The following is a 72,089-nucleotide window of genomic DNA, read 5'->3' as shown; positions in this document are numbered from 1 at the left end:
TCAAAACAGGGTACTAGCACAAACAGGCAGCCTGGGTGACTGACTAGAGGGATAAGAATATCTTGTAGAACAAAGTGGCAATTATATCAAAACGTTAGAAACAGTCAAAATCTAAATGCAGCAGCCCATTACAAACAGTATTGTAAGGTGCTTAAAAATGTTATTAGGAAGGCAAAAAGTATGTGGTATTGCAGATAGAATAGCTAAGTATCAGAATGAAATTAAAACCGTATGGTCAGTCGTAAAGGAAGTGGCTGGTCTGCAGAGACAGATCGAGGATATAGAATCAGTGCGTAGTGGGAATGTCCATGTTACTGATAAGTCGCATATATGTACAGTATTTAATAATCACTTTCTGAATATAGCAGGTGAACTAAATAGAAACCTAGTCCCAACAGGGAATCATATAGCGCTCTTAGAAAAAAGTGTTCCGAGACTGTTACCTGAAATGCTCCTCCATGATACTGACAAGAGGGAGATTGAGTTAATAATTAAATCACTAAAGACCAAGAACTCTCATGGATATGACGGGGTATCTAGCAAAATACTGAAGTATTGTTCTATGTATGTTAGCCCAGTACTTAGCCATATATGTAACTTTTCCTTTAGGAGTGGTCGGTTTCCTGACCGATTAAAGTACTCGGTAGTGAAGCCACTATATAAAAAGGGAGACAGGGATAATGTTGACAATTATAGACCTATTTCTATGCCATCGGTGTTTGCTAAAGTTATCGAGAAGGTTGTACATGCAAGGTTACTGGAGCATTTAAATTCACGTAATTTGCTGTCAAATGTTCAGTTTGGTTTTAGAAATGGTTTAACAACTGAAAATGATATATTCTCTTTTCTCTGTGAGGTTTTGGACGGATTAAATAAAAGGTTGCGAACGCTAGATGTTTTCTTTGATTTAACGAAGGCTTTTGCCTGTGTTGACCACAAAATGTTACTGCAGAAGTTGGACCATTATGGAGTAAGGGGAGTAGCTTACAATTGGTTCGCCTCTTACCTTAAGAACAGGATGCAGAAGATAATTCTCCGCAATATTGAGAGTGGTAGTGATGTTCAGTCCCAATGGGGCACTGTTAAGTGGGGCATTCCCCAAGGGTCGGTGCTGGGGCCACTGCTGTTTCTTATTTATATAAATGATATGCCTTCTACTATTACAGGTGATTCAAAAATATTTCTGTTTGCTGATGACACCAGCTTGATAGTGAAGGATCTTGTGTGTAATATTGAAACAGTATCAAATAACGTAGTTCATGAAATAAGTTCGTGGCTTGTGGAAAATAATTTGATGCTAAATCACAGTAAGGCTCAGTTTTTACAGTTTCTAACTCACAATTCAACAAGAATCGATGTTTTGATAAGACAGAATGGGCATATTATAAGCGAGACGGAACAGTTCAAGTTCCTAGGAGTTCGGATAGATAGTAAGCTGTTGTGGAAAGCCCATGTTCAGGATCTTGTTAAGAAACTAAATGCTGCTTTATTTACGATTAGAACAGTATCTGAAATAAGTGACACTTCAACACGAAAAGTAGTCTACTTCGCATATTTGCATACGCTTATGTCGTATGGTATTATTTTTTGGGGTAATTCTTCTGATTCAAAAAGGGTATTTTTGGCTCAAAAATGGGTTGTTCGAGCTATATGTGGTGTAAGTTCGAGAACCTCTTGTCGACCCCTATTCAATAGTCTGGGAATTCTGACATTGCCATCACAGTATATATTTTTTTTAATGTCGTTTGTTGTTAGCAATATTAGCCTATTCCCAAGAGTTAGCAGCTTTCACTCAGTTAATACTAGGCAGAAATCCAATCTGCATGTGGAATGCACTTCCTTGACTCTTGTGCAGAAAGGAGTGCAGTATTCTGCTGCATCCATTTTCAATAAGCTACCACAAGAACTCAAAAATCTTAGTAGTACCCCAAACACTTTTAAGTCCAAACTGAAGAGTTTCCTCATGGCTCACTCCTTCTATTCTGTCGAGGAGCTCCTGGAAGAGCTAAAAAATTAAGCAAATTCCAGTGTTACATTGTTGATTTTCTTTATTTAAATTTACGATTTGTCACCTGAATATGTTTTTTTTTATATTTCATTTTATCTGTTTCTAATATCGTGTTACAATTTCATGTATTGACTCGTTCCATGACCATGGAGACTTCTCCTTAATTTGGTCCCACGGAACAATAAATAAATAAATAAATAAATAAATAAAATAAATCGACAAACCTCAAAGTTTTGTTTGTTCTCCCTGGACTTTAATTCCTACTCCAAATTTGTTTCCTTTACTGCTTGCTCAATACCAATGAATAGCATCGCGGATAGGCTACAAAGATGCGAGATTACAATTGTTTTAAAATTTGTCATACGCTATTGTTAAAACAATGGCAGCTCAGGAATTGACCGAGTAGTTTATACACAGTGAAAATCGTCCGTCACAATCTTTGCAGACACTCTGTTCCTATACCTAACAATCAAATAAGTATATAATCAACAGATACCCCGTTTACATGCGGCTCCCAAAACCGGATTTCGTTAACCGATTTCCCAATACCGCTTCTGGGTCGTAATGTAAACACTTCCAAATCGGTTCTGGAAATCCACTTTTAGTTTCCGGTTTTCCAATTCTGCAATTTATTTTCGCTTCCGTGTAAACGCAACCGGTTTTGAAAAGTGTTTGGGCTGTCAGGTTTCGTCTTGTTTTTAAAAGTTTTCGGCTCATATTTACGGAGTGGCTTTTTGTGCACTGAAGGGTAAGTTGAGACATTAGACTAGAGCTGTTCACACCTCATCTGACTGAAGAGAAATAGCGATTATGTTGAGTAAAACAGAAATTGTAACAGCTGCTTTCAGGTGCCATACTTAACTGGGCTAGCAAATCCGCTTCAGACCTTAATATGTAAACACGACAGCGAAAAACCGTTTCCGAAATTTGGTTTTCGTCTCTCGGAAGACGTGTCGTATGTGAACGTAGTAATAAAGAGGCTATCTATGCGTTAATAACATTATGGGTGGCACAAGCAAGAAACACTAGCCGCCATATTTTTAACGTCAACATACTCGGCACATGAGTTAAGCGGTTGCAACAAAACTATCTATGTAAGCACTATTACATACCTCTTTCATTCAAAAGGAGTTTTGTACTTTGATCGAAGTCCAGCTTAAAAGCATTTCCTGAATCATAAATTGTGCCTATTATACCTACCGTACGTTCAAAGTGGTGGAAAGGATATTAAAGACTTGTCAAACGTCAGTAGGGCATAATAATTTTCTCTTAAGTTCATATCTCGATGTCTTCAGAATGTTGGGACGTAGACCGAATTTATCTACTGGGTTTGATCAGCTGAGTGTGGACAGGAATGTCATTAATGTATTCTGATACAGCTGTTGTTAAAATATTACCTCGCTTGTATATTGCATCGTTTGCGCAAAACTAAATCAGTGGAAGGACAGAGCAAAACAGATCAGACGAATGTACCCCCAGCTACAGTTCAATGTCGAATAACTGTAAGCTTAGGTAATGCAGCACTATTTACCATTAAACCTGCCAATTACTGTACACCATGAACGTACTTTATTTCTTTTCATCTCTATTAGCTTCATATTAGGGATATTAGACTGTCAGCAGAGATTTGATTTTTAACTCATTGTACAACAATATGATTCGGTTTTATTTTATACATTATGAAATGGTCCTTGAAAGACTACCACTGTAAAAGCAATGGTTTTGCATGTTACACGGTAATACTTGCTTTTACACAGTGGCAGCAACAGGGTGACATCAGATTTATGATGTCCTGTAGAATATTGAATCCTGCAGCAGGTTACACAACTGTATGAATATCCAGCCTAAATGATATCATAGGGGATCTGGTATTCGTTGTTTGCTGTGAAATGAATATCCTGACGCAATATGACAGAAAACATGAGACTTAGAAATGTCCAAAGCCACACAAAAACAACGCTAGAACAAGTAAAATCTTATCTACACATATGTATTTCTTCCCAACAACAACGATAATCGAGCATTCGAACAACGTTTTTAAATGTTTGTTTACTCGATTATCACTTGCTTTCTCTATAAATACTTTGGTATTTATCCAGTAATCTGGTAAATGCACGTCCGATAATTATGCAAGGCAATACTTCAAAGCGTGAAATGTCTCAGAGTCAGAAGTAGAATAACAGAATGTAAAAGTTATAAATGAATTTGGATGTATCTATAGGGAAAGATGCATTGGTAACTGTAAAAATATGCTTGCTTGCATTGTATTAAAATCACCAGAATAATGGAGCAACTTTCACATCGTAAATATCACGCTTTAGTCCACAGCTCGTGGTCGTGCGGTAGCATTCTCGCTTCCCGCGCCCGGGTTCCCGGGTTCGATTCCCGGCGGGGTCAGGGATTTCCTCTGCCTCGTGATGACTGGGTGTTGTGTGATGTCCTTAGGTTAGTTAGGTTTAAGTAGTTCTAAGTTCTAGGGGACTGATGACCATAGATGTTAAGTCTCATACTGCTCAGAGCCATTTGAGCCATTTATCACGCTTTAGGCGACATAATACACTCAAACGCGATTCGTAATACGAATCATTTCCCGAAACGTATCCTCTGTGGCTGGCAAAAAAATGTTCAAATGTGTGTGAAATCATATGGGACTTAACTGCTAAGGTCATCAGTCCCTAAGCTTACACACTACTTAACCTAAATTATCCTAAGGACAAACACATACACCCATGCCCGAGGGAGGACTCGAACCTCCGCCGGGACCAGCCGCACAGTCCATGACTGCACCCCTTAAACCGCTCGGCTAATCCCGCGCGGCTCTGTGGCCGGCAGCAACAACTCTTTTAGATAACAAAACCAAACATTTGGTTCCGTGCTAACAGACGGCTAGTATCAGCCAGTCTGACGTTGCAAAACATGGTTTCTAAGCTCCCAAATGGCTTCAAATATGGCGGCGCCTTGACCAGTTTATGTCGTAAATATAGGTCGTTGCTAGCAATCGATCCCTGAAAGTATAACCGTCTTTGGCAAATCCAGTAGACACTTTGGTGACCAATTACAACTGCCAATCAGGGTCGAGTGCGCCACTTGGCACTTGGTCCGTTAGGAATGTTTATTTTAAACGCACGAAGGAAGTATTAGTTCGAGGCGGTCTGTATTTCTGTTTCGCTCTGAATGTATTTGGGTGCAGAGACGTTGCTATGGTTCAGTGATGTATTAAGTCAGTTTCTGTTGTTCATTCACAGATGTCGTACCGTAAATGTTTGCCATGGTTCTGGCTTCCACTGCAAGGCTTCGTGCAGTGGTATTTACAGCATTCCCAAATCTTTAATGGGCACTTACCATGTTGAAACGATACGTTCGTCGTTTGGCAAACTGATCAATTTTCCAATCACGGTACAGAATCGGTTTTAAATTATTCCATCCGAATATGGGAACAGTTGAGTTTATCACAGCCTTGTTTAGTGAGCCTTTTCCAAAATGTCCAGTGCCTATGAAAGTTTTGTTGTTTAAATCTTTCATTTGTAGTGATTTATCGTATGCGTGTTCCATGCACGGATATTGTGTCACTGTGGTCATAATTACACTTCAAATCCAATTATATTTCCTTGATGAAATATTCTGAGGTTCATTGGTGAATCCTTCTCACTGCTTTAAGATTCTAATAGTTCTACGATTGAGATGTACTTTGCAGTTGGCATCTTCCTATTTCACTATTTCACACTGTGTTGTAGATTTTCACCGTCAGCAGAGATACCAATTTTCCTGAGCCATATTATCATTTGTATATAGAGTATATATCTTAAAACTGCGGTTTTCAGTACCTTTGTCTATTTCCTTGCACGTTTTTTTTTTCTCTCCAGGCTAGAAGGTAAGTCAGCAGCTGAAGTTACACAGAGCTCGCTGGCAGTTCATGGGACTACTTTGTGGTTTTAAATTTCAGATTTTTAAATAAGAAAGCTTACAACTTACTACATTCATAGAATTTAGTCAAGTGTTCGTTTGCGCAGTGGTTAGCACACTGGACTCGTATTCGGGAGGACGACGGTTCAATCCCGCGTCCGGCCATCCTGATTTAGGTTTTCCGTGATTTCCCTAAATCGCTTCAGGCAAATGCCGGGATGGTTCCTTTGAAAGGGCACGGCCAACTTCCTTCCCCATCCTTCCCTAATCTGATGAGACCGATGACCTCACAGTTTGGTCTCTTCCCCCGAAATCAACGCAACCCAAGTGTTCGTTTATGTTCATTGTTATTATGTTGTGCAAAGTAAGTTACTACTACACTTTTCTTGTTCTGTTCCTTTAAAAAATTGTAGTCGTGTTATCACATCATTCAATGGGTCTAATATTTATTTAAAAGAAAGCATCTTTCAGGACACTTATTTGCATGTAGTCCATATCCATACATATCATAAAAATAGATATATGTTTCACATCTCCTCCTAAACCACTGAATCGATTTCAGCCAAAGTTAATTACGCATACTACTTATTGTCTCGTAAGAAGTACTGTGGACATAAGAACTACCTAACTCCCATAGGGTGGTGGTTGGGGCAGGGGTGAAAAGGGTTGGTAACGCTTGACACTTTCAATGAAGTAGCATATAGAACAATAGTAAAACACATTTGTACAGATAGAAAACGAGGGTTACTATGCTTTTAAAGTCACGCAAACATTATCGTGACTCCATGCTGTGATACTAATTTTATCTCACGGCAAAAAACGTTTATCATCTCACGCTGATAATGTTAGGCCGACAATTCAGTGATAGTTAACACAAACAAATAGGCATTCAGATCTGAAATTATGTTCTAAAACCAGAAGCTGCTAATATATGTTTTATAACTTGACAGTGTACGTGCCATAGCTTGACAGTGGGTGTCTTCAACTGGATATTAAAACTGTATTGTAACATTAGAACTTGATAGTGTGTATGTGAAGTGGGCATCATCTACTGGGGGTATCAGCTAACGGGGGTATAGCTCCTGCCCTCCACGTTACATCAACTCTGTAATAAGTTGCCCCATGTTACAGCGATTTCCAGTGTATTTATTTTCCAGATTATCCATTTTAGATATTACTGTGTAGGGCACTAATGGTCAGTTGACACGCTGACTGTCATTACCATGCACATACGTTTATCTTGACTCGGCGAAATATGACATGCTTGGAGATTGCATCAGTGCACATGTGTAGAATCACCTAGTGTAAACAGGACATTGACTAAACAAGCTGAGACTTTTTCTGACACAACCCTCATTGTAACAAGTTGCCTGATGTTACAGTGAAATTGTAACCAGTTGCCCTCCATGTTACAACAAACCTGTAACAAGTCGTCCCCCCCCCCCTCCCCACAGTCATGCTACTGTTGCATGGTGAATACTAATGGGGGTAATGAGTGTCAGTTGACATGATGAATGCCATTATCTCAGTTATAGTGAGTGCCATTACTCAAAATACATGGTAGAATACTAGGGCGACTGGAGACTGGTCAAACACAGCAGGTCGTAGCACGGGCCCTCCGTGTGCCACAAAGTGTGATCTCAAGATTATGGCAACGGTTCCTGCAGATAGGAAACGTGTCTAGGAGCTACAGTACGGAAAGTCCACAGTGTACAACCCCACAAGAAGACCGATATCTCGCCATCAGTGCCCGCAGACGGCTACGGATTACTGCAGGTAGCCTTGCTCGGGACCATACCGCAGCCACTGGAACAGTTGTCTCCAGATACAAGTCTACAGACGACTGAGCAGATATGGTTTATTAGCCCGGAGACCTGCAAGGTGCATTCCACTGACCCCTGGTCAGAGGAGAGCCCGTAAAGCCTGGTGTCAAGAACACAGTACATGGTGATTGGAACAGTAGCCCCAGGTTATGTTCACGGACGAATCCAGGCATAGTCTGAACATTGATTCTCGCCGGGTTTTCATCTGACGTGAACCAGGAGCCAGATACCAATCCCTTAATGTCCTTGAAAGGGACCTGTATGGAGATCGTGGTTTGATGGTGTGGGGTGGGATTATGATAAGTACACGTACACCCCTGCATGTCTTTGACAGAGGAACGGTAACAGGTCAGGTGTATCGGAACGTCATTTTGCACATGTCCGCCTTTTCAGAGGTGCAGTGGGTTCCATCTTCCTCCTGACGGCCTCACCGAGCTGCCACCGTGGAGGAGTATCTTGAAACAGAAGATATCAGGCGAATGGAGTGGCCTGCCTGTTCTCCAGACCTAAACCCCATCGAGCACGTCTGGGATGCTCTCGGTGGACGTATCGCTGCACGTCTTCAAACCACTAGGACACTTCAGGAGCTCCGACAGGCACTGGTGCAACAATAGGAGGCTATACCCCAGCAGCTGCTCGACCACCTGATCCAGAGTATGCCAACCCGTTGTGTGGCCTGTGTACGTGTGCATGGTGATCACATCCCATACTGATGTCGGGGTACATGAACAGGAAACAGTGGCGTTTTATAGCACATGTGTTTCGGGACGGTTTTTTCAACTTATCACCAATACTGTGGACTTACAGATCTGTGCCGTGTGTGTTCCCTATGTGCCTATGTTATTAGCACCAGTTTTGTGTAGTGCCACGTAGTGTGGCACCACATTCTGCAATTATCCTTAATTTATGGGCATAAGTGTAGTTCCACCTACTTCCTACTAGTCCCAACTATTTCTGAACAGTCATAGCTTCATGTTACTTGGACATATTCATGCGGATCGAGAAAATAAGCAACAAACAACTCTTCAGGATGAAACTGAAACTAGCAACAGTGCTTTGTTCGTGAAACACTTCCAAAAAATGATGCCCTGTTTCTTTGGTTGCACTGGATACGCCACGACCATTGATCTGACTGGTAGAAAACAGTTAATATCGAACGATATGCAACAATTTGTTAGCTGCAACACATTGATGAAATCGGAAGAAAAACGAAAAATGTCACATTATTCATTATCACGACAATGCCAGCCGTCACACGGTGTAGCAAAAAATTGTATATTTGACGGATAAAAACACTGAGTCAACGTCCTATTGCTTGTATTCAACTGATTTATTGCTTGATGACTTCTTTTTGTTCTCTTGCGCCAAGAAAAAACCACGTAGACCGCAGATTTTCATCAGTTCAGGTACCAAAACATATTTTTGAGATTCCAATATCGGAGTAGAAAAAATGTTTCCAGAATTTGTTCGAACGTTCGAACGTATCCAAAGTATAAATTCGAAAGGCGAATATTTAGAAAAACATTAAAACTGTTTGTACAAAACATGTTTTTCTTTCATTGATCTTGTAAAATCTTAAAGGTAGCCTTGAAGTTACCCTACCAGTGCCTTCCTTAATGTTCTGCATTTCAGTACTTAAAACATTTCTTTCTTAGTACATTCGAGCCATTGGATAGTAATAATCATTCTACAAAAAGACAGCTTTCTCCACGAGAGCCAAATGGAATGCACTGGAGCTAGTTTTACCATTGCGGTTTCACGGTGTTTCAGTCGGACTCTCCGATTTCCTCCGGTTGAACAGAAAGTGAGGGAATTTCGAAAAGACGATTTCCATCAAATATTTCCTCTTCAATTGCCTTCCGATAGTATAAAGGTATTGATAATCTATTTTCACTTCGACTCCTGTAGCCAGCGGACTTACAATGACCAGCATGTTTTAGTAAACATATTGAACAGCAATTTGCAGGTGTAAAATTCGTTTCTCTTTTTTCCAGATGAAAATATGCGATTTTTCGTTCCAGAGTAGTTGTTCTCGATGAGCACTACAGTTCCTTACGTATTTGCTAACACTGTTCACAGTGAAATTTTCATTACTTAATATCATTATATACTTAAAAAACATTCAGAAATTAATGACTGTTCGACACTGCAAATATTTTACAAGCAGCATAAATTAAGGTGCTAATGTACAGTTAATCTCCCATCTTCCTTCTCGTCGAAGCATTTTATTGCTCATGTAGGCAAATGATGCTGATTAAGAACATTAGAACGTAAACCCCACTCACGGATTAGGCCTGGAATCTGTTCAGTTTGGCTATTGCTGCCTACAAGGCAATACAAAGGGCGATCTACGGTCATGGTATATATGATCAGCATGTCACCAGACCATTTATCAGAAATACCCAATATTAAATAATTTTTTCTCATATTTTCCACCCCCTTGAGGGAAGACACAGAGAGAGAACAAGAATATTATTCTCTTATAAAGCTCTTTTGCAGGAAGAATGTCTACAATCTTTAACATACTCTGTATATGAAACATAATAAATGTTGCAAAATTTATCATCTTGTCATTTTTTCTTTTCTTAGCATTAGTCATTTTCCACGTTGTTCACGCCTGCAAATGTATCACGTTCACGCGAATGAAAACTGACAAGACACCCCTTGTAAGCAAAAGAGTTAGTAAATGAAATTACTTCAGTAGCTGGATGTACGAGCTGCTCTTGAATTTGGAACAGAACCAAGCTGTACAGTGAATGAATATTTTCAGACGACTGACGATGTTTTATTGAACAAAAGTAAACAGTTATGATGATGGACATAGAATTTGGTTGTGGTATAGCCAATATCACCGTTAACAAATTATTTGTACAGCTACTACGGATACCAGTGTCTCACAAACGATAAGATATTTATCTAAGGCATACTGATCTCAAACAAACTCCTTAGTGCTGTTTGAGTTGACAAGACTATGTGGCAGCAGTGGGTTTCAGACCCTCTTCTCCCTCTCATCCTTGTCAAGAATATAAACACGGGAGTGCACGTCACACCCACTAATCAGTCACCTTCTTAAACAGTTATACACCTGTCATGTAAGACGCTGAGATGTCATTACACAGGGTGAATCATCCAAAACTTGCATCGCATACATTGCGGAATTGGAAAGGGCTATTCATGTGTGGTTTTCACAGAATGGATTGGCAGTTAGGGACTCGAATTATTAGCCAGTCAACAGATTGTAATAATAGTTAGAAAGTATTTTTAGTGCATTCGTATACATTTCAAATGGAACAATGCCTATTGACATTAACAAACTATAAGTACGGTAAATTAGAATTTCAGTAGTGTTTGTTGCAGGATTCTAGTGCGAGTCGTTTACGAGATATCGTGTTTTGAAAAGTCCCCCCACAGAGACTTGTACAATACCGGTGTAGCACACGTTAAAGTGCATACACTTGTTCTGTGGACTGGCTAGTAACGAGACAATTGACCAGCATAGGTTATAGAACAAAATGACCACCGGCAACGGGAATACACGCTTACAGTATGGTATGGAACGACTACTGCACACGTTCTAACATTTCAGCGGAGATGTCCGAATAGGCTGCAGTAATACGTCGTTGCATATCATCGGGTGTAGTTGGTACATCTTTATAGCCAGTGTCTTTCAGCTTTCCCCACAGAAAAAAAGTCTACAGGCGTCAAATCCGGGAAAGCGGCCGGCCAAGGTTCAGGTCCTCTGCATCGAATCCAACGATTTGGAAACAATTTGTGAAGACATTCTGTAGTACTTCGTGCACTATGTGCCGGACAGCCACCATGTTGCTACCACAGGTTTCTCCTAGTCTGTAGAGGAACGTCTTCTAGTATTCGTGGAAGATGGTCTATTAGGAGGCTGCGATACTTGCCTGCGTTCAGCGTTCCGTCCTTGAAAAACGGGTCTTTGAGGTGATGGTTCACTATCCCACACCACACGCTTACACTCTATGGACACTAGTGTTCCACCAAACAAATTCAACGTGGATTATCAACAGACCTATAGCGCATGTTTCGGCGGTTTGCCTGGCCATGATTGGTAAACGTGGCTTCATCAGTAAACAGAACACATGACAGATCCGGAGTATCCTGTCTTAATGCCCATACACAGAAGTTAACACGAGTTTCATAATCATTTCCGAGCAGCTCTTGATGTAGAGGGATGTGATAGGGATGGATGCTATGTCGATGGAGAATGCTGACTCAAACCACTTCCTCATGCAGTTGTGCGGGAGCCAACATACAGATGAATTGCAACAGCAGCAAGAACATTAACTTCCTCCTCTTCTGTCGCCATTTGTTTCCTTCTGTTACGTTGTCTAAGTGTTACACTACCACCTTCACGTAACTGGTTGAAGACGTTCATAAATAATTGCCGAGATAGTTGACGCCTATTGGGATATCTTTCCGCATACAGCGTACAAGAACGAGCCGCATTCTTCTTACACTCTCCATACACCATGATCATGTCGGCTTTTCCTGGGTTGATAAATCCCATCGTCCACTTACGACATACTGATTGCAAAGCGATATGAAATGGAACGAGCATGTGAGAATGTGATAGAGAAAGCGAATGGTCGACTTCTGTTTACTAGGAGAATTTTAGGTAAGAGTGGTTTATCTGTAAAGGTGGCCGCATATTGGACGCTGGTGAGACTTATTCTTGAGTCCTGCTCGAGTTTTTGGGATCCGTACCAGGTCAGATTGAAGGAGCCGAAGCAATTCAGAGGCGAGCTGCTAGATTTGTTACCGGTGAGTTCGAACAAAGCCTAAGTGTTACGGAAATGCTGCGGGACCTCGAATGGGAATCCCTGGAGGGAAAACGACGTTCTTTTCGAGATACGCTACTGATAAAGTTTAGAGAACTGGCGTTTGAAGCTGACTGCCGAACGACACTACTACCGACAACATACATTGCGCATAAGGACCACGAAGATAGAGAAATTAGGGCTCATGCGGAGGCGTATACACAGTCGTGTTTCCCTCGCTATATTTACGAGTGGAGAGGAAATGACTAGTAGTGGTACTCCGCCACGCACCGTAGGTGTCTTACGGAGTATCGCTGTACATGTAGATGTAAAACGTTACACATTAACTGACTGGCATGTTGCAATGCGCTTAAGGAACACACATGCACGCTGTAAGTAAACATAACAACATTGTACCTAGCAACTACATAGGTTGAATGTCACAAGCAAGTGTCGGTGTGGAAACTTTTCAAAATACGATATCTCGTAAGCGACTCCCACAAGAATCTTGCAACAAAAATCACTGACATTCTAATTTACTCTACTTTTAGTTTGTTAATGTCGCGGGCCGCTGTGGGCGAGCGGTTCTAGGCCCTTCAGTCTGGAACCACGCTGCTGCTGCGTTTGCAGGTTCGAATCCTCCCTCGGGCATGGATGCGTGTGATGTCCTTAGGTTAGTTAGGTTAAGTAGTTCTAAGTTTTAGGGGACTGATGACCTCAGATGTTAAGTCCCATAGTGCTCAGACCCATTTGAACCATTTGATTTGAACCGTCATCCTCCTGCATGAAAGTCCAGTGTGCGAACCACCGCGCCACCTCGCTCGGACAAACACAGGGAGAGCAAACGTTTTCCTCCCACAGTACCACCCCAGGCAGAGACTCGTTATTAGGCAATGAAGCTTCTGGCATCTTCTGGTGGTCTCTTGTGCAGTCTCATATTTGCTGTTTAATAATTTGACCGGCAAGAAAAAGAAACAGAGCTAGTCAATCAAATATTGGGAAATGACCACTGAAAACTTGGTACAATGCTAGGGGAGAGATCCATCTCTGATGTGCCACACACTGAAAAGGATCAGTGCTAGCCTTCGTGGGAGACACGTCGCTACAGCTGAGTGATCGCTCAAGATTTTACTTCTGAATGCAACGGCAGTCAGAGGGAGTAATTGCCGCTCCTGGGAGAGGTCCATTCAAGTGCACGTGCAAACACTTAAAACCATAGCCGTGGTCTTCATGGTCACTGCCTCGCTTGTTGTTACGTGACTGTCATGCACATTCAGCCAGCGCCAGCCACCGGTCGGTCATTGCCTGGTAATGCGACAAACACTTTCTCTCTTCCATCATAGTCCACCTAGTAAACACTCTAATCCATACTAATATTGTAATTGTGGAAGTACACAAGTCTGTTACACTTTCACGACTAAACTGCTGATCCTGTATTGTTAAAATTTGGTATGGAAATAGCTTGAACCCTAAGATCATAAGCTACTTTAGAAATTTGTATTATCTTTTTAATATGAAACCAGTGAGTGGGATGTAGACAATGCAGACAATGCGTGTTTATCGATTATTCAGTGACAGTGCATATCAAATTTCTGCGAGAGCGGTATAAGATATTAAGTTGCTACACCACCTGCCATAGCTGGAGAGTTTTTATGGAGATAACAATAATAAAATCCGACGATAAGCATACTGAAAACTATTACGCTCGAAAACGTAAGTCTGATTTAGCACATAAATGAAAGAGAGCCCAAATTTAAAAAAATTGGAGTTGCTGTTGCAGTAGCCACCTTTGCAATAACAGCCACCCAACTCAGTGGTAGCCGAACAGCATATCCAGTACTTCAGCTGCCGCTGGACTTAGCTCACGAAGAAACGCCGATTTGTAACATCAATGAAAACAGCGACCGTCGACAGATGATGCAATAGTGTAAGCTATTGTTTGGGGACAAATGTACAGTGTCCCATGAAAGAATGATTGGAGTACGAACTCGTACCGTGCAAGATGTTAAAAGTAACCAAACTATTGTAGGACCTATGGTCGTGTTATTGGCAGATAATTTTAGACACACTCTGCCCGTAATAACTAAAGGCACACCGGCGATGAAGTAAATGCATGTTTAAAGGCAATATGCTAAAAAAATTTAGTTTAACGGCAAAAATGTGGATACAACTCCACAATGACACAGAATCTGGATAATATGCAGTTGTTAAATTCAGTGGTGTTTCATGCCGTTTGTGGCGAAATGACGATTTAATAAACTTTTGGAAATGACCGCTCTCTGTGTTTTTAGAGTTTTCTGTGCGTTGAAGTCGTTTAGTAAATTTCGTTCTTTAGTTTTCATCTGACGTTTCTTATTGTTTCTAGTGAAATATTTCAGTAAGATTTTCATTCAGTGTTTTAACTTCGTTGGTGTTACAGTCGCCGCTTGAATTTTTGGTTTTAGCTAATAATTTTGCGAAGTTTTGTTGGTATTGGTATTAGCTGTGGTGTAGTAGTATTCATACAAGTAGACAGAGAATTTCGAGACCGCTATTGTTAGTTCTTTAAATAGTTCTACTGGTGTAACTGAATTTCGATAACGTAGGCATATACACTACTGGACATTAAAATTGCTACACCAAGAAGAAATGAAGATGATAAACGGGTATTCATTGGACTAATATATCATACTAGAACTGACATGTGATTACATTTTCACGCAAGTCGGGTGCATAGATCCTGAGAAATCAGTACCCAGAACAACCACCTCTGACCGTAATAACGGCCTTGATACGCCTGGGCATTAAGTCAGAGCTTGGATGACGTGTACAGGTACAGCTGCCCATGCAGCTTCAACACGATACCACAGTTCATCAAGTGACTGGCGTATTGTGTCGAGCCAGTTGCTAAGCCACCATTGACCAGACGTCTTCAATTGGTGAGAAATCTCGAGAATGTGCTGGCCAGGGCAGCAGTCAAACATTTTCTGTATCCAGAAAGGCCCGTACAGGACCTGCAACATGCGGTCGTGCATTATCCCGCTGCAATGTAGGGTCTCGCAGGGATCGAATGAAGGCTAGAGCCACGGGTCGTAACACATCTGAAATGCAACGTCAAGTGCCGTCAATGCGAACAAGAGGTGACCGAGACGTGTAACCAATGGCACCCCATACCATCACGCCGGGTGATACGCCAGTATGGCGATGACGAATACACGCTTCCAATGTGGTTTCACCGCGAAGTCGCCAAACACGGATGCGACCATCATGATGCTGTAAACAGAACCTGGATTCACCCGAAAAAATGACGTTTTGCCATTCGTGCACCCAGGTTCTTCGTTGAGTACAACATCGCAGGCGCTCCTGTCTGTGATGCAGCGTCAGGGGTAACCGCAGCCATGGTCTCCGACCTGATAGTCCATGCTGCTGCAAACGTCGTCGAACTGTTCGTGCAGCTGGTTGTTGTCTTGCAAACGTCCCCATCTGTTGACTCAGGAATCGAGACGTGGCTGCGCGATCCGTAACAGCCATGCGGATAAGATATCTGTCATCTCGACTGCTAGTGATACGAGGCCGTTGGGATCCAGCACGGCGATCCGCATTACCCTCCTGAACCCACCGATTCTATATTGTGCTAACAATCATTGGATAAGATAAACCACAACTGCGATAGTCTACAATCCGACCTTTATCAAAGTCGGAAACGTGATGGTACGCATTTCTCCTCCTTACACGAGGCATCACAAAAACGTTTCACCAGGCAACGCCGGTCAACTGCTTTTTGTGTATGAGAAATCGGTTGGGAACTTTCCTCATGTCAGCACGTTGTAGGTGTCGCCACCGGCGCCAACCTTGTGTGAATGCTCTGAAAAGCTAGTCATTTGCATATCACAGCATCTTCTTCCTGTCGGTTAAATTTCGCGTCTGTTGCACGTCATCTTCGTGGTGTAGCAGTTTTAATGGCCAGAATGTAGTTCTTTTTAGTAACTGTAAAATTTTACCATGAGTGAGATGTGTGGGCTCTGTTGTGGATTTGTGAGTAGTGGGTTACGGTGTGGGATTTGTTCAAAGTATTTTCATTGGGGGAATGCAGAATCCGTAGTAGAAATAAGTTGAAAGAGGAGCAGGAGCGTAAGATCTGTGCTCTTCGGGTGCAATTACAGCGCGCAAAGGAGGAACTAGATAGGTTGAGGAGGGTGAAGGGTGGTGGGGAATGGGGACTGGCGGTTGGCAAGGAGGCAGCTAGGAGGAGGAGGTATTCAGTATACTTGGCGTATATGCAATAGATTAGACGAACTGTCAGAGTGAGGAGGAGCCTCTTGTAGCTAGATGTAGGGAACATGCAGCAGTCGTCAGCAGTTAGGAGGCCTAGGACAGTTGCAACGTCTAACAGAAAGAATATTCTGCTGCTAGGTAGTTCACACGGTAGAGGTATGGGCCAGCAGTTGCAGGAAGTGTTGGGGAGTGAATACCACGTCACCAGCATTGTGAAACCTAGCGCAGGGTTGGCTCAGGTGACTGACAGCATAGGATAGTTATATAGGAATTTTACGAAAGAGGATCAGGTAGTGATAGTGGGTGGAACAGAGAACAGTCTTGATGGGGATGGAGATTATGATGTAGGTGGTGACCTGGTAAAGAAGCTACTCAAACTGGTAGCACTGATGTGCATCTCGTGCAACTATTTCAGCGTCATGATCAGCCTCATCTTAATGCAGCTATTAGGCATGTTAACATGGGGCTGGAGGGGGCACTTACGTCAGAGGGTATGGGTCACATATCAGTGGTGCCAGTTGGGCCCATCAGTAGATGGGTTTCACTAGGCATGGTCTGCACCTCAATAGGTATGGGAAGGGGAGGCTGGCGAAGCTTATAGGTGACAGTGTAGTGGGTGGTGGTGGGATCACTCATGGAAAAATTCCTGTAGTAGTTGATGTTAGAGCTGCTCCTTTTTTAGATTGAAGTCAGCTGATAGGTATACCTGCTTAAAGGAAGTCCCTCTAACTAAGGGCTCACCTTCAGAGGACGTCATGTTTCCAAATAGAGAAGGAATTAGCATGTTTCATCAAAATATAAGTGGTATTAGAGATAAAGTTAGTGAAGTGCTTATAGATGTTGACTCTGAAATTATTGCTATACCAGAGCACCACTTAAATAATTGCACGATTCAGAGGCTTTCTTTACCTGGATACAGATTAGCTGGCTGTTTTTCAAATAGTTTCTTGTGTATTGGGGGAGTGGCTATGTATGTAAAAATCAGTATTCCATTTGAGTCCATAGGCGTATCACAGCGCTGCACTGAACAGATATTTGAATGTGGTGTAGGGGCAGTTGAATTCAGTGAAGTAAACTTCTAATTGTTGTTGTTTACAGGGCCCCTAACTCTGACTTGAGAGCATTTCTGCTCAAGCTAGAGAGGGATCTTGATTCACTTTGTAGGAAGAACGAGAAATTAGTTATATGTGGTGACTTCAGTATGAATTTTGTATACGATGGTGCAAAAAAAAGGATAATGGTAAATTTCCTAAATTCATATGAAATGTCGCAGACTGTGTTTTTTTCCAGTTAGGATGCAGGGGAATAGTAGCACAGCCATAGACAATATTTTTATTCATTCTCATTACTAGATGGGCACTGTTAGTAAAAGGATGAATGGCCTTTCAGACCATGATGTACAAATGGCTCTGAGCACTATGGGACTTAACATCTATGGTCATCAGTCCCCTAGAACTTAGAACTAATTAAACCTAACTAACCTAAGGACAGCACACAACACCCAGCCATCACGAGGCAGAGAAAATCCCTGACCCCGCCGGAAATCGAACCCGGGAACCTGGGCGTGGGAAGCGAGAACGCTACCGCACGACCACGAGATGCGGGCCATGATGTACAAATTTTAACACTAAAACGCTTTTGTAGTTAAACAAATGTCACATGTAATTACAAACTATGTAAGAAAGTTAATTCAAGAGCAATAGAGAGTTTTTTAAACCTTGTCAAGAACAAGAATTGCAGGATGTTTATAGTGGCAATAACGTAGATGACAAATATAATGCTTTCCTTAACACATTTCTCATGCTCTTTGAGAGTTGCTCTCCATTAGAACGTTCTAAACTGGGTACCAGCAGTGATAGGCAGCCTGGATGGCTGACTAGTGAGATAAGGATATCATGTAGAACAAAGCTGGAATTATATCAAATTATTAAAAGTAGTCACAATCAAGCTACAGTAGCCCATTTCAAACAGTATTGTAAGGTGCTTAAAAGTGTTATTAGGAAGGAAAAGAGTATGTGGCACGCAAATAGAATAACTAATTCACAGGATAAAATTTAAACCATACAGTCAGTTGTGAAGGAAGTGTCTGGTGAGCAGAACAAGGTAGATCATGTAAAGTGAGTTCGTAGTAAAAATATTTCTGTTACTGATAAATCAGATATATATACAGTATTTAAAAATCATTTTCTAGGCATTGCTGGTGAATTAAATAAAAATTTAGTTTCTGTAGGGAATCATATAACTTTCTTAGCAAATGCCTTTCCAAGATTGATGTCTGAAATACTCCTCTGTGATACAGAGAAGGGGAGATGGAGTCAACATTTAAAACGCTGAAGACTAAGGACTCTCATGGATATGATGGAGTGCGTAGCAGAATATTACAGTACTGTTTTGCACGTGCCATATTTGTAAATTTTCCTTTAGAAATGGTCACTTTCCTGAATCATTAAAGTACTCAGCACTCAAGCCGCTTTATAAAAAGGGAGAAAGGGATAATGCAGACAATTTTAGACCAATTTCTATGTCATCAGTGTTTTCTAAAGTTATTGAAAAGGCTGTGTATGTAAGGATAATTGATCATTTTATATCATACGATTTGCTATCAAATGTACAGTTCGGCTGTACAAGTCATTTAACGACTGAAAATACTATATTCTCTTTTCTCTCTGAGGTACTGGATGGGTTAAACAAAAGGTTTCGAACGCTAGGCTATTTTTTTTATTTAACTAAGACATTTGTTTGTATTGATCACAAAATATTGCTCCAGAAGTTCGACCATCACGGAATACGGGGAGTAGCTCACAATTGGTTCACTTCTTACTTTAGCAACAGACAGCAAAAGGTCATTATTCACTATGTTGAGAATGGCTGTGTTGTGGGGTATGAGTGGGGTACTGTCAAGTGGGGGGTGCCCCAGGGATCAGTGTTGGGGCCACTGCTGTTCCTTATTTCTATAAATGATATGCTCTCTAGTATTATGGGTAACTCTAAAATATTTCTGTTTGCTGATGATACTAGCTTGGTAGCAAAGGATGTTGTGTGCAACATTGGCTCGGTTTCAAATAGTGCAGTTCATGGCTTGTAGGAAATAAACTAACGCTAAATCACAGTAAGACTCGGTTTTTACAGTTTGTAACACACAATTCAACAAAACCTGACGTTTTAATTTCACAGATACATAGTAAACTGTCGTGGAAAGCCCACGTTCAGGATCTTGTTCAAAGGTTTAATGCTGCCATTTTTACTATTCGAACATATCTGAAGTGAGTGATCCTTCGACACGAAAATTAGTCTACTTTGCTTATTTTCATTCGCTTATGTCGTATGGTATTATATTTTGGGGTAACTCTTCCCATTCTAAAAGGATATTTTTGCCTCAGAAAGTGGCGATTCGTGCAATAAGTCGTGTAAGTTCATAAACTTCTTGTCGACCACTGTTTACGAGTGTGGGTATTTTGACACTGGCCTCCCAATACATATATTCGTTGCTGTCATTTCTTGTTAACATTTTTAGCTTATTCCCAAGAATAAACAGCTTCCACTCAGTTAATACTCTGCAGAAATCAAACCTGCATTTGGATCGGACTTCCTTAACTCCTGTTCAGAATGGTGTACAGTATACAGCTGCATACATTTTCAATCAGCTACCATTCGAATTGAAAAATCTTAGCAGTAATCCACGCGCTTTCAAATCGAAACTGAAGAGTTTCCTCAAGGCTCACTACTCCTACTCTATCGAGGAGGTCCTTGGAAAATTAAGCTGATTCTTGTTGTATTGTTGATTGCGTTTACTTAAACTTATGGACTGATTTTTTTTCGGGTTCATAAACATTTTATTTTTATCTGTAATTACTTTTAATTGTGATTTCATATACTGACACGTCCCATGACCTTGAAGATTTGCGCCTTAATTTGGTCCTACGGAACTTGTGTAAATAAAATAAAAAACACTTTTCTGAAAATCAGCAAAGATCGTATTGATATATATGCCAACGGCATTATTATATCGTGAATTCTGTAACGTTGTTCACTGTACAGAAAGAGTTGGTGAGCAAAGTTTACCCTCAACTAAAAGCAAATGGGGGAAATACAGAACGGTTATGTGAAAGGCACTGACTAATGAAAGGACAGATACTTTATTTCAGTTTTCGACTAATCATCTGTAGGACGAATAAATGAAAAAAATTATGCCACAAATGGTTCAAATGGCTCTGAGCACTATGGGACTCAACTGCTGAGGTCATTAGTCCCCTAGAACTTAGAACTAGTTAAACCTAACTAACCTAAGGACATCACAAACATACATGCCCGAGGCAGGATTCGAACCTGCGACCGTAGCGGTCTTGCGGTTCCAGACTGCAGCGCCTTTAACCGCACGGCCACTTCGGCCGGCCAATTATGCCACATGTGGAAGCAGATATTGTAGAGTATCTCTCTGTTGATAGTACTATAGACACTGAACGAGTTACCCCTTATCCTATAGAGTTTCTTCACTCTTTGCAATTGTCATTGGTGCCTTCTCATAAACTGAGGCTAAATGCTGGTGTTCCAATACTCTTAATGAGAAATCTTGATGCGATCAGATTGTCTAACTGTGCGTGCTTACAAATTACGCAAGTAGGCTAAAGTATTGTTATGTTGATTCCAGAAATCCCAGTTATACCGACAGATTTGCCTTTTCAATCTGAAGGATTGTAATTCGCGCTAAAACTGCCTTTGGAATGACCGTAAATGAAACAAACTCTCAAAGTTGCAGGAGTGCAAGAAAAAAAGTATCTTCTCGTGGATAACACAATTTGGTGTGCTAATGTGTATCCAAGCCACAAAATCTATTCGTCCTTGCAAAAGAAGACAACAACAAAAGCATTGTTTATACAGCTGCGTTAAGATCTTTAAATAAATAATTGAAATAAGGTTCAAAAATACTAAACTACAAAATTTTTTCTAAGATTCGACATACAAATAGATAAAAAAAACACATTCATTATGTACCTGTAAAAGTTTATTCTTACAAGTGTACATGTCTACACCAGTACACAATCAGATATTTATAAATTACTAGAATACTTCTTCACCAACAGTCATCATAATAAAACTACTGATATGTGGGCGCAACTGCGGGTAACAACTAATTACTTATAAATACTAGTTGTAGGCCGTTTCCTACCCTTGTCGGTATAATAGCAAACCGATTTTTGACAGATGCACTGTGTACGTAAACCTTGTTCGTGGTGCATCACAAATCAAGCGTATGGCACTACATAACACCGACAGGGTGAAAAAGTCACTCAAACGCAGTTTATCACTCACTCACCTCTGAATTAATTCATAGTTCAAACGCATGCCATGCCGCTCCCATACAGCACCTGTAATTTCCTTACTTTACAAAGTGGAAGGTGTGCTACACAGCGTTCCACAAGCTACGAACACCATTTCATATAGTGTGGAAGCTATACATCCAAAGTACATACTTCTATCCACATTGCTTTGTTAGTTGTCAGTGCTGACTACTGGCAGACTATTATTGGAGTTATAAGCCTCGAATGTTCTGCAGTAGTTACGCGGGGTTCTGTTCTTTATTATCAAAATCGTACAGTCTCTAAGGCCAGGTTTAGATGCAACGATAGCGCGATCGAAATTAGGAGTACTATTTAGCTCAGATGACGAGCGCTGACGCGTATTTGCTGCTGCTCGTCACCTCAGCCAGTTGTTTGGTCGTAGGAAATTGACGTGGAGGCGGCAATTGTGGTTCATTAAAAAAAAAAAAAGAAGTTATAGTAGTTGGAGAGAGAGAAAACATGGATTGTGCAGGGCTGCAGTAATTATCGTTTAGCCGCACCAAAAATTGTCTGCCCAGAAACGCGCGCAGGTATAGATGCATGCGTACTAAGAACGTTGTCGTAGTTCTGGAACAGTGAATAAATGTTAATTCCTTGTAGTTTTGGTGTGCGGCTTGGTATTTACCTTTCTCCCCAACGATGTACAACAATGCCGGCGTGGTTGCGGCAGCTATTCTTTTTTCATGTTAAAAATGCAAGCCCTCGCATCGACAGAAGGAAATTCGGACGTAGCTCGACAGCATAATGAAAACTTGCGACTTCCGCACATTATAACTTTTACTTAACACAATACTGAGGCAACGCAGTTACATACGTCTTTCCAGCACCAGCTCAAAAGACCGAGGTACACTCCTGGAAATTGAAATAAGAACACCGTGAATTCATTCTCCCAGGAAGGGGAAACTTTATTGACACATTCCTGGGGTCAGATACATCGCATGATCACACTGACAGAACCACAGGCACATAGACACAGGCAACAGAGCATGCACAATGTCGGCACTAGTACAGTATATATCCACCTTTCGCAGCAATGCAGGCTGCTATTCTCCCATGGAGACGATCGTACAGATGCTGGATGTAGTCCTGTGGAACGGCTTGCCATGCCATTTCCACCTGGCGCCTCAGTTGGACCAGCGTTCGTGCTGGACGTGCAGACCGCGTGAGACGACGCTTCATCCAGTCCCAAACATGCTCAATGGGGGACAGATCCGGAGATCTTGCTGGCCAGGGTAGTTGACTTACACCTTCTAGAGCACGTTGGGTCACGGGATACATGCGGACGTGCATTGTCCTGTTGGAACAGCAAGTTCCCTTGCCGGTCTAGGAATGGTAGATCGATGGGTTCGATGACGGTTTGGATGTACCGTGCACTATTCAGTGTCCCCTCGACGATCACCAGTGGTGTACGGCCAGTGTAGGAGATCGCTCCCCACACCATGATGCCGGGTGTTGGCCCTGTGTGCCTCGGTCGTATGCAGTCCTGATTGTGGCGCTCACCTGCACGGCGCCAAACACGCATACGACCATCATTGGCACCAAGGCAGAAGCGACTCTCATCGCTGAAGACGACACGTCTCCATTCGTCCCTCCATTCACGCCTGTCGCGACACCACTGGAGGCGGGCTGCACGATGTTGGGGCGTGAGCGGAAGACGGCCTAACGGTGTGCGGGACCGTAGCCCAGCTTCATGGAGACGGTTGCGAATGGTCCTCGCCGATACCCCAGGAGCAACAGTGTCCCTAATTTGCTGGGAAGTGGCGGTGCGGTCCCCTACGGCACTGCGTACGATCCTACGGTCTTGGCGTGCATCCGTGCGTCGCTGCGGTCCGGTCCCAGGTCGACGGGCACGTGCACCTTCCGCCGACCACTGGCGACAACATCGATGTACTGTGGAGACCTCACGCCCCACGTGTTGAGCAATTCGGCGGTACGTCCACCCGGCCTCCCGCATGCCCACTATACGCCCTCGCTCAAAGTCCGTCAACTGCACATACGGTTCACGTCCACGCTGTCGCGGCATGCTACCAGTGTTAAAGACTGCGATGGAGCTCCGTATGCCACGGCAAACTGGCTGACACTGACGGCGGCGGTGCACAAATGCTGCGCAGCTAGCGCCATTCGACGGCCAACACCGCGGTTCCTGGTGTGTCCGCTGTGCCGTGCGTGTGATCATTGCTTGTACAGCCCTCTCGCAGTGTCCGGAGCAAGTATGGTGGGTCTGACACACCGGTGCCAATGTGTTCTTTTTTCCATTTCCAGGAGTGTATATAAAAAAACTGATAGTTTACCTTTCAATTTTCTGTTAGCTTACTGAAACGATCATACCTCTCTAAAATATCTTCGTCGCACTGGGACGACGCGAAAATTTATTTGTATGTGAAGGTCATTTAAAGAACCTACACAAGGTGTATAAAAAGAAAACGCACCCACTGGGTCCACCTTATTTTAAATGCCATTTGAGCTGTGTCGGATTTTATCGTAAATTTATGGAACTCGATAGTTGTTCATTAAATGGTGAATGCGTGCCCTTGACCAGTTCCGTTAGAAGAAGAATGTTATTGTATCTTTAAGATAAATATTTATTACGATTTTTACATTTGATTCAGCGCTTAGTACCCAAGCAGGAAACAACTAAATCTGTGATCGAGCCCTGTGCGCAGAGTAGTCTTGTGTACTCCAGTAGTTAACATTCTGGCTTTGATGTTGTGCTGTTACATTATATACATCTGTTTTAACTTGGAGCCGCTTACGGTCGGGAATGTTCTTTATTTCATTTACCGAAGACAAAGAAAATAACTTGTCTTCGTCTGTCACCTACTCGTTTTTTTTTATTTTTTTTTTGTTTTTTTTTTTTTTTTTTTCGTCAATTCAGTGGTCTCAAGACGTCACTGCGCCACGATTTTTTCTCTCAATAAATTTATCATAACTGTCATTTGATTTGAACTTCTCTTTCTTGCTTATCGACAGTAGAGAATGTGATGGCATTTGATCTTTATTAACATGTTCAGTTTTGTAGTATTATTTTCAGTACCACTCTCAATATCGTCAGTTTTGGGCGTCTCACTACTAAAATTATTTTGCCTTTCTTTTTCTCTTGCGGAACACCTTAAAAATTGCAGACTGTTTATGTAAATAAAGCTAATAAAGCTGTTTACGCACATTTAAGACCCAGCTTCTCCCTTCTTTGCTGTCCTCACCAATTTGTCTTTTAATTTTTTTCCATTTAGTTTGTAGCAAATTGTGCTTAAAAGATAAATATTATAATCATTTTGATATCTTGTGAAGAAGGGCACTACTCGTATAAAATTGGAAAATCCACTGTATGTGATATAATTAATAATGTATGTGGAGCTATTTGGATGAAATTGAAATATATTGTAAACCCAGTACCGGACGGAGAAGAAAGCTAAGTTCCCTCACTGCATCGGCGCTCTTGATACAAAGCACATCAGATTATTGCAACCGGAGCATTTAGATCCATTGTACTATAACTATAAGCATTTTTCTCTCTAGTACTATTGGCGTTATGTGACTGTGGTTGTCACTTTATTCGGATTGAAACGTCCCCTTTGAACAATTATACATGACTGTGCTTAAACTGACACACAATATTTTGTTAGCGCAACGTAATCTGACTTTCAAAATTCCCTACAAAAGAATGGCCCTGACTAACATTAAACTATACCTTTCACAAATCACTTACCTCACAAAAATCTTCGCTGCTCAAGCTACTGCAATACAGCGAGCGCCACTACTGCCAGCTAAATAAAAGATTCAAACTATGGAAGGCACTAACTACTGATAGGGATAGTTAGCAAATGAAAGATATTAATAGAGAACAAACAATGTATTTACCTTGATATCATCATATATAAATATAGCAGTTCATGACAAATTTCAAAACTCCGCCATCTCTCTCCCCACATCCACCACTGCTGGCGGCTCACCTCCAACTGCGCAACGCTACGCGCTGTTCACATCCAGCTGCCTAACACTACAATGGCGAGTATTACAACAATGCAAAGCAGCCACAGACTGCACACAGCACAGCCAGTGATTTTCATACAGAGGTGGCGTTACCAACAAAAAAACCTAAACAGCCTACTTACATAGCCCCCATGCTCCCCACAAAAAAAATTTTACAAATTGGTTTGGGCAGTGGCCAATACAGATTTGAAAAAAATTTTCATAATTACAATAACAAAGAAATCAAATGCACACACTTATTGATACAATGTTGGTCAAAAGCTCAAATTTTCTCACAGTCCATAAAGACAGTCCTGATCGTTCATCAAGGTAAAATAGTAGTGTTTTCCTCAAAGTCTGAGCAGTAGAAGAAAATGCACACGGAAGTAGTGGATTTCCATGCAGTCTTGAAGAAGTAGCGTTGTCCTTCCAACGGAAAGACAGTGGTGACTCTTGACATGCTGACAGATAATGCGCCACAACAGAGCAAACCCACAGCAGAGTCAGTCAAAGTTTTGAAGAATATTGGTGGGTAGGTCATCACAGAGCAGACCCACTGTAGTCCTGGTAGAGATGGCCAGCAGCCATCTGTTGTGACTGTGCAGGTGCACAATCACCACTGAAGAGTCTTGCGGATAATGTAGCAAGTCCATAAACCACCACTTGTGCACTCACAAAGTTTTTGGAATTGTCCTTAGAACCAGCAATGCTGTTATCCAGTCCCTTGCTGAATTATTAACACACGTGCAAACACTAACAGTCCCTACTTCTCACATATTGTCCATATACTATGACCAACAGAAACGTGTACAGTGAAATGGAACTTACAAGTTGATAATATGATGAACTGGTGTCAATTACAATTTTATAACATAAGAATACAATTACAAAGGTACAAAATACATCATTAAAGAACATAACAATGCAGATAACTCTGTAGTAGTACAGGCTTTACAAAAGAATAGAAGTCAACAGATACATCAGTGTTACAGGAATTATGACATAAGTACATACATAAAGATCAGAATAACTTTTGAAACATCACCTTCACATATGAGCAACAAAACAGAATAAATAATGTCTAAACATCTTTTCAAAGTAAATAACATATTATCAGAAAAATTCTACAATGTAACTCTCATCAGATAAACACATAAAAACAGGAAGAACACAAATATACAAGAGTACACAAACACATAGCGGAATAACAGAAAGGGAAAGGACAGGGTTTGTTTTACTGCAGTATCTTGCAAACAAAACTTTCTTTACTTCTTGGAGATCTCCCTTCGTTCTTCATTATTTCAAAAAGTGCTATCTATACCTGCTTTCTGTACTTTTTTCGTAAAACTTCTCAATGCATTTCTTCCAATTCATCGCAACTCATTCTCTTATATAGTCTACCCCCTCTTAAGCTAACTTAAATCTACTGAGCTCAGATGCTAAACTAAGGGATGAAGCAATGCAGCAGCATAAAACAATTAATACAAACAGCAATGAAAAAAATGGAAATTGTCAAAGCAAGCTGCAATAAATCTAAATTACCAAGCAATGCAACATTACAACTAATATGAGCCAATGTGCAGCAACAAGAAAAATAAATCAGTAGTAAAAGTAGCTTAACAGAGTAATACAAAGTGAAATTTAGTAGCACTATGCCTGGCACTCAGCAGCAGCAAATGCAATAACTTATATCTAAACATGACAAAGCTCAATCAGAAAAAAATATTACACTAAAGATGGCCATGTCTAACACCTATGTCACATCTTAATACTAGAGTGATGCATCACAATAAGTTACTGTAGCAGACAAGTTACCAAATCGTTTAAAAAATTATTTATGCAGTTCCTGTGAAGGGTAATGTCTATTTGTGCTCTCTTTTCTAAGAAAGTACATCATAAATGTATTCTTTCCTGGGTCTGTAGACAGAAAATAGTGATATTAGTACATCTATTAAATTTTATAATAACCAATGCTGCAGTGCAGCTAGAAACTAGATATTAAACGAAATGTTGTTGTTGTTGTGGTCTTCAGTCCTGAGACTGGTTTGATGCAGCTCTCCATGCTACTCTATCCTGTGCAAGCTTTTTCATCTCCCAGTACCTACTGCAACCTACATCCTTCTGAATCTGCTTAGTGTATTCATCTCTTGGTCTCCCTCTACGATTTTTACCCTCCACGCTGCCCTCCAATACTAAATTGGTGATCCCTTGATGCCTCAGAACATGTCCTACCAACCGATCCCGTCTTCTGCTCAAGTTGTGCCACAAACTTCTCTTCTCCCCAATCCTATTCAATACTTCCTCATTAGTTATGTGATCTACCCATCTAATCTTCAGCATTCTTCTGTAGCACCACATTTCGAAAGCTTCTATTCTCTTCTTGTCCAAACTATTTATCGTCCATGTTTCACTTCCATACAGGGCTACACTCCATACGAATACTTTCAGAAATGACTTCCTGACACTTAAATCAATACTGGATGTTAACAAATTTCTCTTCTTCAGAAACGCTTTCCTTGCCATTGCCAGCCTACATTTTATATCCTCTCTACTTCGACCATCATCAGTTATTTTGCTCCCCAAATAGCAAAACTCCTTTACTACTTTAAGTGCCTCATTTCCTAATCTAATTCCCTCAGCATCACCCGACTTAATTAGACTACATTCCATTATCCTTGTTTTGCTTTTGTTGATGTTCATCTTATATCCTCCTTTCAAGACACTGTCCATTCCATTCAACTGCTCTTCCAAGTCCTTTGCTGTCTCGGACAGAATTACAATGTCATCGGCGAACCTCAAAGTTTTTATTTCTTCTCCATGAATTTTAATACCTACTCCGAATTTTTCTTTTGTTTCCTTTACTGCTTGCTCAATATACAGATTGAACAACATCGGGGAGAGGCTACAACCCTGTCTTACTCCCTTCCCAACCACTGCTTCCCTTTCATGTCCCTCGACTCTTATAACTGCCATCTGGTTTCTGTACAAATTGTAAATAGCCTTTCGCTCCCTGTATTTTACCCCTGCCACCTTTAGAATTTGAAAGAGAGTATTCCAGTCAACATTGTCAAAAGCTTTCTCTAAGTCTACAAATGCTAGAAACGTAGGTTTGCCTTTCCTTAATCTTTCTTCCAAGATAAGTTGTAAGGTCAGTATTGCCTCACGTGTTCCAGTGTTTCTACGGAATCCAAACTGATCTTCCCCGAGGTTGGCTTCTACTAGTTTTTCCATTCGTCTGTAAAGAATTCGTGTTAGTATTTTGCAGCTGTGACTTATTAAGCTGATAGTTCGGTAATTTTCACATCTGTCAACACCTGCTTTCTTTGGGATTGGAATTATTATATTCTTCTTGAAGTCTGAGGGTATTTCGCCTGTCTCATACATCTTCCTCACCAGATGGTAGAGTTTTGTCAGGACTGGCTCTCCCACGGCCGTCAGTAGTTCCAATGGAATATTGTCTACTCCGGGGGCTTTGTTTCGACTCAGGTCTTTCAGTGCTCTGTCAAACTCTTCACGCAGTATCATACCTCCCATTTCATCTTCATCTACATCCTCTTCCATTTCCATAATATTGTCCTCAAGTACATCGCCCTTGTATAGACCCTCTATATACTCCTTCCACCTTTCTGCTTTCCCTTCTTTGCTTAGAACTGGGTTTCCATCTGAGCTCTTGATATTCATACAAGTCGTTCTCTTATCTCCAAAGGTCTCTTTAATTTTCCTGTAGGCGGTATCTATCTTACCCCTAGTGAGATAGGCCTCTACATCCTTACATTTGTCCTCTAGCCATCCCTGCTTAGCCATTTTGCACTTCCTGTCGATCTCATTTTTGAGACGTTTGTATTCCTTTTTGCCTGTTTCACTTACTGCATTTTTATATTTTCTCCTTTCATCAATTAAATTCAATATTTCTTCTGTTACCCAAGGATTTCTACTAGCCCTCGTCTTTTTACCTACTTGATCCTCTGCTGCCTTCACTACTTCATCCCTCAAAGCTACCCATTCTTCTTCTACTGTATTTATTTCCCCCATTCCTGTCAATTGCTCCCTTATGCTCTCCCTGAATCTCTGTACAACCTCTGGTTCTTTCAGTTTATCCAGGTCCCATCTCCTTAAATTCCCACCTTTTTGCAGTTTCTTCAGTTTTAATCTACAGGTCATAACCAATAGATTGTGGTCAGAGTCCACATCTGCCCCTGGAAATGTCTTACAATTTAAAACCTGGTTCCTAAATCTCTGTCTTACCATTATATAATCTATCTGATACCTTTTAGTATCTCCAGGGTTCTTCCATGTATACAACCTTCTTTCATGATTCTTAAACCAAGTGTTAGTTATGATTATGTTGTGCTCTGTGCAAAATTCTACCAGGCGGCTTCCTCTTTCATTTCTGTCCCCCAATCCATATTCACCTACTATGTTTCCTTCTCTCCCTTTTCCTACACTCGAATTCCAGTCACCCATGACTATTAAATTTTCATCTCCCTTCACAATCTGAATAATTTCTTTTATTTCATCATACATTTCTTCAATTTCTTCGTCATCTGCAGAGCTAGTTGGCATATAAACTTGTACTACTGTAGTAGGTGTGGGCTTCGTATCTATCTTGGCCACAATAATGCGTTCACTATGCTGTTTGTAGTAGCTTACCCGCATTCCTATTTTCCTATTCATTATTAAACCTACTCCTGCATTACCCCTATTTGATTTTGTGTTTATAACCCTGTAGTCACCTGACCAGAAGTCTTGTTCCTCCTGCCACCGAACTTCACTAATTCCCACAATATCTAACTTCAACCTATCCATTTCCCTTTTTAAATTTTCTAACCTACCTGCCCGATTAAGGGATCTGACATTCCACGCTCCGATCCGTAGAACGCCAGTTTTCTTTCTCCTGATAACGACATCCTCTTGAGTAGTCCCCGCCCGGAGATCCGAATGGGGGACTATTTTACCTCCGGAATATTTTACCCAAGAGGACGCCATCATCATGTAATCATACAGTAAAGCTGCATGCCCTCGGGAAAAATTACGGCTGTAGTTTCCCCTTGCTTTCAGCCGTTCGCAGTACCGGCACGGCAAGGCCGTTTCGGTTATTGTTACAAGGCCAGATCAGTCAATCATCCAGACTGTTGCCCTTGCAACTACTGAAAAGGCTGCTGCCCCTCTTCAGGAACCACACGTTTGTCTGGCCTCTCAACAGATACCCCTCCGTTGTGGTTGCACCTACAGTACGGCTATCTGTATCGCTGAGGCACGCAAGCCTCCCCACCAACAGCAAGGTCCATGGTTCATGGGGGGGTAAACGAAATGAGCAAAAATATATACCCTATATAGAGCAATGCATGAAACGTCATTCACTATGCAAATGGCGTCTCCAAAGGCAAAAGAATCTCTTAACTAGAAAGACAATAAATGTAAAATGTTTCTCATCATTTCATTAGGCATTTCAGTAAATATCATAAATTAAGAGCTCCACAGTGTAATAATATGTTTTCAAGTTTGAGTGTGTCGTATTTGCGATGCTTTCTACAAAGAAATGTCAATAGCAAGGATAATGGCCTCCCTTTGTTTTTTTTTTTTTTTACCTGTGCCTCTGAAAAGGTACACACTAATGGCTTTTTCTCCAGGCGTCTGACACAGCTGGCCGCTCAAGACGCATTACGTCAAGGCCACTTGGCTTTCTTACCGAAATATTTACGACACCAGTTTGCACTACTGTGACAGTCTCATATAAAAATTTCACAGTTCAAGAATTTGCATTGCAAATCTGAAGAAACAAAATCCTATAAATATAACAGTGTCCAAAAAATATTCGTCGGCATTGTGATACATTCACGCATTTAGACACATTTCATAACTCTTAAAGTACGATTCTTAGTTTCCAACATACTTTTTCACAAGTCAGAGTCCCTAACCACTGCTCGTTATTCCTTACCTTATTACACATATACATATTTGTCGACACTTCTTCAATATTTCATCATAATAAATATGTAGCATAGTCAAATAACTCATACAGCATCAGCTTATTGATCATAAACATACCACAACAGCATAATACACATAGTCATCGCAATAATAACATCATAACACCTCAGTCAACTCTCAAAATCGTCGTAGCTTCCTCCAATAATTTCAAAGCCTAAAAAAAATTCTCTGCTCATGTCAAAAGTGTCATCTGCCGAAAAAGTACTTTAAAAATCGTGATCCCATACCAAATATATCATTCAAAGCTCTCATAATATCACAATGGGTCCGAAAAAATATGAACAGTTCACAAAGTACAGACAAAATACAATTTTGTAAGTGTGAAGTTACCCAACTGTGTCATTGCGTAAACATGTGTCACTGATGTAGTAAAAAAATGTTTGTTTCTCTGTTAAATAATCAGGTAGCTGTGTAATTCTGTGTTGGGGAAATATGGTACCGATGTGTAAAGTTGTATAAGCAAATACCATATTAGCTAGGGCTCCTTGTGCTTGCCAAACACATGGTACACAAAGTAGGCGCGTACCCCCCTGAGGATTAATGTAATTATACCCTCAGGTGTTACAGATTACAGCAATGTAATGAAATGTATCAGGGAAAACCTTTGTATCATTGTAATTCAAAAATCTTTGAAAATAAATGTTTTAAGTACAAAATTAATCACTCAAATACGTGTCCTTTAGCGCTAAATATGCGTCTTGCTATAAGATAATTCTGTGGAAGTGTCGTAGTTATCGTCCTCCGAAAGCTAAGTTCTGCAGAAGTCAATGTACTTACCTCATGATAAACAAAAGTGAAATGCTTTGTGTATAGATATCATAGTTATTACGCTTATTGTTGTGATGAAGAAAGTACTGTACTGTAACGTATTGTTGTGCTACGGAAAAGGCTGTCTCATTGTAGCTATACCACAAAAGTTACTACTAAAACATGTTTTACTTTCCAGGAGAATTCAGAAAAACTGTGCAGATATAAAGGAGATACAGCACAAAAGCAACAATGTAAATTGTGTCACACATTAGTAGCGTCGTGATATAATTGTGAGCTATCACATAAACTAACCACTGTGTCATCTGGTATCTCACAGAAAGTACTTTAAATCCAGAATGTATTTTCAAGTAAACCAAAATGTTGCAATAAAATCTCATTAGCAGTACCAGTATATCTCCTAAGTATGTAAGCCTGATAGTCGTTACGTAATCGTGCAACTAACAAGCAAGAATGTACAAATACAACACTGTGTCGTCTGTTCACTATAACAATGCATTCGTAATTTCTGTTTAAAAATGTTCCCTAGGTTCTAGACTGGATATTTAACTTCAAACATTGTTGCATGTTAACAGTTTCTTAAGTCTGACAAAGCATACTAGAAATGTGAAGTGAAAAATTTTATGGCAAAAACTAAGATAAAAAGCAGATTATCTTTCAATAAACGGTTTTACGTGTGAAATGTGATGCAATCTTTTACCCTTTCTAGTGTGCAGAGTTTCAGCTTCAACGAAATCATTGTGTGGTATATGTCGGTAAAGACTACTGGAATTTTTCTCAAGGTTAGCATCTATGTTATTTTTCTCTCGCGGCTGCCTGCTGTGCGAGGCATTGTCTGTCTCTTTGTTGGCGCGCGCCGTTATTGGGATTAGGAGATCTAGCTTCTACAAATTCACCGTGTCGAGAGTGCCCTCCTCTGTTTGAATGCCGCCAGTTCTGATAAAATTCAGGTCTGTCGTTATGATTATATCGTCTGCCGTCATGTCGGTAGATTCCGCAGTTTCTTTCTGGTCGGTCAGGTGGTGGAGAATTTCTCCCTGAATCGTAACTGCGCGCTGAACTGTTGCGTCTGAAATTATTCTGTCTCCCTTGATAATAATAGTTCTGGTTACCATATTGTCTGTTTCTATGGTTATCTCTGTCATATTCATTACTACGGAAATGCGATCTTTCTCTGTAACTATTATTCTGCCAGCGGTTGTCATAAGGGTGGTGTCTGTTTTGGTCACGATTTGTGTTGTGAGAATAGCCTTGTCGTGTCCATTTATTATTTCTGTCATCACGGAAATGTGACGGATGTGACCTGTAATTGTTGTTTTCATGTTTTTGCGTTCCGTGATTGTTAGTGTCAATTTGTAATTCTTGTAAGAGTCCCTGAAAAGCTTCAGTGTCGTCTTTGCAACGTCCTGCCAAAATAATATGTCTTAAATGTTGAGGCAATTTCATTAAGCAGATGCGGATGAGTTCTGAAGGGCTGTATGGGTTTGAAAGATATTGATTCTTATGCAACATGTCTTCAAAATATTTGACAAGACTGGAAAATTCAGATTATTCAAAGTGTTTCATCATCATGATGCTATGTTTTACTCGGTCTTGTGTAGCTTGAGACCAATATGATGAGAGGAAGGCGTGATAAAATTCTCCTTCACTGTGACAATCGTGATTGACCGATCGCATTCTTACAGCTGGTTCATTCTCTAAGTAGCCACACATAAATTCTAACCTGTGCTCCAGTGACCAGTTGGGAGGAAAACAATGAGAGAATTGATGGAGCCATGCTTGTGGATGAATGTCGTTGCCAGAATTCTTAAATGTTTTGAATTTACGTGTAGTAATGAACAGCTTACAGTCAAAATCATCATGTCGGCGAGTCGCATGTCGGTCATTGTTACGTCGTTTCGGCGGTTCCATCTCAAAATTCGGTGTACCTTGCCAATTTCTTTCATAATTTCCGAAGTGCCCTGAGTTATTATTTTGTGGCTGTTCCGTATTTCTATGTCCCTCTTCCCGTATTGGAGCGCGAGTGGCCTCTGAAATACGTAATTCTTGTATTACCTGTGTCAGCTGATCTTGTACTTCCCGGATTTCTCTTTTGTACTGTGTATTGATTTGATTTTGATTCTGTTTGAATTTTCTAATTTGTTCATACTCTTCTGTGTCAGTGAAGGCTACAGGTCTTGTGTCATTCAGATCATCATCTACCTTTGTAGATAAGTTAGTGACCTGATCCGAAAGTTCGGCTACTTTCTCCGATAGTGAACACATTTCCTCAGTGTGTTTTTCTGAACCAAGTTGCAGAGTGTCCATTTGTGTTGAAATCGAATCTACTGTGTCCTTTAAGTTTTCCTGAGTTTTTGCAAGTTGCGTAACCGAATCGGTAGATGGAACTGAGTCAATTTTAGCCCACAAGGTCTCATGATTTTCATGAAGAATGGTTTGCAGTTCTTTTATGGCTGCTTCGTGATTCTGTAATGCATTTTCATGCCGCGAAAAAATAGGTTGAAAATGCTCACAAATTTGTGTTTTTACGTCATTACAGACTTTTTGACATTTCGATTCAATGTTATGTAACTCAGTAGTTAAATCTTCACGTGTTTGTTCAAGTATGGTGTCTAACTTTTGAAGATTTTGTTCCATTGTGTCTAACTGTTGCTGTGTTTGTCTCTGGTGTTGTTCCATTGTGTCTAACTTTTTAAGATTTTGTTCCACTGTGTCTAACTTTTTAAGATTTTGTCCCATTTGTCTCTGATTTTGTTCCATTTGTTGCATTAATTGCAATAATAATGTATTAGTGTCTGGAATCTGTTTCTCTACGCTTTTCGGCGGTGCATTTGCACCGGCAACATTCACATTTTGACAAGCAGAAAATGTGTCTTGACTTATTTGAGAAAACGGTGATGACCCAAAACCTGAATCTACAGTATTTGCGAAATTGTGTCCTGTCATTTCGGATTCCTGAGGCGAGCTGTTGCCGACTGATCGATCGATAATGCTTCCCTGTTCACTACCTGTTTCACTGTCTACACCATTGTTTGCAGCCCGCTCCATTTCCCTATTCACAATTACCAAATTACTACTTTGAACATCAGTTAATTCACTACTCGGTGGCGCTAACACACTGCTTTCGTCTTCACTGTCATTTCTCAGTTTACTTTGGAGCCTAGTATTACGTTTTTCACACGCCATAATTGTCACAATATTTCACACGATAACACAGAAAAACACAATTTGAAGAGCAAAAATAAGAGAACACATTAACATAACACTGAAAATAATATCTAGTTAATTGCAGCTGCGAAATACTTGGTGCAAATCTACATGCATGCCACAACTGTTTTACTGTACAACAATGAAAGACTGCAACTACAAAGGAGATTTTCTCTACAATTACGTGCTAGCAATAAACAATAGCTACACTAATTACACAAACTACAAGAAAAAATCAGAAGATTCCAGTGAGGTATCCTCGGCTAAGGGTCGACATATGAAACGTCCCCTTTGAACAATTATACATGACTGTGCTTAAACTGACGCACAATATTTTGTTAGCACAACGCAATCTGACTTTCAAAATTCCCTACAAAAGAATGGCCCTGACTAACATTAAACTATACCTTTCACAAATCACTTACCTCACAAAAATCTTCGCTGCTCAAGCTACTGCAATACAGCGAGCGCCACTACTGCCAGCTAAATAAAAGATTCAAACTATGGAAGGCACTAACTACTGATAGGGATAGTTAGCAAATGAAAGATATTAATAGAGAACAAACAATATATTTACCTTGATATCATCATATATAAATATAGCAGTTCATGACAAATTTCAAAACTCCGCCATCTCTCTCCCCACATCCACCACTGCTGGCGGCTCACCTCCAACTGCGCAACGCTACGCGCTGTTCACATCCAGCTGCCTAACACTACAATGGCGAGTATTACAACAATGCAAAGCAGCCACAGACTGCACACAGCACAGCCAGTGATTTTCATACAGAGGTGGCGTTACCAATAAAAAAAGCCTAAACAGCCTACTTACAGGATTAATATTCGGGAATTTTAAAAAATTCTGTTTTATACAAAAAACTTACTGAAAACACTTTAGGAATGCCACTCCAAAACCTATAAGAGAACACCACAGAACAGCACAGCCTTACATGTGGTATGTAACGATGCATTTGGCTTGCTGGGAAATGTAATGAGACGTTATGGAGGCACAAAATGCTGACTTAGGAAAAAAATATTTTTAATCATAGACTAATTTTAGCACGCAGGTATAGCGAGTAAAAAGTGGAGAATGCTATATCATACACTAAATGTGAATTTGAATGGCACCGAAAAATATTGCAAAGTTATAACATTTCTTAACAACTATCGCGGAATGATAAAGCAAGATACGTTACAACAAAATCTGTGAAGCATACGCTGTACCCGTAAAGAGCAGTCAAAAGAAAACTAGCCTGATGGGAAAAAAGGTAAATTGTTTATTTCAAAAGTAATCGCTTTAACTGTCAATACATTTATCCCACCCACCAACATGTTGACAGGATTTTTTCAACTACTTTGCAAAATCTTGCGGCGGGAAGACCTTATACATCCTCCACACAGTTCCGAACTCTCCCCAAGCAATTTCCGTAGTTTTGCAGCCCTGAAGAGAGACATTCGTGGTCGTCGATTGGCTTCGAACGAAGAGATGCAGTCACAAACATTTTTACATGAAGGCATTGGCCGTCTTGTATCACAGTGGGATAAATATATTAACAGTTATGGTGATTACTTTTGAAACAATAAACAGTTTACTTGCTTTCTTTTCCATGTGTCTCGTCTTCATTTGACTACGCCTTATGCAATGAAGGAGCCACAGCCTTACTTTTTAATAAAAGTTTTAGTTACCAATATTTTTATTTTTTCACTGGAATAATTTGCTCTATAAAATATCTCAGCTAGTTCTTCCCTGACTCTAGCTTAACTCCATATAGCCGATGTTTTCTCAATTTCATTGATAATCAAATCAGTAACAGTCTCTTCCTTTTCCCTCTGGGCATTCATTTTTACATCACGTGTTTGTATCACTGCGACGGGAGCGCGCGCTCCGTTGAACATCACACCCCTTTTTTTTATGCGATCCGCCATGGATTCCTCTCCGGTGCCAAACCCTTCACCTCAGAGTAGCACTTGCAACCTACGTCCTCAATTATTTTTTGAATATGTTCCAGTCTCTGCCTATCTCTACATTTCTTACCCTCTACAGCACTCTCTAGTAACACGAAAGTTTTCCCTTTACATATGTCCTATCATCCTGTTGCTGCTTCTTGTCAGCGTTTTCCACATATCCCTTTCCCCTCCATTTCTGCGCAGAACCTCCTCGTTCCTTATGTTATCAGTCCACCAAATTTTCTACATTCGTCTGTACCACCATATCTCAAATGCTTCAATTCTCTTCTGTTCCGGTTTTCCCACAGTCCATGTTTCAGTGCAATACAATGCTCTGCTCCAAATGTACATTCCCGGAAATTTCTTCCTCAAATTGAGGCCTATGTTTGATAGTAGTAGACTCCTCTTGGCCAGGAATGGCCTTTTTGCCAGTGCTAGTCTGCTTGCTCCGTCCGTCATGGGTTATTTTGCTGCCTAGGTAGCAGAATTCCGTAACTTCATTTAGTTAGTGATCACCAGTTCTGATGTTAAGTTTCTCGCTGTTTTCATTTCTGCTACTTCTCATTACTTTCGTCTTTCTTCGATTTGCTCTCAGTCCATATTCTATACTCATTAGACTGTTCATTCCATTCAGTAGATCACGTAGTTCTTCTTCACTTTCATTGAGGACAGCAATGTAATCAGCGAATGATATCATTGATATCATTTCACCTCGAACTGTAATTGCAGTCCTGAACCTCTCTTTCATTTCCATCACTGCTTCTTCGATGCACTGATTGAACAAGATAGGCGAAAGACTACATCTCTGTCTTACATCCATTTTAATACGAGCACTTCGTTCTTGATCTTCCACTCTCATTATTCAATTTTGGCTCTTGTACGTGTTGTATATTACCAGTCTCTTCCTATAGCATACCCCTATTTTCCTCAGAATTTCGAACATCTTACAACATTTGACACTGTCGAACGCTTTTTCCAGGTCAACAAACCCTATGAATGTGCCTTGGTTTTTCTTTAGTCTTGCTTCCTTTATCAACCGCAACGTCAGAATTGTCTCTCTGGTGCCTTTACCTTTCCTAAAGCCAAACTGTTTGTCATCCAACACAGCCTCAATTTTCTTTTCCTTTCTTCTGTTTATTATTCCTGTCAGCAATTTGGATGCGTGAGCTGCTAAGCCAATTGTGCGATAACCCTCGCACTTGTCAGCTCGTGCAGTCTTGGAAATTGTGTGGATGATATTTTTCCGAAAGTCAGATGGTATATCGCCAGACTCGTAAATTTTGCACACCAACGTGAATAGTAGTTTTGTTGCCATTTCCCCCAATAATGTTAGATATTCTGATGGAATGTTATCTATCCCTTCTGGCTTACTTGATCTTAAGTCTTCCAAAGTTCTTTTGAATTTTGATTCTAATACCGGCTCCACTATCTCTTCTTAATCTACTCCTGTTTCTTCTTCTATCACATCAGACAAATCTTCCCCTTCATAGAGGCCTTCAATGTACTCTTTCCATCTATCCGCTCTTTGGTTCAAATGGCTCTGTGAGCACTATGGGACTTAACATCTGAGGTCATTAGTCCCCTAGAACTTAGAACTACTTAAACCTAACTAACTTAAGGACATCACACACATCCATGCCCGAGGTAGGATTCGAACCTGCGATCGTAGCAGTCGTGCGGTTCCAGACTGAAGCGCCTAGAACCGCTGGGCCACAAACGTCGGCTATCCGCTCCTTCTTTTGCATTTAACAGTGGAATTCCTGTTGCGCTTTTAATGTTACCACCCTTGCTTTTAATTTCAACGAACATTGTTTTGACTTTCCTATATGGTGAGTCAGTCCTTCCGACAATCATTTCTTTTTCGAATTCATCATATTTTTCATGCATCTATCTCTTCTTAGCTTCCCTGCTTTTCCTATTTATTTCATTCCTCAGCGAATTGTATTTCTGTATTCCCGAATTACCCTGAACATTTTTCTACTTTCTTCTTTCATCGATCAACTGAAGTATTTCCTCTGTTACACATGGTTTCTACGCAGATGCCTTCTTTCTACCTGTGTTTTTCTTTCCAGCTTCTGTGTTTGCCCTTTTTGAAATGTTCGTCCCTTTTGAACTGTACTGCCTACCAAGCTATTTCTTATTGCGGTCTCTATAGCCTCTGATAACTTCAGGCGTATCTCTTCATTCCTTAGTCCTACCGCGATCCACTACTTCACGTATTGATTCTTCCTGACTACTCTCTTAAGCTTCAGCCTGCTCTTCATCAATACTATATTGTGCTCTAACTCTATATCTGCTCCTGGGCACGCCTTACAATCTAGTATCTGATTTCGGTATCTCTGTTTGACCATTATGTAATCTAACTGTAATCTTCTGGTATCTCCCGGCCTTTTCTAAGTTTATCTCTTCCTCTTGTAATTCTTGAACAGAGTATTCGCTATTACCAGCTAAAATTTATTGCAGAGCTCAATAAGTGTTACTCCTCTCTCATTGCTAGTACCCGTAACCATTCTTCTACTCCTCCCCTACAACTGCATTCATAACGAATCCTATTCGCGTTATACCATTTTCTGCTGCTGTTGATATTACTCTTCACTCATCTGACCAGAAATCCTTGTCTTCTTTCCACTTCATTTCACTGACCCCCACTACACGTAGATGGAGACTTTGCATTTCTCTTTTCAGATTTTTTAGCTTCCCTACCACGCTCTAACTTCTGACATTCCACGCCCCGACTCGTACGACGTTATCGTTTCGTTGCTTATTCAATCTTTTGGTCATGGGCACCTCACACTTGGCAGTGGGGGTCTATTCCAGAATCTTTTGCCAATGGGGACATCATCACGAAACTTTTTCAGTTGCAAATCTCATATCCTGTGGATACACACTATGTGTCTTTAACACAATGGTTTCCATTGCCTTCTGCATCCTCATGCCGTTGATCATTCCTGATACTTCCACCTCTACGGACAGTTTCCCAGCCCATGGGCAACAGAGTGGCTTGGACGTCTGTCCGCTCCTCAACCCTGTTGACAATGCCGTTGGCAGAAAGAGGGTGACTTCTTACATCGGAAGTCTTTGGCTGCCAATGCTGATTTTTATTCAAAATTTAAGCGGTGGCGGGGTCCGAAAGCGGGACCAAGGATGTTTTGAATAGTAATTAAAGACGTTACCCCTTTTTTCTTCTTTCTTTTGTCAAAGACGGTGTCACTTCTTTTTTGTAAGGAACCTTCCCGGTGTCCAAAGGGAATGATGAGCTCAAAGTTGGCAGGAGTCGCAACCTGAAGCCTGGCCACCATGTCCTGTACCCACCCTCCAGGAACCAAGGAAAGTGTAAGGAACGTGAAGTAGAGGTTCAATGAATGTCGTTTATTTACTTATTTATTTATATACTTTTAACATTAATACCACCGAGAATAGCAGGAAACAGGCGTAGCGAGGAGGAGGGCGCAGCAAGACGTCAGACATGCTGAGACTATCGACATATAGTTTTCTGGGAAGAACTTTCCGATGACCAGGGAATATATCGGTTCAAATGGCTCTGAGCACAATGGGACTTAACAGCTAAGGACATCACACACATCCATGCCCGAGGCAGGATTCGAACCTGCGACCGTAGCAGTTGCGCGGTTCCGGACTGCGCGCCTAGAACCGCGAGACCACCGCGGCCGGCGGCACGTTGGATTACGGAGCCACAACGCCATGTGGAAGCCACTGAAAAGGGCTACCGCTTCGTCAGCCACATGATACAGACCTAAATTGCCTCTGCACCGCGGGATGGTGAGGGTCCTGTATCTTATCTTGAACAGCAGTCCGTGGACAGCTAGACAACAGGTGTGCTACCTGGGTTTGTATTTATTCCAATCAATTAGTCCATCTCCTCCTCCCCCCTCTCTGTATCCATCTGCTCCTCACCCCTCTGCCCATCTGTCCCTTCCCCGTGGCGGCGGTTCTCGTAATCATGATATTTCTTGACTAGTTGGTAGATGTTAGTCGTCGTTAATATTGGTCTCTTTCTGATCTCAAGACGTGGTACGTGTTAATTTTCTTGATGTGAAGGTGCCACAATTTACTGTCTTTAAAACACGTCGCAAAACAGGGTTCTTAGGGGAACTGAAAATTTCATAGTAGCTTCTTTTCTACAACTTTGATTGATTAATCAACGAAAAAAACTATAATCTTTAAGCAAGTCCTATCCAAATTAATTGTACTTTCTTGTAAGCAAAGTAAATTCAAGCCAGAAGTTATTTTTGCAAGTTATTATAAAGTCAATGTTCATTAATGCTGGCGATTTAAGACCCTATGCCTAGGATAACTTTCGTTCGATTTGATGACGATCGCTGCGCTGCGTTGAGTAATGTGGCGACCGAAAATGATTAAAATTCTCACAGTTGAAGCTTTGAAATAGTTTATGGGCACTGAAACACTATATCTCACTTTCCTGAATACACTTAAAAAATTTTAATAATCAGTTCTTTATAATAATAAAACTTTTCCCTCTCAAGAAGGTAATTACATATGAAGAAGATGGAAGGTACTTCTAAAATTAAAGTTTTGAATATTTTCATTATGTATATTTTCAAAATTAAGCGCTCACACGAGCTAACACAATACAGACAACGTAGACAATATGAGCTGAGACAGAATGAAAAAAGGAGTGCGGCACAGTCTTGTCTCGACTATAAACAGTTATAGTTACGGCAACTTTTGTTTTGTAAAAGCCTATAAATAAAACCAAAAGTTGAGGTAACTATAACTTCTTACACCTGGAACTTCTTAGTACACTACTGATCCTTTTGAAATAGTTATTCTTAAATAATCCACAACTATACAAAATATTTGCGAATTGTTTAAAATCATGCCTTATGGCCATATAAGAGTCGCTTCACCCTCTGTCCATCTGCTCCTCCCCATATGTCCGAATGCACCTCTCTAATTCCATTTCCTGTCCCCCCCACCCTCTTTGTCCACCTCCTCGTCACCCCTCTCTCTATTCATCTCCTCCTCGCCCCTCTTTCTGCCGCTCTCATCCTTTCCCTGTCTCATTCAATCTCCTCCTCTCCCCTCCCTCTGTCCACTTCCTCCTCCCCTCTCTCTGCCCATCACCTTCTCCCCCCTATCTGAGCCCAGCTCCTCCTTGTCCCTCGCTGTCAATCCCCTACTCCCCCCCTCCCTCGCCACGTTATCACGCTTATCCAAATAGCAGACTAGTGGTTCTTCCTCCTATATTATTTCTTTCCAGATTGTGGTTAAAATCGCTTCAGGCGTTTAGCATGAGCTTTTTAACTTTCGCTTTGTCCGTGTATGCACATGTTAAATACACTAGTAACCATCAAAATTGCTACACCACGAAGATGACGTGCTACAGACGCGAAATTTAACCGACAGGAAGAAGATGCTGTGATATGCAAATGATTAGCTTTTCAGATCATTCACACAAGGTTGGCGCCGTTGGCGACACCTACAACGTGCTGACATGAGGAAAGTTTCCAACCGATTTCTCATACACAAACAGCAGTTTACCGGCGTTGGCTGGTGAAACGTTTTTGTGATGCCTCCTGTAAGGAGGAGAAATGCGTACCATCACGTTTCCGACTTCGATAAAGGTCGGATTGTAGCTTACCGCGATTGCGGTTTATCGTATCGCGAAATTGCTGCTCGCGTTGGTCGAGATCCAATGACTGTTAGCAGAATATGGAATCGATGGGTTCAGGAGAGTAATACGGAACGCCGTGCTGGATCCTAACGGCCTCGTATCACTAGCAGTCGAGATGACAGATATCTTATCCGCATGGCTGTAACGGATCGTGCAGCCACGTCTCGATCCCTGAGTCAACAGATGGGGACGTTTGCAAGACAACAACCATCTGCACGAACAGTTAGACGACATTTGCAGCAACATGGACTATCAGCCCGGAGACCATGGCTGCGGTTACCCTTGACGCTACATCACAGACAGGAGCGCCTGCGATGGTGTACTCAACGACGAACCTGGGTGCACGAATGGCAAAATGTCATTTTTTCGGATGAATCCAGGTTCTGTTTACAGCATCATGATGGTTGCATCCGTGTTTGGCGACATCGCGGTGAACGCACATTGGATGAGTGTATTCGTCATCGCCATACTGGCGTATCACCAGGCGTGATGGTATGGGGTGCCATTGGTTACACGTCTCGGTCACCTCTTGTTCGCATTGACGGCACTTTGAACAGTGGACATTACATTTCAGATGTGTTACGAACCGTGGCTCTACCCTTCATTCTATCCCTGCGAAACCTTACATTTCAGCAGGATAATGCACGACCGCATGTTGCAGGTCCTGTACGGGCCTTTCTGGATACAGAAAATGTTTGATTGCTGCCCTGGCCAGCACATTCTCCAGTTCTCTCACCAATTGAAAACGTCTTGTCGATGGTGGCCGAGCAGCTCGCTCGTCACAAAACGCCAGTCACTACTCTTGATGAAATGAAATGTGGTATCTTGTTGAAGGTGCATGGGCAACTGTACCTGTACACGCCATCTAAGCTCTGTTTGTTTCAATGCCCAGGCGTATCAAGGCCGTTATTACGGCCTGAGGTGGTTGTTTTGGGTACTGAATTCTCAGAATCTATACACCCAAATTGCGTGAAAATGTAATCACATGTCCGTTCTAGTATAATATATTTGTCCAATGAATACCCGTTTATCATCTGCATTTCTTCTTGATGTAGCAATTTTAATGGTCAGTAGTGTGTATTTCACATGTGTTTGACATATCGGGTTATTATAATTAAAATTTCCCTACTAATTACTGTACGAGGACCAAATTTGGTAGCATTAATGTCAACGACATGGGGAACTGAAATAATGCAGCATCAATTCAACTGAAACACGTTTAATGTGCTGCTGCGGTATATCATACCATTACACGCCGGTAGCATTATTGCTACAAAAGGGGCTCAATTTGGCGCCCATCAGTGTCTACAAGAATATGAAAGTGCAGGATTGAATTCTGCACAGCAGAACGAAGGATGTCCTTTGGTATGCTGGCTACCTCTCTTGATAGGCTGCGCTTCGGATCAGAGCACGTATGAATGTTCCCCTGGTAAACCGTGCCCTTCAAGCAGGCCCACAACCAGAAATCACTGAGTGAGATCAGGTGATCATGCCGGCCGACCATTTGGAAACGTTCGGCTCATAATTCGATCGTTTCCAAATGTGTTTCGGAGAAGCAGGTGAACTCGGTCGGGGCCCATCTTACATGAAAACCACTGAATTCAATGCACCTCTCTCCTGTAGGGTGGATATGATATTCCGATGAAGCGTATCGCAGTAACGCTGACCAGTCTCCCTGCATGTCTTTGGTCCTTGAGCATATAACTGCCCACGTCGTGTTGTGCCGACTCCACTGTAGCTCGAATGGATTCTTAAGTTTGTTTTATATGCCCGACTTCTACTTTCACCACCCAAGTCTCCAGGGTTAAGCAGTTATTGCCCGATGACAACACGCAGTACAGTTTGTTAAAGCGGAGTTCGCCGTTAGTAATTATGTTTTTAGATTTAATTTTATTACTCGTACAGAGACTCAACGTTCCTTTCTTTAACAGAGCGTCGTCAAAATAAGTATGAAATGCTAATTGTGGTGTCACAGCCAGACACCACACTTGCTAGGTGGTAGCTTAAATCGGCCGCGGTCCATTTAGTACATATCGGACCCGCGTGTCGCCACTGTGTGATCGCAGACCGAGCGCCACCACAAGGCAGGTCTAGAGATACGGACGAGCACTCGTCCCAGTTGTACGGACGACATTGCTAGCGACAATACGGACGAAGCCTTCCTCTCATTTGCCGAGAGACAGTTAGAATAGCCTTCTGCTAAGTCCATGGCTACGACCTAGCAAGGCGCCATTAGCCTTACCTAGTTTGAGAGTTATCGTATAAATGTCTCAAGAAGAACGTTGTAAACCAACAAAGAATAAAGTTAAGTATATTCCAAAGCTACGTATTTTCTTAATAGCAGTCATAACGTATCCTGTTCCAGACTTGACGCCAGTCGGCGTGTGTGAACGCGTGCCTTTCGGCTCCCTTCTCAGTGTGGCGTAACTAGCTTGTTACGCCACAACACTAATGTCTTTGCAATACATAGTGTCGACTATTGAGTTAAAGTTCGTACCTGTTTTGCCATTTTAGAGAAGAGAAACCTTAAGCGCTTTTGCTTCTATAGTCTCAGTATCAAATGTTCACTAATTTCAGTTTACTTCCTATCTCAGTTCAGTATTTAACACAAATTATATATCAATGTCATTTCAGACATATTACGTCGGTTCCGCACTAACGGAATAACACGTAATTGTCATTTAACATCACTTTTCTTAATAATCCTTTTTCTTATGACGTAAATGTTAATGAATGATAACTATCTAGGAGGAAAGAGGGATTGATCCTAATCATGAGATAATAGCTTTTAATGAGCCCACAATCGTTAATTAAATAAAAAGTCACGTTCAAGGATGATATGTGAACAACTTTCGTTACGTCCGTTTTCACGTATCTGTCAAAACTAATCCTGTCGCCCACAATTCAAATTAACACTGACGTTAACCCCTTTCGTCGGAACATCGAATCGTAACTATTATGTGAAAGTTTATTCTAGTCCCCGTATTAATTCCTTTCAGATACGCGCACGTTCGAACAGCACAACGGAACACAAACGACTTGTTTTAACAACCGAACAACGCAATGACGTTACATTACGACAATGTCCGCCCAATGAACATCTCTTTGACTTTTTCTTCTCTACTCTACTTAATTAAATTATTCCTAATTATAATTTATTCAGCTATTTAACGAAAACATCTAACAAAAAATAAAATAAATTTATCCCAACGTAAAAGATCCGTTATAAGCACCAACCTATCCAAAAAAGAATGGGCTAATGATGAACGTAGCCGTGAAGCCACGCCATACGGTGACACGTGCACCATACAAAGGAACTACATGCACAGTGAGTAGAGATGAATATCCCCACACTCAGAAATTCCTTGTGTTCAACCCTCCCATCAGAGAAAAGTGAGCTTTGTCCGTCCGTAGGATGGTCCAGGGCCAGCCCTCATCAACTTTAATCCGAGAAAGTGGGGAGCTAAGTCAACACGTCCTTGTGCGTCCTGTGGTAAAAACTGCTGTACGATAAGTATATTGTACGGATATCATTCGAGAACGGTTCGAAGCATCTTCTGTACAGTGGACCACGGGATGTTCAACTGTCGTGACACATCACTGGCACTGCCTGACGATAGGGAATTGCGCGCTGCGTTGTCTTCCATAGCAACAGCGATTTCATCAAGCCTCTGTGGTGCAACCAGTCGTCGGGCTTTTCCCGGAGCCACGCCCAGTCCTCCAGGTGTTTCGAACTTCATCATACTCCACACAACAGGAGGAGAAAGAGGATCCTTCTGTAATCATTTCAGCCGGCGATATTCTCAAAGTGCAGCTGCAGCATTACTGTTGTTTCGATAACAGAGCTTCACCAACAATGCCCTGCTCCTTTTGTCCAAGCTCGTGTTGACACGTCAACAAGTGCACTGTGCCGGCCTGAGTGACCGAGCGGTTCTAGGTGCTACAGTCTGGAACCGAGCGACCGCTACGATCGCAGGTTCGAATCCTGCCTCGGTCATGGATGTGTGTGATGTCCTTAGGTTACTTAGGTTTAAGTAGTTCTAAGTTCTAGAGGACTGATGACCTTAGCAGTTAAGTCCCATAGTGCTCAGAGCCATTTGAACCATTTTATGCACTGCGATTGGTCAGATGTGTGCGACTATGAATCACGATGAATGAACATAGCACCTTGTGGCCATAGTTGGAACTGGACAGTGGCGCTGTGGCGTATGGAAATCATGTACCCCAGATTCTGGACTTCAATGTTACCAAGTTTGGTATTCGTACGGCAATTATATTCCGTGTTATAAAGTGTTAAACAGAGTTTAATTTTAACCATTCGGTATTTCACAGGTATTTGTACATATGTTTTACCTGTATCTCTAGCAAATTTTGCACTGTAGTTTGTTTTCCATGCGGCTCAATGTTTATGACGTTGCATCTCCTGATCCATGTGCTTTACAATGATATAATTTTACAGTGATCACTGTGAAGGACGCGCACACGTGTGAGATAGCGCTGTCGGCACCTGACATAATGTGTAAGGTGTCTGATTGTGGATCTCCGTTTGGCGGGTTGGTCGAATCGTGCATTATACAAATTTGTCGAACGTGACAGTGGCTCGATATTGGTTTAAATGGGAACGTAAGGGCAGGCATTCACCGCCAAGGTTCCAGCCGACAACCTCTGACCACCACCAGGGAGTACCACCGTATTGTGCACCGAGCACATGGCAACTGCTTCACATCTTCGCCTGCCGTCCAAGAACAAATAATGGGCTCCTGCACCATTCGTCGGAGGCTAGCAGCAGCTGGACTAGGGAATTACCGTCCTGTGTGCAGGCTGCTGTTAACACCACATTGCAAATAGCTGCATTTTGGAGCGGTGCCATGACTGAGAACTGTGGACTTCTGTTGGGTGGCGTCACATTGTGTTCAGTGATGAATCGCTTTCTGCACTACCCTGGATGACAATCGTCGGCTAGTAATATGATGACGCAAGTAGAGGTCCAATTCTTCCAGTGTCTAGTTCACGCAAAATACCGTGGCCAGTACATGCGCAGATGACAGGGCACAGGTCGGAGGGTGGTAGCGGTGGGGGTGCAGGCAGGCGCTGTAGGGGAAATGTCGAGCGCTGGAGGGGAAGTACCGTTCTAAACTAAAGCATTTTTTGTAAATACATGGTGCTCCGTTTATCTGATGACCGCCTGCCCAGAGTATTGCAGGCCGGCCACAGAAGCTGCGCCTGCCGATCGAATGGGTCCCACAGGACCATGCAATGCTCCCTTTTTTTGATTTCAGCCTGAAGGCCGTACAGACATACGCGCGTTATCGGCCAGTGTCATTTGAGCAGTGAAACAGGAATCGTGAGTGTAACAGTGAAGTTTGCGCACGTAACAACGGTAAGAGGGAATTACTCTATTCCATAACGTGTGTTTATATACAATTAGTACGAATAAATTTCGTAAAACAGAAAGTGTTCAAGACAAGAAGCATAAACGACACGTACAGGGCACACAGAAGCTCGTCAGAATGACATTGCATAACGCCTGGGAAATTCCCCTAAAAATTCTCGTAGATGTCTTTCGCACCAAACGCAACTATCGTGCGCCTCAGCACAAAGAGGAGCAAAGCTGAAGTATCAGTAGTACAACAACTCCGACCTGCACACAGGGTTAAGTTTTGAAAAAGGGTTTTAAAACAAGTGCATGATGGTGAAATATATCCTTACTTCATTCAGTTTTCAGACGACGCTTGATTCAATTTACACGGGTATTCTGTCGACGTTGGAGCGTAGATATACCTGTTATGCTTCATGAGGAAACCCATCATGATCATAAAATAGGAGTGTGGTGCGCAGTTAGTGATGACAGAAGAATAGGCTCAAATTTCTTTAATGGCACAGTGAAACGTCCCCTTAGAAAAATTCTACAAGCCTATGCTTAAACTGACACACAATATTTTTAGAGCAACGCAATCCGACTTTCAAAAATCCCTACAACAGAATGGCCCTGACTAACATTAACCTATACGTTTCACAAATCACTTACCTCACAAAAATCTTCGTTACTCGAAATACTGCAATACAGCGAGCGCCACTACTGCCAGCTAAAAAAAAGATTCAAACTACTGAAGGCGCTAATTTCTGATAGGCATAGTTAGCAAATGAAAGATTTTGATAGAGAACAAACAATGTATTTACCTTAATAGTGTTCAAAAATGATAATATATATACAGCAGTTCATGACATCCATTGTTACAAATGTACTGTTTCTGATGGACACACGTCCAGATCATCCGCTCTCAAAAATGCGCCATCTCACTTCCCCACGTCCACCACTGCTGGCGGCTCACCTCCAACTGCGCAACGCTACGCGCTGATAACATTCAGCTGCCCAACACTACAATAGCCAACAATGCAAACCAGCCACAGACTGCACACAGCACAGCCAGTGATTTTCATACAGAGCGCTACGTGGAGTTACCAGTAAGAAAACGTAAATAGCCTACTTACATAGCCCCCATGCTCCCCACAAAAAAATTTACAAATTGTTTTGGGCACTGGCCAATACATATTTGTTAAAATTTTTTCACAATTACAATAACAAAGAAATCAAATGCACACACTTATTGATACAATGTTGGTCAAAAGCTCAAATTTTCTCACAGTCCATAAAGACAGCCCTGATCGTCATCACAGTAAAATTGCAGTGTGTTTCTCAAAGTCTGAGCATTTAAAGAAAATGCACACGGAAGTAGTGGATTTCCATGCAGTCTTGAAAAAGTAGTGTTGTCCTTCCAACGGAAAGACAGTGCTGACTCTTGACGTGCAGACAGGTAATGGGCCACAGCAGAGCAAACCCACAGCAGAGTCAGTCGAAGTTTTGAAGAATACTGGTAGGTAGGTCATCACAGAGCAGACCACTGTAACCTTGTTAGAGATTACGGTATTGGTGGGCCACCAGAGGTGCAGACCCACTGCAGTCCTTGTAGAAATAATGGTATTGGTGGGCCATCAAAGGTGCAGACCCACTTCAGTCCTTGTAGAGACGGCCAGTAGCCATCTGTTGCGACTGTGCAGGTGCACAATCACCATCGAAGAGTCTTGCGGACAATATAGCAAGTCCATAAACCACGACTTGTGCATTCACAAAAATTTTTTTTGAAATGTCCTTAGAACCAGCAATGCTGTTTTCCAGTCCCTTGCTGAATTATTAACACACGTGCAAACACTATCAGTCCCTACTTCTCACATATTGTTCATATACTATGACCAACAGAAACGTATGCAGTGAAATGTAACTTACAAGTTACTTAATTTGATGAACTGGTGTCAATTACAATTTTATAACATAAGAATACAATAACAAAGGTACAAAATACATCATTAAAGAACACAACAGTACAGATAACATTTGTAGTAACACAGGCTTTCCAAAAGAATAGAAATAAACATATACATCAGTGTTACAGGAATTATGATATAAGTAAATACATAAAAGATCAGAATAGCTTTTGAAACATCAACTTCACACATGAGCATTAAAACAAAACAGAATAAATAATGTCTATACATCTTTACAAAGTAAATAACATATTATCAGAAAAATTCCACAGCGTAAATCTTATTAGCTAAACACATAAAGACAGGAAAAAGACAAATACACAAGGGTACATAAACACATAGCAGAATAACGCAGGAGGAAAGGACAGGGTTTGTTTTCAGTGTAACATTTGATACTGCAGTCCTACCCAAAACTTCATTCCATATATCTTTCCTCTTATTTCAAGATTTGTTTCCACCAAAAAAAAATCCTATCCAAGCATGCTTTCTGTATTTATATGTTCACATTTTTCTTACCTCATTATTTATTTTCCATTATCTTACCTCATCATTTATTTCCAAGAAAATCCTACCTGTACCTGCTTTCTGTACTTTTTTCGTATAAGTTCTCAATGCATTTCTTCCAATTCATCGCAACTCATTCTCTTATATAGTCTACCCCCTCTTCAGCTAACTTAAAGCTACTGAGCTCAGATATATATACCAAGGGACGAGGCAATGCAGCAGCACATAACAAATTAACACAAACAGCAATGACAAAAAACGCAAATTGGCAAAGCTAGGAGCAGTAAATGTAATAACTTATATCTAAACATGACAAAGCTTAAGGAGAAAAAATATTACAGTAAAAATGGCCATGTTTAATACCTATGTCACATCTTAACACTAGAGTGATGCATCACGAGAACTTGCTCTAGCAGACAAGTTACCAAATCGTAAAAAAAATTATTTATGCAGTTCCTGCAAAGGGAAATGATTATTTGTGCTGTCTTTTCTAAGAAAGTACATCATAAACGTGTTCTTTACTGGGTCTGTAGACAGAAAATAGTGATATTAGTTCATCTATTAAATTTTATTTTAACCAATGCTGCAGTGCAGCTAGAAACTAGATATTAAACGAAATGAGCAAATAAATATATAAAGCAATATATGAAACATCATTCACTAGGCAAATGGCGTCTCCAAAGGCAAAAAAATCTCTCAACTAGAAAGACAGTAGTCATAATCAGGTGTATAGACATAAAATATTTCTCGTCATTTCATTAGTCATTTCAGTAAATGTCATAAATTAAGAGCTCCACAGTGTAATCATATGTTTTCAAGTTTGGGCATGTCGTATTTGCGATACTTTCTACAAAGAAATGTCAATACCGAGGATAATGACCCCTTTTTTTCTCCACCTAATGGCTTTCTTTTGTCAGACGACTACCTCTCAGCTAGGCGCCCAAAACGCAGTATGTCAAGGTCACTTACCTTTCTTACTGAAACATTTATGACAGCAGTTTCCGCTACAGTGGCAGTCTCATATAAAAATTTCACAGGTCGAGAATTTGCGTTACATATGTGTAGAGACAAAATCCTATCAATATAACAGTGTCCAAAAAATATTCGTCGGCATTGAGATACATTCTCGCATTTACACACATTTCATAACTCTTAAAGTACGATTCTTGGTTTCCAACATCCTTTTTCACAAGTCAGAGTCCCTAACCACTACTCATTATTCATTACCTTAGTACACATATACATATTCGTCACATTCTTCAATATTTCAACATTATAAATATGTAGCATAATCAAATTCCTCATATAGCATCAGCTTATTGATCATAAACATACCTCAGCAGCATAACACACATCGTCGTCGTAATAATGACATCATAACACCTCAGTCAAATCTCAAAATCGTCGTACCTTCCTCCAATAATTTCAAAACCTAAAAAAAAAAGCTCTATTCATGTCAAAAGTGTCATCTGCCTCAAACGTACTTTAAAAATCGTGATCCCATACCAAATATATCATTCAAAGCTCTCATAATATCACAATGGGTCCGAAAAAATATGAACAGTTCACAAAGTACAGACAAAATATAATTTCATAAGTGTGAAGTTATCCAACTGTGTAATTACGTAAACATTTGTCACTGATGTAGTAAAAAAATGTTTGTTTCTCTGTTAAATAATCAGGCAGCTGTGTAATTCTGTGTTGGAGAAATATGGAACCTATGTGTAAAGTTGTATAAACAAATAACATATTAGCTAGGGCTCCTTGTGCTTGCCACACACATAGTATACAAAGTAAGCATGTACCCCCCTGAGGATTAATGTAATTATACACTGAGGTGTTACAGATTACAGCAATAGAATGAAATTTATCACAGAAAACTTTCTTTGTACTTCAAATATCTTTAAAAATAAATGTTTTAAGTACAAAATTAATCACTCAAATGCGTGTCCTATAGCGCTAAATGTGCATCTTGCTGTAAGATAATTCTGTGGAAGTGTCGTAATTATCGTCCTCCGAAAGCTAAGTTCTGCAGAAGCCAATGTACTTATGCTTTGCGTATAGATATCGTAGTTATTACGTACCTTACCGTGATCAAGACAGTACTATAATGTAACGTATTATTGTGCTACGAAAAAGGCTGTCTCATTGTAGCTATACCACAAAAGTTACTACTAAAACATGCTTTACTTTCCAGAATAATACAGAAAAACTGTGCAGATATAAAACAGATACACCGCAAAAGCAATAATATAAAGTGTGTCACTCATTAGTAGCGTCGTGATATAATCTTGTACCTGTCAAATAAACTAACCACTGTGTCTTCTGATATCTCTCAGAAAGTACTTTAAATCCAGAATGTATTTTCAAGTAAACCAAATTGTTGCATGAAAATCTCATTAGCAGTACCGGTACACGTTCTAAGTATGTGAGCCTTATGGTCGTTACGTAATTGTGCCACTAACAAGCAAGAATGTACACACACAATAACACTGTGTCGTCTGTTCACTATATAATGGTTCAAATGGCTCTGAGCACTATGCGACTTAATTTCTGAGGTCATCAGTCGCCTAGAATTAGAACTAATTAAACCTAACTAACCTAAGGACATCACACACATCCATGCCCGAGGCAGGATTCGAACCTGCGACCGTAGCGGTCGCTCGGTTCCAGACTGTAGCACCTAGAATCGCACGGCCACTCCGTGTTCACTATAACAATGCATTCGTAATTACTGTCTAAATATGTTCCCTAGGTTATAGACTGGATAGTTTATTTTAAAACATAGTTACATGTTAACAGTTTCTAAGTGTGACAAAGAGTACTACGAGGGCAGTTCAATAAGTAATGCAACACATTTTTTTTCTGAAACAGGGGTTGTTTTATTCAGCATTGAAATACACCAGGTTATTCCCCAATCTTTTAGCTACACAACACTATTTTTCAACGTAATCTCCATTCAATGCTACGGCCTTACGCCACCTTGAAATGAGGGCCTGTATGCCTGCACGGTACCATTCCACTGGTCGATGTCGGAGCCAACGTCGTACTGCATCAATAACTTCTTCATCATCCGCGTGGTGCCTCCCACGGATTGCGTCCTTCATTGGGCCAAACATATGGAAATCCGATGGTGCGAGATCGGGGCTGTAGGGTGCATGAGGAAGAACAGTCCACTGAAGTTTTGTGAGCTCCTCTCGGGTGTGAAGACTTGTGTGAGGTCTTGCGTTGTCATGAAGAAGGAGAAGTTCGTTCAGATTTTTGTGCCTACGAACACTCTGAAGTCGTTTCTTCAATATCTGAAGAGTAGCACAATACACTTCAGAGTTGATCGTTTGACCATGGGGAAGGACATCGAACTGAATAACCCCTTCAGCGTCCCAGAAGACTGTAACCATGACTTTACCGGCTGAGGGTATGGCTTTAAACTTTTTCTTGGTAGGGGAGTGGGTGTGGCGCCACTCCATTGATTGCCGATTTGTTTCAGGTTCGAAGTGATGAACCCATGTTTCATCGCCTGTAACAATCTTTGACAAGAAATTGTCACCCTCAGCCACATGACGAGCAAGCAATTCCGCACAGATGGTTCTCCTTTGCTCTTTATGGTGTTTGGTTAGACATCGAGGGACCCAGCGGGAACAAACCTTTGAATATCCCAACTGGTGAACAATTGTGACAGCACTACCAACAGAGATGTCAAGTTGAGCACTGAGTTGTTTGATGGTGATCCGTCGATCATCTCGAACGAGTGTGTTCGCACGCTCCGCCATTGCAGGAGTCTCAGCTGTGCACGGCCGGCCCGCACGCGGGAGATCAGACAGTCTTGCTTGACCTTGCGGCGATGATGACACACGCTTTGCCCAACGACTCACCGTGCTTTTGTCCACTGCCAGATCACCGTAGACATTCTGCAAGCGCCTATGAATATCTGAGATGCCCTGATTTTCCGCCAAAAGAACCTCGATCACTGCCCGTTGTTTGCAACGCACATCCGTTACAGACGCCATTTTAACAGCTCCGTACAGCGCTGCCACCTGTCGGAAGTCAATGAAACTATACGAGACGAAGCGGGAATGTTTGAAAATATTCCACAAGAAATTTCCGGTTTTTTCAACCAAAATTGGCCGCGAAAAAAAATTTGTTGCATTACTTATTGAACTGCCCTCGTAGTAACATGAGGTGAAAAATTTTATAGTAAAGACTAAATTAAAAAAACAGATTATCTCTCAATAAACGGTTTTACATGTGAAATGTGGTGTAATCCTTTACTCTTCCAAGTGCGCAGAGTTTCAACTTCAAAGCAATTATCATGTTGTATACGTCGGTAAAGAATACTGGAATTTTTCTCAAGGTTAGCGTCTATGTTATTTTTCTCTGAGCCAGCCGTCGCACGTGGCTGCCTGCGGTGCGAGTCATTGTCTGTCTCTTTGTTGGTGGGTGTCGTTATTGGGATTAGGAGACCTAACTTCTACAAATTCACCTTGTCGAGAGGGCCCAACCCTGTTTGAATCTCGCCAGTTCTGATGAAATTCAGGTCTGTCGTAATGATTATATTGTCTGTCGTCATGTCGGTAATTTATGTAATTAATTCCTTGTCGGTCACGTGGTGGTGGAGAACTTCTCCCTGAGTCGTAACTGCGCGGATGACCGTTGTGTCTGAAGATATTCTGTCTCCCTTGATAATAATTGTTTTGGTTCCAATATTGTCTGTTTTTAAGGTTGTCTCTGTCTCATTCATTACTATGGAAATGCGATCTTTGCTGTAATTATTACTACTCTGGCAACGGTTGTCATACGGGTGGTGTCTGTTTTGGTCACTATTTGCGTAGTAAGAATAGCCTTGTCGTGTCCAGTTATTATTTCTTTCATCGCAGAATTGTGACGGATGTGACCTGTAATTGTTGTGTTCCTGTTTTCGCGTTCCACGATTGTCAGCGTCAATTTCTAATTCTTGTACGAGTCCCTGAAAAGCTTCAATGTCGTCTTTGCAACGTCCTGCCAAAATAATGTGTCGTAAATGTTCAGGTAATTTGATGAAGCAAATGTGGATGAGTTCTGAGGGGCTGTATGGGTTTGACAGGTACTGATTCTTGTGCAACATGTCTTCAAAATATTTCACAAGACTGGAAAATTCAGATTGTTCGAAATGTTTCATCATTATGATGCTATGTTTTACTCGGTTTTGTGTGGCTTGAGACCAATATGCTGCGAGGAAGGCATGATAAAATTCTCCTTCACTTTGACAATCGTGAATGACCGATCGCATTCTTTCAGCAGGTTCATACTCTAAGTAGCCACACATAAATTCTAATCTGTGCTCTAATGACCAGTTAGGAGGAAAACAATGAGAGAATTGATGAAGCCATGCTTGTGGATGAATGTCATTGCCAGAATTCTTAAATGTTTTGAATTTACGTGTAGTAAAGAACAGCTTATAGTCAAAATCATCGTGTCGGCGAGTCGCATGTCGGTCATTGTTACGTCGTTTCGGCGGTTCCATTTCAAAATTCGGTGCACCTTACCAATTTCTTTCATAATTTCCGAAATGCGCTGTGTTATTATTTAGTGGCAGTTCCGTATTTCTATGTCCCTCTTCTCGTATTGTAGCGCGAGTGTCCTCTAAAATATGTAATTCTTTTATTACCTGTGTCAACTGATCTTGTACTTCCTGGATTTCTCTTTGGTGTTGCGTATTAATTTGATTCTGATTTTGTTTGAACTTCCTAATTTGTTTGCACTCTTCTGTGTCATTAAAGATTACCGGTTTTGTGTCATTCAGATTATCATCTACCTTCGTAGATAAATTAATTAGCTGATCCGAAAGTTCAACTACTAACTCTGATAATAAACTAATTGCTTCCATGTGTCTTTCTGAACCAATTTTCAGAGTATCTACTGTGTCCATTAAGTTTTCCTGAGTTTTTGCAAGTTGTGTAACCGAATCGGTAGATGCAACTGAGTCAATTTTAGCTTGCAAGGTGTCGTGATTTTCATGAACAGTAGTTTGCAGTTCCTTTATGGCTGCTTCGTGATTCTGTAATGCATTTTCATGACGCGAAAAAATAGGTTGGAAATGCTCACAAATGTGTGTTTTTACGTCATTACAGACATTTTGACATTTCGCTTCGATTTGACGTAACTCAGTAGTTAAATCTTCACGTGTTTGTTCAAGCGTGGTGTCTAACTTCCGAAGATTTTGTTCCATTGTGTCTAACTTTTGAAGCTTTTGCTGTGTTTGTCTCTGATTATGTTCCATTGTGTCTAACTTTTGAAATTTTGTTCCATTGTGTGTAACTGTTGCTGTGTTTGTCTCTGATTTTGTTTCATTTGCTGCATTAATTGCAATAATAATGTATTAGTGTCTGGAATCTGTTCCTCTATGTTTTTCGACAGTGCAATTGCACAGGCAACTTTCACATTTTGACGAGCAGAAATTGTGTCTTGACTTATTTGAGAATAACGGTGAGGACCCAAAACCTGAGTCTACAGTATTTTCAATAATGTGTTCTGTCATTTCAGATTCCTGAGGCGAGCTGTTGCTGACCGATCGATCGATAATGCATCCCTGTTCACTACTTGTTTCACTGTCTACACCATTATTTGCCGCCCGCTCCATTTCCCTATGCACAATTACCAAATTACTAGTTTTAACATTAGTTAACTCATTACACGGTGGCGCTAACACACTGCTTTCGTCTTCACTGTCATTTCTCAGTTTACTTTGGAGCCTAGTATTACGTTTTTCCCATGCCATTATTGTCACAATATTTCACACGACAACACAGGAAAGCACAATTTGAAGAGCAAAATAAGAAAACACATTAACATAGCACTGAAAATAATATCTAGTTAATTGCAATTGCAGCTGCGACATACTTGGTGCAAATCTACATGCATGCCACAAGTGTTTTACTGTACAACAATGAAAAACTACAACTACAACGGAAATTCTCTCTATAATTACACACTAGAAATAAACAAAAGCTACACTAATTACACAAACTACAAGAAAAAAACCAGAAGATTCCAGTGAGGTATCCTGGCAGGGTCGCCATATGAAACGTCCCCTTAGAAAAATTCTACAAGACTGTGCTTAAACTGAACCACAATATTTTTAGCACAACGCAATATGACTTTCAAAAATCCCTACAAAAGAATGGCCCTGACTAACATTAACCTATACGTTTCACAAATCACTTACCTCACAAAAATCTTCGTTACTCGAAATACTGCAATACAGCGAGCGCCACTACTGCCAGCTAAATAAAATATTTAAACTACTGAAGGCACTAACTACTGATAGGCATAGTTAGCAAATGAAAGATTTTGATAGAGAACAAACAATGTATTTAACTTAATAGTGTTCAAAAATGATAATATATATACAGTAGTTCATGACATCCATTGTTACAAATGTACTGTTTCTGATGGACACACGTCCAGATCTTCCGCTCTCAAAAATGCGCCATCTCACTTCCCCACATCCACCACTGCTGGCGGCTCACCTCCAACTGCGCAATGCTACGCGCTGTTAACAGCCAACAGCCCAACACTGCAATAGCCAAATCAATGCAAACCAGCCACAGACTGCACACAGCAAAGCCAGTGATTTTCATACAGAGCGCTACGTGGAGTTACCAATAAGAAAACCTAAATAGCCTACTTACAACAGTTACTAGTGAAAGTTATGTGCAAAACATTTTGCGACCGTTTTCTAATTAAGTGAGTGAAAGAACACTAAGCTTCGCATTTGGCTTGGTTCAAACGGCTCTGAGCACTATGGGACTTAACATCTGAGGTCATCAGTCCCCTAGAACTTAGAACTAATTAAACCTAATTAACCTAAGGACATCAAACACATCCATGCCCGAGGCAGGATTCGAACCTGCGACCGTAGCGGTCGCGCGGTTCCAGACTAAAGCGCCTAGAACCGCTCGGCCACTCCGGCCGACCGCATTTTATCTACAGGATTCGGCAAGGGCTCATACGCCCAATGTTTATTTGCAAGCAATTCACGATATGTTCGATGAAAGCGTCATAGTAACAATATCTGGGTAGCTAGAAGTCCAGGTTTAATTCTGTGCGATTTTTATTTGTGGGTTGCACTGAAGGACAAAGTGTAAACAACAGATCCTCACATGATAGGGAAACTTAAGGATAATATCCTTGAATCAATTTTTTCAGTATCTCAGAGAGAATTACATCATGTAATTAGTAATTTGAGTAGATGTCAGACATGCGTGGAAAATAATAGCAGGCAGTTCCAGCATCTCCTTCCCAATTCTGTGCGATTTTTATTTGTGGGGTGCACTGAAGGACAAAGTGTACACAACAAATCCTCACATGATAGAGGAACTCAAGGATAATATCCTTGAATCAATTTATTCAATATCTCAGAGAGAATTACATCGTGTGGTTAGTAATTTCCTGAGTAGATGTCAGAGATACGTGGAAAATAATGGCAGGCAGTTGCAGCATCTCCTTGCCAATTTATTTGCTTAAATTTTAAGTGTAGTCATATCATAGCGAAGCTGTAGACGGGCGACAGGGAGTCTGATCGCCAGGCAACGGAGCGCTCGCTGCCCATCATCTACTGCGCCGCAGAGGCGGTCACCAGGTAAATGGAACAAGCTGTAAAAAGCGGCGCCCTTTCACGCCCACGCTTCTATGGTGTCCATTCACCTGTGCGTTGGTTAGTATCTAAAACGAATTCCGCCGAAAACGCAGCAATTTATTTGCCTGGTTTGTTATACTTTTGTAACTTTCAGAGAAGTGTCACGAGTGAGGAATTTTTAATAAAACCTACACATTTCTCTGGTTTCCATGTTAAAATTTGCTTCTCAGCGGAGTTTACACAGTGTCACATACTAATATGTGCAAATGAAATTGCGAGAGAATTCTGAAACAGTGGTTTATTAATTTTATTAAGTGAGCAACTGAGGAAAAGGTCAGCATCTTATGAAAAAGCACACCCCAGTACAAAATAAACGTGTAATGACTTCACCTATGTTGTTCCAAAATCCATAACATTTCTTCTTTCACCAGATATTGATTGTCCTCAAAAATTACTTTCTTTCATAGGAAGAGTCTGTAGTTAGAGGAATAACACGGTAGATAATGAAGTTTTGCGTAATAACCATATGACAAAATGCTCTCCCCTTTGTTCGGTATCATTTACCAAAATCTCAATTCGATATCTCAAACGGTCTATGAAATATGAGAAATGTAGTGGATATTTCACTCTGGCTTTATCGCTGGCCCAGTGCGATCACAAGTGAGTGCGCTACGTCAAATCAGTTTTCTCGCTGTTGGTTACAGATAGAGACCTCCACCCAAGTCTAAAGAAAAATTCAATATGTTACCTAAATATCGTATGCAGCAACATATTATGTAATATGCAGCAGACGCAAAATCATAGCAACCCATATTTTTCATTGCGCAGTGTCTTGCTTTCACGTAAATATCACAATAAATATGCCCATTAACGAAATGATGGGCGTATCACATGAGCCTGACATATAAAGTTACAAGTAGAGCAAAAATTATTTTTTCGTTTGAGAAAGGTTGCAGGGCATACGCGTCGACTCTGTCATCACCGAGCCGGCCTGAGTGGCCGAGTGGTTCTAAGCGCTTCAGTCTGGAACCGCGCAACCGCTACGGTCGCAGGTTCGAATCCTGCCTCGGGCATGGATGTGTGTGATGTCTTTAGTGATGTGTTTAAGTAGTTCTAAGTTCTGGGAGACTGATGACCTCAGATGTTAAGTCCCATAGTGCTCAGAGCCATTTTTGTCATAACCGACGGGCTGAAAGGTGGCAAGCGCTCTTCTGGACAAACGAATGAAGTCGCCAAGCGCTTTGGGCGAAAACTGGTCACCGCGAAGCGGCAACCGCGTCCTTCGCGACATATACTCCTGTCGTCGGGGTGTGGGGAGCCACCGGGTACGACTTCAGGTCACAGCTTATAGTGATTGAGAGAACTCTGACGGTACAACGGTACGTTATGGACATCCTGCACCCTTATGTGTTTCCTCTCTTGCGACGGTATCGTGGTGCCATTTTCCAACCAGGCAATGCTCGTCCACAGATGGAACTTGTCTTTATGAACTATCTGCTTGACGTTGAGGTACTCCAGTAGCCAGCAAGCTCCCCAGATCTGTCCCTGATAGACCATGCTCGGGCGTCACGTTCGGTCCAGTACCAATATCCACGACCAGTTTGTTGTGAGCGAGCTTGCCTCAAGATAGGATACCACTGCTTTATGGCACCTATCCCAACCAAATCAGTGCATTCATCCAAGCCAGAGGGGCTACAACGTCATATAGATAAGCGGGCTCATACTGCTTCGTTCCTTGTAAATGTGATTCGATTTTGTGATCACTTTAACAATATTACGTACCCTCTCAATGCGTTGAGTTTCATTTCATTTCCTCCTCCCCGTATGGGCGTTTCCCTGTTTTGTCAGGCAGTGTAATTGGCGCCCAACATGGGACTCTAAGTAAAAATTCGTCAGTAGAAGCCACACCAAAAAAATATTCTGTGTACATACTGTACGAACTATGAGCGCAAGTTTTGCATAGTCACCTCTCCCTCCTCCCCCCGAACAGGCAATGAAGGCGCAACGGTACCGACCGGCCGCCTTGTTATCCTCAGCCCACAGGTGTCACTGGATGCGGATATGGAGGGGCATGTGGTCAGCACACAGCTCTCCCGGCCGTATGTCAGTTTCCGTGACCGGAGCCGCTACTTCTCAATCAATTAGTTCCTCAGTTTGCCTCACAAGGGCTGAGTGCACCCCGCTTACCAACAGCGCTCTGCAGACCGGATGGTCACCCATCCAAGTGCTAGCCCAGCCCGACAGTGTTTAACTTCGGTGATCTGACGGGAACCGGCTTTACCACTGCGGCAAGGCCGTCGGCTATAGTCACCTCTAGTCCCCGTAAATTATGTGTCTCAAATTTTTGCGCATCACTCTGTGCTTCAGTCATACTACGTCATATCGTCGCCTACATGTACAGTTGACATATATCAATGAAATTCGTTATTAGCAGCAGTTCCTAAACCATCTTAATTTCTGGGAGACGCGCTTCCCTTACCCAGTCCGTTCAGCCATCTCTGTCATGTATCCGATCTGACATCGCTTTTTCATATCTCTTGTCGACAGTCGACTTACTATTTTTCGTCTTCTTCAGCATTCGCCCAGGCTTGACAGGGCTCACTTATAACGTGGAATCGGCCATCCACTATCTGACAGTGTATTTCTTTTGTTCTGCGTCTGTAGTGTCTTCCCTTCCTGTCAGCTAAAAGTCAGTTACCCTAAGGAAAGAAAGTCGTGCACACCACTTGCTTGTCAATAATGAGCGCGTATGTAAGTTTATTCATTTCTCAACCGTTAGGTATAGTGTTCGTAAGGAGGTGACAGATGTCCATCCCATCCTAGCCAGACGAGTGTGGAAAGGCGTCTAAAAACCAAATCCGAGCAAACGGGTACTACGGACAAACGGTGGTTAATCAATCGTACAAATATAGATGCTATCCGGTCGCGGCTCAACTCCTTGTCACGCATCCCATTACTCTGTGCCTTAAGCCACACCAACAGTGTCGTATACTTACTGGTATGTACTTGATATCAGTTGCTAATCACGAAGATACGTAAGAATAGAATTCATTTCCTTGTTGTGTGGTAAGCAGAGATAGATATTGACAGTTGTGACAGCCGGTATTTGAAATAGCGACGACTTAAGCCTTCGTGATAGCTAATCGCTCTTCTGACATTGTAAAGTGAACACACTGCACCTTCAGCAGTCATAATGCACGTATCAGCGTGAAAGGATATAGCTTTCTCCGTGTGCAAAGGGACAGGGCGGCTGTTATTTTGAGCCGGCCGAAGTGGCCGTGCGGTTAAAGGCGCTGCAGTCTGGAACCGCAAGACTGCTACGGTCGCAGGTTCGAATCCTGCCTCGGGCATGGATGTTTGTGATGTCCTTAGGTTAGTTAGGTTTAACTGGTTCTAAGTTCTAGGGGACTAATGACCTCAGCAGTTGAGTCCCATAGTGCTCAGAGCCATTTTTTTGTTATTTTGATTTTGAGTTCTTGGACGTTTGTTGGCAACTCGTGGACCGCTAGCTACGATACTTCGTGTCTCATCTCTAGCCGAGGTAAGAAACGACACAGTTTACTCTTTCATGTTCACAACAGTAGAGCATGTTTGCGTTGAAAACCGCCTTTTAACTAATGGGCATTTGTGAAAAGAAAATGTATCAGACTGCGTTCACAGTAGCACCGACAACGGTCGCCACACGTCGTCGACTATCGTCGCCCGACACTTTCGGCCGATAGTTTGTTCACCGTGGGTCTCATCCCCATCAGGTTTTAGTAGGATCAAGGAGGTTACGTTAGAATCTATTCTGCAGAGGAGATCATAATTGTTTTAATCTTCTCGGGCGGAACAGGTGCCATGACGTCTCAGTGCTTCGAGACGAGTGCTGCATTGCGTCTTTTACTATTAAAAAGATGCCAAATACATGTGAATGAGCTATATCTGTCTTGAAAAGAACGTGGGATGTACTTTACACTCTTTCCTCAATTATTGTAATAACCGGCTAAGCTCTGCGGATTTCTTTAGATGAAAGGATGTCGGTGCCGTCACCGCAGCCTAAGAGACAAGGTATGAATACCTTCTCACACTGTTAGTTGTGATCTTTGGACAACATGGAATGACTCTATATTCAAGAGTAAGATGTACCAGCAAATTTTAAGGAAACGGAAATTAACATATAAACATTGAGTTGGGTTGATATAACAGATTGCCTGTTGTCTTAGCCGCACTGTCACTGATGCCACCTACTGGTAGAACTGTTTACTTCGTGCCATGTGTGTCAGTTTTCACACTGATTGTGTTTAGAAATGGAGTACGTTGTTGCAATGCGTGTCTTTTAAAGTCTTGTCTTATATTGTGTGTTAAGGTATGAAGACACGGGTATCCTGAAACGCGTAATGAGATGCTAAATAAAAATTGAATTGGTGATGAAGACAAGTGTATTACCATCCACTGAAAAACTTCTACAAATACCGAGCGAGATTGCGCAGTGGTTAGCACAATGGACTCGCAATCGGGAGGACGACGGTTCAAACTCGCGTCCGGCCGTTCTGATTTAGATTTTTCGTGATTTCCCTAAATCGCTTCAGGCAAATGCCGGCATTGTTCCTTTGAAAGTGCACAGCCGTCATCCTCCCCCAATCCAGTGGGAATGATGACTTCGCTATTTGGTCCCCTCCCCCCAAATCAACAAACGAACCTCCTACAAACTGCAGGAAAGACACGTGTGAATGTAGGGAAGTCCTTCTTGCTTAAACTGGCAGCTCATGACGATATTTACGATGTTATCGATGCTGAGTTTTACCTTTATTTTCTCGCGCTTTATGTCCCAGTAACTAAAGTTACTGCCGTCGCGAAAAGATGCGTATCTTTCTATTAAGCTCCGCTGCTCACATTTTTTAGACGTTTGTGCTTCTCTGTGGGTCAGTTCTGCTTCCATCTCTATAGCTGAGACTCTTTTGAAAAGTGACTTTATTCCACCACGCTGTGTTTTATGTTACTTTATTTGCCTTACTAGTTTCAGAAACTGTCCATTTCCATGTACAGATACAAAACAGTCAACACACCATAATGTAAGATATGAAAAAAGAGAAAAAATACGAAAGTCATAAAACTACTCTGGATATAGTGTTAAAGATAATAGTTACCTACAGAAACATATGTCGACACGTCGTTGCCAATACGTTAATAAATTGCGTGCTGTACAGACAGCTCAGACGTCAACCGACCTCTTCTGAAACATAAAGTTCATGACACGCAAAGTTCTTTCGAGAATGATAACAGTACTGTGTTATTGAAATGTAACATCTAGCTAAAAGCACCAGTGAAACGAACAATGTAATGTTTACTACAAATCACACTACATGCACCTGTTCGAATTACCGTCACACGAGCATGAACGCGAGGGAAAATTTTAATTGTCAGTCATAGAATAAAAATACATGGATCGATACGATTTCAGAGCATATCTGTGCCTCATACTGACAGATAAATGGGAGACATGGCTACATATATATACGAGTACAAATCGGTGTCACACATAATCAGCGGTACAGAGCCTTTTAACGTAATTATCAACGTTGCTTATTCATGCAGGTTGGTTAGAAAACTTAAAAAGGGAAATGGATAGGTTAAAGTTAGAAACAGTGAAAATTAGTGTATTGCAGTGGCAGGAGGAACATGACTTCTGGTCTGATGAATATGGGGCTATAAACACAAAATCAAATAGGGGTACAACAGGAGTAGGTTTAATAATGAATAAAAAATAGGAACGCGGGTAAGCTATTACGAACAGTATAATAACGCATTATTGTAGCCCATATAAACACAAAGCCCGCGCCTAACACAGTAGTACAAGCTTTTATGTCAACTAGCTCCACAGATGATGAAGAGATTGCAGAAATGTATGATGAGATAAAAGAAATTATTCATACAGTTAACAGAGACGAAAATTTAATAGCCATGGAGGACTGGAATTTGATAGTAGGAAGAGGAAGAGAAGGAAAAGTAGTAGGTGAATATGGAGTGGGGGTAAGGACTGAAAGAGGAAGCTGCCTGGTATAATTCTGTAGAGAGCATAACTTAACCATAGATAACATTTGGTTTAAGAATCAGGAAAGAAGGCTGTACACGTGGAAGAGACCTGGAGACACCGGAAGGTTTCAGATTGATTATATAATTGTACAACAGAAATTTAGGAGCCAGGTTTTAAATTATAAGACATTTCCAGGGGCAGATGTGGACTTTGACCACAATTTATTGGCTATGAACTGTAGATTAAAACTGAAGAAACTGCAAAAAGATGGGAATTTAAAGATATGGGACCTGGATATGCTGAAAGGACCAGAGGTTGTACAGAGTTTCGTAGAGAGCGTTAGGGAACGATTGACAAGCACAGTGGAAAGGAATATAGTAGCAAAAGAATGGGTAGCTCTGAGAGATTAAATACTGAAGGCAGCAGAGGACCAAAAAGGTAAAAAGACGAGGGCTAATAGGAATCCTTGGGGAACACAAGAGATACTGAAATTAACTGATGAAAATATAAAAATGCAGTAAATGAAACAGGCGAAAAGAAATACAAACGTCTCAAAAATGAGATCGACAGGAAGTGCAAAATGGCTAAGTAGGAACTGTTAGAAATCAAATGCAGTTGCATATACCTTTAGGGATAAGATAGAGACAGCAGCGGAGTAGTGAAGCAACTCAAATCACTTAATAAAAGCAAGTCTTCTGTTTCAGACTGTATACCAATTAGGTTCCTTTCGGAGTATGCTGATGCATTAGCTCCATACTTAACAATCATATACAACCGTTCGCTCCACGAAAGATCCGTACCCAAAGACTGGAAAGTTGCACAGGTCACACCAATATTCAAGAAAGGTAGTAGGAGTAATCCACTAAATTACAGGCCCATATCGTTAACGTCAATGTGGAGCAGGATTTTAGAACATATATTGGGTTCGAACATTATGAATTGCCTCGAAGGAAACGGTCTATTGACACACAGTCAACATGGGTCTAAAAAACATCCTTCCTGTGAAACACAACTAGCTCTTTATTCACATGAAGTGCTGAGTGCTATTGACAAGGGATTTCAGATCGATTCCGTATTCCTGGATTTCCGGAAGGCTTTTGACACTGTACCACACAAGCGGCTCGTAGTAAAATGGCGTGCTTATGGAATATCGTCTCAGTTATGTGACTAGATTTGCGATTTCCTCTCAGAGAGGTCACAGTTCCTGTCAGAGAGGTCACAGTTCGTAGTAATTGACGGAAAGTCATCGAGTAAAACAGGAGTGATTTCAGGCGTTCCTCAAGGTAGTGTTATAGGCCCCTTGCTGTTCCTTATCTGTATAAACGATTTGGGAGACAAACTGAGCAGCCGTCTTCGGTTGTTTGCAGATGACGCTGTCGTTTATCGACTAATAAAGTCATCAGAAGATCAAAACAAACTGCAAAAACGATTCATAAAAAATATCTGAATCGTGCGAAAAGTGGCAGTTGACCCTAAAAAACGAAAAGTGTGAGGTCATCCACAAGAGTGCGAAAAGGAACTCGTTAAACTTCGGTTACACCATAAATCAGTCTAATCTAAAAGCCGTAAATTCAACTAAATACCTAGGTATTACAATTACGAACAACTTAAATTGGAAGGAACACATAGATAATGTTGTGGCGAAGGCTAACCAAAGGCTGCGTTTTATTGGCAGGACACTTAGAAAATGTAACAGACCTACTAAGGAGACTGTCTACGCTACGCTTGTCCGTCCTCTTTTAGAATACTGCTGCGTGGTGTGGTATCCTTACCAGGTAGGACTGACGGAGTACCCCGAAAAAGTTCAAAGAAAGGCAACACATTTTGTATTATCGCGAAATATGGGAGAGAGTCTCACAGAAATGATACAGGATTTGGGCTGGAAATCATTGAAAGAAAGGCGTTTTTCGTTGCGACGGAATCTTCTCACGAAATTCCAATCACCAACTTTCTCCTCCGAATGCGAAAATATTTTGTTGACACCGACCTACATAGGGCGGAACGATCACCACGATAAAATAATGGAAATCAGAGCTCGTACGGAAAGTTACAGGTCTTCATTCTTTCCGCGCGCTATGCGAGATTGGAATAATAGGGAATTGTGAAGGTGGTTCGATTAACCCTCTGCCAGGCACTTAAATGTGATTTCCAGAGTATCCATGTAGATGTAGATGTACAGGAAAATTAAAGAGACCTTTGGAGAAAAGAGAACAACCTGTATGAATATCAAGAGCTCAGATGGAAAACCAGTTCTAATCAAAGAAGTGAAAGGAGAAAGGTGGAGTATATAGAGGGTCTGTACAAGGGAGATGTGCTTGAGGGTAATATTATGGAAATGGAAGAGGACGTAGATGAAGGTGAGATGGCAGATATGACACTGAGTGAACAGTTTGATAGAACACTGGAAGACCTAAGTCGAAACAAGGCCTCAGGAGAAGACAACATCCATTATAACTACTGATAGCCTTGGGAGAGCCAACCATGACTAAACTTTTCCATCTGGTGAGCAAGACCTATGAGACAGACGAAATACCCTCAGACTTCAAGAAGAATATAATAATTCTAATTCCAAAGAAATCAGGTGTTGACAGGTGTGAGAATTACCGAACTATCAGTTTAATAAGTTACGGCTGCAAAATACTATCACGAATTAGACGAATGGAAAAACCGGTAGAAGCGGACCTCGGGGAAGATCAGTTATGATTCCGTATAAATGTAGGAACACGCTAGGCAATACTGACCCTACGACTTACGTTAGAAGATAGCAGATTTACAGCATTTGTAGACTTAGAGAAAGCGTTTGACAATATTGACTGGAATACTGTATTTCAAATTCTGAAGGTGGCAGGGGTAAAATACAGGGAATGAAAGCTATTTATAATTTGTACAGAAACCAGATGGCAGTTATAAGAGTCGAAGGGCACGAATGGGAAGCAGGGGCTGGGAAGGGAGTGAGACAGGGTTGTAGCCTACCCCCGATGTTACTCAAACTGCATATCGAGCAAACATTAAAGGAAACAAAAAAAATGTGGAGTAGGAATTAAAATCCAGGGAGAAGAAATAAAAACCTTGAGGTTTGGGGATGACACTGTAATTCTGTCAGAGACAGCAAAGGACTTGGAGGAGCAGTTGAACAGAGTAGACAGTGTCTTGAAAGGAGGATATAAGATGATCATCAACTAAAGCAAAATGAGGATAATGGAATGTAGTCTAATTAAATCAGGTGATTCTGAGGGGTTAGATTGGGAAATGAAACACAAAGTAGTAGATGAGTTTTGGGCAACAAAATAACTGATTATAGTCGATGAAAAGAAGATATAAAATGTGATGGCAAAGAAAGCATTTCTGAAGAAGAGAAATTTGTTAACATCGAGTACAGATTTAAGTATCAAAAAGTCTTCGCTGAAAGTATTTGTGTGGAATGTAGCCATGTATGGAAGTGAAACATGGACGATAAACAGTTTAGACAAGAAGGGAATAGAAATTTTTGGAATGTTGTGCTACAAAAGAATGCTGAAAATTAGATGGTAGATCATGTAATTAATGAGAAGGTACTGTATAGAACTGGGGAGAAGAGGAATTTGTGGCACAACTTGACTAGAAGCAGGGATCAGTTCACAGGAGACGTTCTGAGGCATCAAGGGATCACCAATTTAGTATTTTAAGGAAGCCTGGAGGGTAAAAATATTAGAGGGAGACCAAGAGATGAATACACTAAGCAGTTTAAGAAGGATGTAGGTTGCAGTACTTACTCCGAGATTTAGAGGCTTGCACAGGATAGAGTTGCATGGAGAGCTACATCAAACCAGTCTTTAGAATGAAGACCACAACAACAACAACAATAACATATGTTGGGTACAGAATTGGTAAGCGGCACATATAGCGTCGGATATCGACCAACTTTAAGTCCACCCCACCCGTTCCACCTCTTCAATGCTACCTCTCCCTCCCTTCGCCATATTTTCATAGTCCCCTGCTTCCCCTCACACCCTTGTTTCGCTAACCCGTTTTATCGATCAAATTTTAGCCTCGTTGACACCTCCTCCACTCTGCACCCTCTTCTATCCCAACAGCCACTCCTACCCCGTCGGTAATACAGTACATATACCACCCCCGCACGGATACTAGAATACACGGTAGGGATCAGGAGGTGTACACTCAGCAGCAAGCCACGCTGATGACGTCACAGTGAACCTAATCAGCGGTCAGTAGTGCGCATTTGCCATAATGTATTGTGTTGTGATTACATTTTCGGGCAAAAACAAGGTGGTTTACGGAAGTTTTTTTATTAGTGACTGGAGATTGAGTACTGAGTTACGCTGTAATTATCAATGTATTGAAGGAGTATGTTTTTAAATGAAAAATAATAGCTTGGTGCGCGATAGCCAGTTGTACCAACCACAACAGACACCTAAGTAAGTTAGGAATTACGTTTCATATATTTCCTAAAAACGGTGAGACGAAACGAGTATAGTTAAACACTTGTAAACGTGAAGAAAAACGAAGCTACTGTAAAGAAGTATAAGAGATTTTACTGGTAAATATATTACCAACTACTGAAGAACTTGCCACTAGACAAAACGTGAACCGTGAAAACAAACATTGCTGCGAATGCGACAATACGAGGTTATGCCAACGGTTAGAAATCATGCAACAGAAATAAAAGACGTAAGGCAAAAGAACGCAGATTTACATGATCGTTTCCCTCGATGGAGCGCTGAGTTATTAAAACTAAAACATTTTCAAAATGAGTTCCAAGGCTCTTTTTCTGTCTACAGCAAGTGGTTATGAAAGGACAGTGTACTAACTGATCATCTGAAGATACCGCAAAGGCTGCGACTTTACGATGCCTCTCTTATAAAGTGTTATCAGAGGTTCAAATGTGTGTGAACTCTTATGAGACTTAACTGCTAAGGTCATCAGTCCCTAAGCTTACACACTACTTAACCTAAATTATCCTAAGGACAAACACACACACCCATGCCCGAGGGAGGACTCGAACCTCCGCCAGGATCAGCCGCACACCCCATGACAGCAGCGCCATGACCGCTCGGCTAATGCCGCACGACAAAGTGTTATCTCTTGTCCTTCTCCCAGGAAAAGAGCAGTGCCCTCTGAGATGGTGAAAGAGGTTGACAACATTCGGAGGCTTTACTCTAGCATTTCACCGACTTTATAAAAAGTTATCTAACTGACGTAAAGCTTAATAATAATAAAAGTAAATGTACAAAAAATGGAAAATCTCGATTACATTCATACCTGTCTATTAGTTAAACATGTATGCCAATGAGTTCCAATGCAGTGTGACGTGGCGAGAGGGTTCACAGTGACGTCACAGCTCACAGCCCAGTGTCGCAGCCCCCCTGCGTGTGTCCCCTACCGGGTATTCAGTACCCATGCCATCCCCCTTCTTCTACCCTCCTCAACAACCAAACTTTTCTTTCAACAGCGGAATACCTATCCCCGGGCAGGCTCTTCCAGTTTTAGTGCCAGTGAAGTGCTTCTTCTTAACATCACTGCTCTGCATCATGTTTTTCAAAATGTTTTTAAATGTACTCATATTGTGTTTCTGTCTTTTTTAACTGTTATTACAACTGTTTTTAGCTAAAAGCGAAGGAATTCATGTTGTTGTTGTGGTGTTCAGTCCTAAGACTGGTTTGATGCATCTCTCCACGCTACTCCATCCTGTGCAAGCTTCTTCATCTCCCAGTACCTACTGCAACCTACATCCTTCTGAATCTGCTTAGTGTATTCATATCTTGGTCTCCCTCTACGATTTTTACCCTCCACGCTGCCCTCCAATACTAAATTTGTGATCCCTTGATGCCTCAGAACATGTCCTACCGTCCAAAGCTCGTGGTCGTGCGGTAGCGTTCTCGCTTCCCACGCCCGGGTTCCCGGGTTCGATTACCGGCGGGGTCAGCGATTTTCTCTGCCTCGTGATGACTGGGTGTTGTGTGATGTCCTTAGGTTAGTTAGGTTT

The sequence above is a fragment of the Schistocerca americana genome, chromosome 4, assembly GCF_021461395.2.
Source record: "Schistocerca americana isolate TAMUIC-IGC-003095 chromosome 4, iqSchAmer2.1, whole genome shotgun sequence".
NCBI classification, from domain to species: Eukaryota; Metazoa; Arthropoda; class Insecta; order Orthoptera; family Acrididae; genus Schistocerca; species Schistocerca americana.
Note: the sequence above shows the minus strand (reverse complement) of the source record.